This window comes from Amphibalanus amphitrite, unplaced genomic scaffold (assembly GCF_019059575.1).
Source record: "Amphibalanus amphitrite isolate SeventyFive unplaced genomic scaffold, NRLGWU_Aamphi_draft 000026F_arrow, whole genome shotgun sequence".
Classification (NCBI taxonomy): Eukaryota; Metazoa; Arthropoda; class Thecostraca; order Balanomorpha; family Balanidae; genus Amphibalanus; species Amphibalanus amphitrite.
The window spans coordinates 685,399-746,346 of NW_024881522.1; the positions used below are offsets into that span (position 1 = coordinate 685,399).

General features: G+C 49.1%; 2 protein-coding genes and 1 long non-coding RNA gene across 5 annotated transcripts; 1 reads left to right on the forward strand and 2 right to left on the reverse strand.

Moving 5' to 3' along the window:
* The first annotated feature begins 17,219 nt into the window (after positions 1–17,219).
* Positions 17,220–39,857, forward strand: LOC122363408 (thymosin beta-like). Of its 3 annotated transcripts, none has more exons than XM_043332665.1 (6): positions 17,220–17,600; positions 34,073–34,226; positions 36,137–36,250; positions 38,192–38,305; positions 38,923–39,036; positions 39,444–39,857. In XM_043332665.1, the coding sequence occupies exons 2-6, from the start codon at positions 34,088–34,090 to the stop codon at positions 39,467–39,469; spliced, it is 507 nt and encodes a 168-aa protein (XP_043188600.1). In that variant the 5' UTR covers positions 17,220–17,600; positions 34,073–34,087; the 3' UTR covers positions 39,470–39,857. The 3 variants fall into 3 exon arrangements, with proteins under 3 accessions (XP_043188600.1, XP_043188606.1, XP_043188613.1); XM_043332671.1 differs by having other exon boundaries at positions 17,220–17,313; XM_043332678.1 differs by lacking the exon at positions 38,192–38,305 and having other exon boundaries at positions 17,456–17,600.
* On the reverse strand, positions 28,525–30,967 carry LOC122363428. The gene is made up of 2 exons (XR_006253365.1): positions 30,903–30,967; positions 28,525–29,626 (listed from the first exon to the last, which is right to left on the reverse strand). It is a non-coding gene; the product is annotated as an uncharacterized LOC122363428 (long non-coding RNA).
* Positions 39,858–41,898: 2,041 nt separating the features above from the next.
* On the reverse strand, positions 41,899–49,739 carry LOC122363431. Its single transcript, XM_043332700.1, has 6 exons — positions 49,535–49,739; positions 48,919–48,995; positions 48,438–48,533; positions 45,748–45,819; positions 45,167–45,250; positions 41,899–44,535 (listed from the first exon to the last, which is right to left on the reverse strand). Exons 1-6 carry the CDS (start codon positions 49,731–49,733, stop codon positions 44,428–44,430), a joined length of 636 nt encoding a protein of 211 aa, XP_043188635.1. The 5' UTR covers positions 49,734–49,739; the 3' UTR covers positions 41,899–44,427.
* Positions 49,740–60,948: the final 11,209 nt, after the last annotated feature.

The window sequence follows — 60,948 nt, forward strand, 5'->3', positions numbered from 1 at the left end:
CCCGCCGCCCCCGCCCCGGCCCCGCCCCCGCCCCGCCCCGTGTCGCCGCTCTGCCGCTGTAACTCCGACGATGGACGACTGCACTCCGATTGCACAGCCAAATCTTGCGCCAAAAACGGCGGTGATCCGATTGCCCGCAGGACAATTTTCTGTGACCTTCAGATAGTTTGATTGAAGCATTGGGAACGGGTAAGCTGCGAAGATCATTTGATTTTGTTAATCCGAAGGGTGTCTGTTCAAAACAATCCAAATTTGTGCAATGCTGCTCGAGATCAAATGTCAACAAGCCGTAAATAACTAGTTTATTTTTCTTTCCGGTTCCGATGTTTCCTCAATCGCCATTTCATTCCGTCTGCCACTGTCGCAGCCACTCAGCGACGGTCCAGGCCAGACGCGCACGTGTTACCTCAGCGCCACCGGATGTCTCCCGCTGGCTCCAAGTTCTCCAATCTGTGCGACGAGACCGGCACGGCGGGCCGCTATCGGCCGCCAAACGCTGGCGACGATCACTGTCGTCCCGGCCGCGACCAACCCGGCGACACCGCCCGCGGGCAGAAAGGTCAGCCGGGGCGGCCCGCTGCGCCGCCTCTGATTGGCTGACAGATCGCAGTCGCGGCGGGGAATGGGTTTCGTTCTAGCGCACCGGGCTCCTCGTCTCAGCAGAGATGATAGTCAGGCCACCACCGCGATGACCAAAAGAGAGCACCGAATGAGTGTAAATATCGCCAGAGATGAGCCAGGCTGACCTCGAGGCAAGCTGATGAGATTCGCAGCTATAATACGCCGACCTATCCGACATCGGAGCGGACCAACTGTGCCACCGACATTTCAGATAAACGGCTCTGATATTTCAGCTCGCAAAGCTGGCGATTCGCCGCGCTCCGGGCGCCTTTGGATTCCCGGACCCGGTGTTCGAGTAATTCTGAGTCGAGCGGCGTCATTCACAGTTTCAGCGGCGAAAAATGTCCCTCGGGAACATCTTTTTGGACATCTGCACGCGTCCCGAGCGTCCCGGTGTAGGTGAACCCATTCCGGTCCGGAACTAATTTGAAAAAGAAGTGCAAATGAAATGCTCGGCGCCAGTTTTCTGCCGGAAAATGATGCTGAGAAGGCTATGGCCAAATCGAGCGTGGATGCAAGGTGAATTTCTGGTAACTCAGAAATCAATTCATAACTCCTGTCAAGAAGCACAGCTGGTCTGTGTGGCTCAGCAAAAAGGAAAACTAATCGAATATAAAGTAAATAATTTATCGTAAGTTATTCCGAATGTCACATCGAATTTTACGATCAGCAGGTAACGATGTTTTATTGACCGCTGGGTGATCCAACTTGAGTCCTGAGCTCCAGCCTGGTCTAAATCCCCTGAATCGCCCCACTCCTTCATGCCATCGATTGAATCTACGTAGCATCAGGCTCCATTCGTTTTCTCTTGCATCATGCATCTGTACCCGAAGAAGCCGCACCTGTCTATCATATTTCAGCCTCCCTCCTAGTCTGCATCTGAGAAGCGACTGACATCTGGCGCGATTCCGTCGACTTCCCAGACACGCCGTCTGCCCTCTCTGGGAGTGGGACGAGCCGCGTCTGAGGCGGCTGTAGTCAGCCGAGTGTAATTTCGGCAATGGCCATTATCGCTCCCCGCGGTGCTGTTTAGACGGACGTAATCCAGCGGACGCCACAGCCGGCCCCGCCTCAATTGGGAGCGGTAAATTTCCATGACGTCTTGCTAAAAACACGAGCTGCCACGGGAAAAGGACCCGTGTTGCTTGATGCTGTTTTTTGTTTCTCATAAAAATGAATGTACGTAAAAAGCAATGGTTTTTCATCACCGGTCAGGCTACAAATTCGATGACACGACACATGAAGTACCTACACAAATGTATGGCTCAAGTCTCCTCGTCTGTCGCATAAAGTCGTCTGGTCATATTTTTGTGAACTGGAAATATCTGCTAAACTGAAAGCCTCTCGTATGCAAGAGTGAATATGCAAAGCACTTTATATAGTACAACCAAATCTCACTAAAAGGCTTCCGGTGCTCGTCCGCATACGAGCATGCCTACCTTTTTCGAATTGGTATATATTTAGCATTATATTCTTCCTTGTGTACAACAACAAGCTGTAAAATAAAAACGCCATGTTTCTTTCAAACGAGCTTGTTTGCGGAGTCATTAAGCACTTAATAAGTACACTTCTTGCCCATAAATTACCATCTGTTGACTTTTACTTCCACAAGAAGACATTTTGCAGCACGCACATGTGTGAAGAAAATGCCATCCACTTTGAAGTAAAAATGGGCAGCAAAACGCTTTTACATCTTTCACTAGCAACAGTGTCATGTTTATAACCGGCCGAATTAATTAGGTATGTTTCCCTCTTAGTTGTACCGCATTCCTCATTAAATTAACGAACCGAATCCATCTATTATCAGTATTCCGTCACAGTTTGCAGCTCACCCAAACAGAGTACAGAACAACCCGTGTTTTTGGTGTCCGCCGGCCACAAATTCATCGGTCGGACGGAAGCAATCGTCCAGCACGCAGCAAACACCATCGGACGAGCTATGGCGTAGCCGTGCTTCGTAACAGCAGCATTCCACTGAACGAAAAACAGCATTGCACGCGGCCACTGGTGTAGCTCAAGACAAAATGGGATCCATTGAAATATTACAGATCGCCCAGGAGCCGGCCATTCAGAGAAGATGATCCATAAAACATCATCCGGTTCAATGGCATCAGTGAAGAGTTGTGTCTCTTCTCAAGAAGTTCAGCTTTGTGGAAGTTCAAGCTGGGAAGTTATGTGCTACATTTTGCTGGAGCGCAAATTAAAGCGTGCCTGGTTTGACGCCGGCAGTCAGTTTCCTCCGAACTATCGCCTAGGGAGCTGTTCATGCCACGGATGAGCTACCGCTCCTTGGAAGCCCGACTGTCCGCTGGGTGTCCACTGGACGACTTCTCAGGACCGAGCAGACCGTGAGGAGACAGAAGAGCCTCCCCAGCTGTGCTTAGGACATTTGCGACTGAGTGGTTAAGTATATTTTCAAAATACTACGAACGTAGTTGCGACGCCCCAGCTGGCTTCTAAAACCAAAGATGACCTTCAAATTTTCGATCCCTGGAACTTGAGAATGATGACCTTGCATGTCTAATCTGCTCTCATACGTGTGACGGTTCGATGCCTATTGACATCATGCACCCAATTATGCACGAATCGAATATGCATCTCTCATCCAACTAGGATTTACTACAAAAGTCAAAAAAGCTAGCAAAAGTCAGTTGCTATTGCAAGTATCTATTTAGAAAAAAAAATATTGTTACTTCTTCCAGTCTACCGGATGGTTTTCTTATAGATTATTTTGATTCAAGGCTTAATTGTAATCAAAGCTTAGCACAAATAGTGTAATGTAATTCAGTAATTAAGTAGGGGAGAGTGGGGCAAAGCGGCCACCCGGGGCAAAGTGGCCACCCATCGTTTTAGGCCTTCATAGCTGGCTTCAGTTCCAATTTATGGTTTCCAATTATACTTCTCTTCACGGTCGTTCGAATGAGCCAGACCGGGGTTTCAGGCCCATCACAATTGTTCTGTTAAACACGGAAAAGCATTTCTTGCCAGGTTGCCAACTATGTTTACAATTTTTAAATGTTATGTTATTCCATAACCGTTCGGAATTTTTATAAGCGTTCTTGTCCATGCATTGCATGGTTATCGTACATGTATTCTACCAATTTTAATGTCTTTTACCCAACTAATAGCTAAGCTGGAATATTTTTGTCTCGGGCGGTATGCGCGGGGCAAAGTGGCCGGGGCAAAGTGGCCACCCCCCCAATTGACCATAAGTTGCTTCCATCTGGATAAAAAACATTATTTATATTCAAATGTGTCGTCATGCATTCATCTTGGCCACTTTTCAGTTGCATGAGTTACCAAATAATGCAATTAAATGTTTATTTTCATGAAAATCCATTCTTTGTTTACCTACACGTGGAAGATGAGAAAGTAGACATCCATCCTCGCTTAACCTTGTCACCATCAAATACCCTAGTCGTACACGAGGCAACTATTTTGTCTCTCATATCGGGACTTGAGAAGACGCCGGTGGCCGCTTTGCCCGAGGGTATGGGGCAAAGTGGCCAATATGCATAGGTTTAAAGTTTTGTCAATATCTTTCATATGTGAACGCCTTTGGAAATAAAACGCAGTTGAAATAAAAGGCAACTTAATAGGGATCACATTGGTATAGAAAGAATCCTTCCAAGTTAAAAAATCAAGCGTTGGCATCGTGAGAAGCGTTAGGGTGGCCGCTTTGCCCCACTCTCCCCTATCTGAAATTTTACTAAATAAATTTCATAAGTAGGTAAAAGCAGAATGTGTATGATTACAAAAATACCTATTAATTGAAAAATGTTTGTATAAATGCAACGGCCTAAAACATAATTCCTTCAGGTATCTCACAGTTTTCTATCCGGATAATGGTTGTTAGAACAACAAAGAAGCACGTAGGTCTTTTCCTCATCAATCACTGTCTCACTGCAGGGCGACATTCATCACCGAACTAGCTGGGTCCTCTGACAGGTGATAACAAAGAGCTGCTGCCCCAAGAGACTGATACCGAGAATAGAGCTTGATGGCATGCAAACAGGGGGGAGACTCTCATATTATGGAGTGCTTCTGAATTAAATCGTGCCAACTGCCAGTTGCAAGCAGAAAAGCATCGGAGTTTATTTTGTTCCAGAGACCAGACATTTTTTTAAAGCCATGTAGTATGTTCTGTTGCTGTTCATCTTCGGCATCGTGCAAATGTGTGGCAGTAGACACCTTGAAATCCAATTGCTGTGGCTTAACCCTCGCCGGCACAGGGGGGGGGGGGGTTGATGCAACCCCCCTAAGGTTTTTCGCGAATAACTCGCGTAAAAAGCGGCCGATCGCGACGAAACTTTCAGTACCCTCGCATTGATCAATTTTACACCTACCCTGAAAATTGTATGACCCTGACCCCAATGACCTTTGACCTGTGACCTCTTTTCTGTGACCATGTTTGGCCGAAATCGCGGTTCGGCGCATGTCGGCTCGCATTAGCCGCCCGTTTGCAAGCTTTTCGTGGTTTCAAACGTTCAAACATGTGATTTGATGTTGCTCCCATGCATTAGGGTGGGTGTCAAGGTCACCTGAAGGTCAGGTCAGGTCATTGACCTTTGGTGACCTCGGGTGACCTCGGTTCACTTTTTCGAGTTTTACATGTTTCTAGGCTAGTTTTTGGAGCTGAATTCGAATTTAGCAACCATTTGAACATTTACGAAGTAGTTTTGGTGCCTTCGTAACATGTTACGAAGCTGTCCGAGGCGGTTGACACGTATTACGAATACCCGTCACAACCCCTACCGGTTGACCTGACCTGACCTGACCCGACCTGGTCTAAATGCTTAAAGACATCATCTCTGATCAAAACTAACACGATATTCGTGATCAGCACCCCGGAAAACCACATATCAGCCACACTTTACGACTTTCTAACAGGTCCCGATTTTCCCGGTTTTCGGGTCATTGACCTGACCTGGAAGGTCACCCGATGACCTAGGACCTTAAAATTGGGTATCATCGGCTTCGTCTCGTGACGGGCAACACGCTCGTTTTTTCCGCGAAGCTCTAGCTCGATCAGGGGCCAAACGCGAGGGGGGGGGGTCGTACCAACCCCCCCCCCCCTTGTGCCGTCGAAGGACTCAAAATGGCCTGTGCCGGCGAGGGTTAATACGACAGGGTGATGTTTTTTTTTAGACATCCTTGACAGAATGTGGGCTCTTTTGACCTGCTGTGTGCTGAATTGATCCGTAAATTTCTTCAAAAAATATATTTTAGAGTTTGTTTTGGGTTACTTTTGTGAGCGTTTTGCCTAGGAAGCAAAGAGATAGTCGATATCCTATAAGATGTGAGGAAAAAAACGAGATCATGAGTACATTTAGCAATAATGATGACGATTTGAATACTGATGATGATATTGATGATGATAGTATTAATGATGATTTCCTTCCCATTTTACAGTATCATCACCTGTACCGAAATTAGAAGAGCTAATAAACGATTATTTCCAACGAGCCCTGCATTCTCTTGCCTCACTCGCTATGTCACGTATGTACTCGACTATACTGAGGCTCGCCTCCTCCTCGCATACATGCCAAGTGCCACAGCACGACCTGCACATGACAGTAGCAGCCGCTGCCACGCCACCACTGCCTTTAGCTGTGAGAACAGAACAGGTGGCTCACGTGTCGTCATCCATAATGCTATCAAAAGTATACAAACTTGGGCCAAAATGTATTAGTTTTGTCGATGAGAAAATCACTAAGGACTCTTATCACTATATGAGGGACTTTACATAGCAGTGGCCTTCTGTTATCGCTTCCGCTAAGGCTATGCGGGAAAGATAGACGTGAGATAGTATCCTTTAACCCTCGCCGGACTTATTGGTTTTCTACATACGCGCCGGCCGAGGGGGGGCGGGTACGACCCCCCTCGCCGTTTCGCCCCTGGTGGAGCTAGTGCGTCGCGGAAAAAAACGAGCGTGTGCGCCGTTACGAGACGCAGAGATTGGTGCCCGATTTTAAGGTTCTAGGTCAACCGGTGACCTCTGAGGTCAGGTCAATTGCCCCAGGGTACGGTTCAGTTTTTGGTGAATAACTTCGCAAAAAACGGCCGCAGAGCCGCGATTTTGGCAGCATCGTGTTCGCCTCGCTCAGGCGCGTCGAATGATATACTTTTTGTTCGGGTCAGGTCAACTTAGGGTGTTGACCTCAGGTCAAGGTCAGGTCAGCACCCCCAGGTCACGAAGTTGGTCGAAAGAGGTCATGTCGCATATCATTCGATTCGGCAGGTCTTCCTGAGTCCATTGGTGGCTTTCTCGACTCGCTAGCTCAATTTGATCGGGAGTTATTAACGAAAAACTAATACGACCTTGATGACGTCATAAATGACGTCACGGAAGGTCAACATTGCAAAAGTGACGCATCTAACCTTGCAAGGAGTGCATCAAATCACGATTCTGTGTGCTTGAGATAGTTGGAGATCGTTCCCGGCGCCAGAATAGCAGTTTTCATTTTCCCCCGTTGACTTATAATGGTGAGGTCACGAAAATGACCTGACCTCATATGACCTTTAGGAAAAATCCGAGATATACAAGTTGTGAGACTCATAATGGATACTAGATCCTGCAAGTTTCATTTCCCTGTGACATCTCCTCTGGCAGTGAGGGCGTTGCGAAGTTGCGACATCTGAAGACCGTGCAGAGGTTCACTTATGACGTCATAGGTCAGTGACCTGACCTGACCCAAAAATGCGGTTGGTGTCAAAAGATGCGGCTTGGATCAAAGGTCGGGTATGCCAAGGTTCAGCTCTCTATCGCCAGCGTGTTCGGAGCTATCGCGAAAAAACCCTATGGAGGGGCGGCACCCCCCCCCCTCGGCCGGCGAGGGTTAAAGGGAATGTGGCATTCTTTCGCTGGAGAGTGATCGACGAACATTGCCTTTTTAAAGTGACCAGCCCACCTTAAACCTCGCCGGCACAGGCCATTTGCGTCCTTCGACGGGACAGGGGGGGGGGGGGTACGACCCCCCTCGCGTTTGGCCCCTGATCGAGCTAGAGCTTCGCGGAAAAACGAGCGTGTTGCCCGTCACTAGAGGAAGCCGATGATACCCAACTTTAAAGTCATAGGTCATCGAGTGACCTTCCAGGTCAGGTCAATGACCCGAAAACCGGGAAAATCGGGACCTGTTAGAAAGTCGTAAAGTGTGGCTGCTATGTGGTTTTCCGGGGTGCTGATCACGAATATCGTGTTAGTTTTGATCAAAGATGATGTCTTTAAGCATTTAGACCAGGTCGGGTCAGGTCAGGTCAGGTCAACCGGTAGGGGTTGTGACTGGTATTCGTAATACGTGTCAACCGCCTCTGACAGCTTCGTAACATGTTACGAAGGCACCAAAACTACTTCGTAAATGTTCACATAGTTGCTAAATCCGAATTCAGCTCCAAAAACTTGCCTAGAAACATGTAAAACTCGAAAAAGTGAGCCGGGGTCACCCGAGGTCACCAAAGGTCAATGACCTGACCTGACCTTCAGGTGACCTTGACACCCACCCTAAGGTATGAGAGCAACATCAAATCACATGTTTGAACATTTGAAACCACGAAAAGCTTGCAAACGCGCGGCTAATGCGAGCCGACATACGCCGAATCGCGATTCCGGCCAAACATGGTCTCGGAAAAGAGGTCACAGGTCAAAGGTCATTTGGGTCAGGGTCCATGAAAATTTCGAAGCGAAGGTATTGAAACTTCCGTCGCGATCGGCCGCTTTTTACTCGAGTTATTCGCGAAAAACCTTAGGGGGTTGCATCAAATAGGCCAATGACCTGACCTGACCTTCATTTACTTGCCGGCGAGGGTTAACACTAGTTTTGAGTTGAGATAGCCAAATTGGGGTCTCTGGCTTGCACTTCCCGGTTTGGGCACTCACAACATCGATAAAGGCTTTAATTCGGAGATATTTTATTCCAAAGTTGCAGGACTTTGGATTCAGAGGGGTTAGTACATTTAAATGCCCCCTCTGAATTTGTGACGTCAGCGCAGATCTAGCAGTTTTAAAATCTGATACTAATATCTTTTGTGAAGCAGTGGTGGTATATGCTATTTGCGCGCAACATCTGCCGCACTTTCAAGATACCAAATTATTGCTTCCAAATGACGTCATAGGAACAATAAAGGCTCCGAAAAAAATTCGTTGTCTAATATCTCCAAAGCCGGTTAATATTTTTCCATTTTGAAAATGGAATTAGGTGGATACTCATTTTTGCTCACTCCAAAGTCCAAATCATGCGACACCACTTCTAAACCAATTTATTAACATTTTTGAAGGTGGGAGGGTCCCTTTAATGACAATCTTTCGAACCAAACAAAAATGGTGAAATAAAGCGTTTATTTTTTAAAGACCCCTCATTTCGACATCGTGTGTTTGTGTTCGCTGACTACTGAAATAATTCAGCCGCATCTTTGAACTTACTCAAAAAGTTAACTGTTGTGTAGTTTTTTTTTCTTGTGTGTATGTGTGAATGTTGGAGGTTGGATGAATGTCAGCCCTCGTTGGACTCAGTTTCCTGTAGAAACTGCCCTAATAAATTGATGTGATATGCCACATGGTGAATTAGTTCCGATGTGACCTAAGAATAAGCAAAGTGAGTGGGTCAATATTTGTAAAAGAAACTTTTCCTGTGTAGCCTCCTGATCTAATAATGCAAGAACTTTGTGCTATGATTAAGAGGTGAAGCTATCCGTCCCAGAGTTGGCATGAAAATTTAGCTCTAGGCACTGTATATGTACAGTATTGTATGGGAAAAAAATTTAAAGATGTCGGCACGCTACGGTGAACTTTGACGTTCTTAGTGAGCAGATGCTGTTTGTTTTAAAACAGAACAGACCATGCATGCAACGAATTATCGATAAGGCAATTGGCGTTCCACGTACTAGTTTCTGCGCCAGGAGACTACTTCCTTTTGCAGAAATCGACTACGACGAATTGGCTGTACGGTGCCGTTCCACGAGAGCACATGCCGATTCACCCACGGCTGGGGGGAGGTGAGGAGGGGGGCGGGAGGCCCGCAGGTGCGCCGTCTCCCACCGCCCGCGGGCGTATATAGCCTCCCCCTCGACCGCACCGCACTCAGCATTCCGTTCCGTCCGATCGCCTATCGTCACCGTCGCCATGAGGTGCCTTCTCGCTGTCTGCGCCGCTCTGGTGTCGCTCCTGGCGGCAGCCGCGGCCGAGGATTGTCCCGACGGGTTTGAGGATCTCGGTCTGGGCGACAACCACTGCTACATGTACGCCAACGAGAGCAATTCATGGACACTGGCCTACACAGCCTGTCTGACCAGCGCCAGCGGCACTGGCAACCTGCTGTCCCTCAGTGACGCCAGCAGCTTCTACCCGCAGTACTATAAGGTCACAGAGGCCGAACAGGACTACTGGACCGGCCTTCTGAACGTGGGCGGTGAGAAGAGCTGGGCCGACGGCACTCCCTATGTCGGCTCCGAAATCGACCAGTTCATTGCTGAGGACGCCGGGAACGACCTGTACGGCTACATGTCCGGCAAGGACGGCCTGTTCCGCTTCGACAACGCGAGCACGCAGCGTCCGTACATCTGTTACGTGGACCTGACGGAGGCGCCGACGACCACGGCGCCGCCGCCGACGCAGCCGCCCTGCGAGGCCGGCTGGCTGCAGTACGGAGAGGTCTGCTACCTGTTCAGCGACGACCAGCAGTACTGGGGCTCGGCCGGACACGCGTGCCACCTCCAGGGCGCCGAGCTGATCTCCATCAACAACTCACAGCTGCTGACCTTCCTGCTGCTCAGCGCCGACGACTCGATCATCTACTGGACCGGCCTGGAGAACCAGAATGAGACGTACGTCTGGGAGGACGGCACGTCGGCCGATAACGTGCCGGACGTGCTCGGTCCCTACCTGGACGACTGGGCGGAGGGGAGCGACTGCGTGGCGCTCAACGCTGGAGCGTACCCCGATCCGCCCCTGCAGCACCTCAACTGTCTTACCGAGCAGAACTACATCTGCTACAAGCAGGCCAACTCGGACGAGCTGTTCGACAGTGGGGCCGGCAGCTACTGGCTGTAATCACGGCTAAAAAGTAAAAGGTACTTGAGTAAAGCAACGATGAAGCGGTGAAAGCTGTCATCAGTAACAAGGCGTTAGACATAAGAAGGGTACATTTTTTGATGGGTATTTGGTATGTGTAACGTTTACTGTGGCCTCGCATTGGCTATATTCAGCTGTACTTTGTAAGCGTGGCTGCTAAAAGCATTTAGTGTGCGTGTGTGGATGAATATTTGTTTGGCATTTGTATCGGTGAATGTTCTTTTTTCATACAATATACTTTCAATTTAACGAATGATAAACGCATTATTTTGTATGGAAGAATGAATGCAGAACTTTACTCAGCTTGATCTTCCTAAATCGATTAGTGCCTTTTATTAAATCAAAATTGCTAGTCTCAATAGATAGAATATCTGCGTCCTCCACACCATACCGGTTGCTTGGGCGGGCTCAACGTTAGCCATAAACGTCAGTAAATAATTATCAAAAATACGGATGCGCTGGCGCGTGAGATAAAGAGCACAACTATACAGCTTTCGCGAGACCAGCCAATTGGATCCTTCGGAACTGCCAACTTAAAAACGGAAATCCAGCGAAATAATTGGAGCGGTATAGGTACTAAGCTACCATATTTACAGTTGTTAAAATGGAGGTACTGATAAGCACATAATTTAGTTACACACGACTTATGTAGTACCTAGGTACGTCTAGTCATAGGTCATCCAAATATTCACAAGACTGGAAGCTAGACGACACAGTGTTAAGTACGATTGTCATTTTTTGACTCAGTGGGGTGGCTGGGAGAAAAAGAAAATAATAACCCCATCTAAATTGAGCAAAATATAGGAAGCAAACAGCAATCTATAGCCGTTTCCACTACGGCTAACTGGTACACATTCGGTGTTCCTAAGGCGTAGATTTGGTGCATATTTTGACAAATTAGGTTCATTGTGTCACTAAGAAGTTATCCCTTTGGGTTGCACAGTTGCCTATATAGGACTTTTTTAAATAATGAGACATTATTTTCTATTAACACTGAAATAAGCTGGCCATGTGAGTTTTTGTAACAGAGATTTTCGTGCAGATTTGGTCACAGGGCCTCCTCTAAGGATTTTTCACTGGGTGGGCAAAATTTTCGCCACTTCCCCGCCCAAGGGCGGATCCAGCCACTTGTTTTGGGGTTCAACCAATTTCAAAACCTGTTACCGGGGGGGGGGGGGGGGGGTGCGGGGATGAGACGAAATAAGCTGTGCCATTATTGGAAATAGAATGATAGTTAACGTTTGTCGTATGTTTTATGGTTAGCGATGCTCGAGCGATTCGTTCCAGATTACATGTACAGCCCTCAGCAGACTGCGTGGTAGGTATTCTTTTTCCGACAAAACTGATTATAATTCAAAAGTCATGTTATCAGTCGGTCGAAGCTCACTGCAAATAGATGCACCATGCTCCACTCCTTCGATACGGCCTATCAATAAACAAAGCATACCTACGCCTTGTGTGGCAACAAAATGTTTAAGTTCGTTTTGGGGGCAAATATAAACTTTTGGGTTTTGTTGCCGAACTGGATGGAAAATGCATACGATGATAATGCCAATCTAAGCTGCGGAGTCTCGCGCATCTTTCTGTTACGATTTCCGAGTGCCCGATAGCATAGTATTCGCGTTATTCTCGGTTTTGTCGAAAAAAAGGATACCTACCACGCAGTCTGCAGAGGGCTGTACTTGCAGCCCTCCGCAAAAACTGCGTGGTAGGTATTCTTATTTCGACAAAACCGATACCTAATATCTCAAAGGTTATGATAATCAGTCGGTCGGAACACATTGCATATAGATGCGCCATGCTCCACCCCTTCGATTAATTCAGTCACTGAACAATGTGTACTCTTACCGTAGCAAAAAAGCAAAAGTTTGTTTTGGGGGGAAATATAAACTTGTTGTCAAACTAGATGGAAAATGTATACCAAAATAAGCCCAATCTAAGGTGCGGAGTCTCGCGCGTCTTGCTGTTACGATTTCCGAATGACCGTTAGCGTATTCGCGTTATTCTCGGTTTTGTCGAAAAAAGATACCTACCACGCAGCTTGCAGAGGGTTGTACCTTTATTGTACAGGGTGACACAAAAAAAAAAACGGTCATCACCAAATTTCGAATAACTTCGGAAGTTTTATTCAGATCATCACCAAACTTCGGCCACTTAAGGTCACACCTATGTAGTAGCAGACATCCACCAAGTTTCAAGTCTTCACTACGAATACTTTTAGTACAGTGTGTGTTTTACTGACGCTCCACAATGTGCTCCAGGTGAGCGCCACGGCGCTGCAGGGCGTAGGCACACTTGCATCCGGCGGGCAAAGTTGTCGATAACCCGATGGCTGTGCACTTTACAGAGTGCAATGGCCTCTGGAGACAGTGCTCAGGGGGTGTGCTACCCCTGAAACGTTATTCTTATCGGGTTAACGGCAACTTAACCCGCCGGATGCAGGTGTGCCTACGCCCTGCAGCGCCGGGGCGCTCACCTGGAGCACATTGTGGAGCGTCAGTAAAACACACACTGTACTAAAAGTATTCGTAGTGAAGACTTGAAACTTGGTGGATGTCTGCTACATAGGTGTGACCTTAAGTGGCCGAAGTTTAGTGATGATCTAAATAAAACTTCCGAAGTTATTCGAAATTTGGTGATGACCGTTTTTTTTTGTGTCACCCTGTACGTGCCTTTTCACTTACGAGACAATTACTTGATAACTCCAATATCGGCAGGGGCGTGGCCAAGGGGAGGGGCCACGGGGGCAATGGCCCCCTCCCTTGAGCGCAGAAGGCGCCATGGGGGCCCCACAGGCCCCGGGATATTTTTTTCTAACACTGGATAAAACGCATTTTACTCGGAAGCAAATTTATATCAATTCAAGTTTCATTTCTGTGGCCCTGGTTACCCGAGGTGCCCCTGATTACCCAATGGGCCCCTGCACTCATCCGAGGACCCCCGGTTTCCTGGGGCCTCTGGTCGCCCAGGGGGCCCCTGGTCGCTTGGGGGGAGCTAGTCGCCTGGGGGCCCCTGGTCACCTGGGGTTCTGGTCGCCTGGGCCCCTGCCCCCTGGTCGTCTGAAAGAACGTTTGTCACCTGCAGCGGCATAGCCAAGGAGGGGGCCAAAGGGACCATGGCCCCTCCTGGAAGCCAGGGGTCCTTATTCCATAGAGGCCCCTGACTGACACAGTGGGCCCTTGGCGACGCAAAGGCCCTGCGGCAGATCCTTTGACACAGCTGAGTAGTTATTCTTTGGCCAAGAGAGACCCAATTTTAGAGCCTTGGGGCCCTATTGAAACCAGGGGGCCAGTTGGATGGGATGGGTCCAACTTGGGTCCAACGGTGTGTAAACAGAATCAATGCGTTCCGACTGTTGGTCTGACCCTATATCGGTTTGAGGGAGCTCGGATCGGATCCACTGTCGATCTGAGGGGCCCTTATCGGTTTGAGGAGGCCCTCAAATGACCTGAACGGGCCCTTAGTTTGTCTGAGAGGGCCCTACGTCGGCCTGACTGGGCCTCTGCAAGTGCAAGGGGCCTTTTGTCGGTCTGAGTGGCCCTAGACGGCTTATATGACCCTTAGACGGCTTACGAGGCTCTCATGGGCTATAGGGGCCTGTGACGGTCTGAAGAACCCTCATCCGACCTACGGGTCCTCAGACCGCCATCAGAACCGGCTGGCGACTCTATGAAGCTATTCGTGGGCCTGTCTAACAGGGGCCCATATACTGCTTACCCCCTCAGTTCTAACATTGTTTGTTAATGAATATTTTTTCCATTTATTTGGGCCCCATCCAAAAAAAATATTGGATGCAACCCGATGGCTTTTTGGATTTTGAGGGGGTTATCTTGCGCCCTTGTGCGTTTAGCCCCCTCCTTGAGGAAATCCTGGCTACGCTCCTGAATATCGAGCAACCAGAAAACTTTTTTTGACCTTCAAACAGCATCCAGTTTGCTTAAGACCGGAAAGGTAGTACCGGACGTCCGGCCGGACCTTTATTTTTGCATTTGCTTCTGGGTGGGCAAATCGACGCCACTGGGTGGGCAATTGTGGCGACTGGGTGGGCATTTGCCCACCCAGTGGGTATGTTAGAGGAGGCCCTGTTTGGTCAAGTTTGGCAGGTAACCCATCGTGAAAACGGTTTATTTCAATTGGTGCTTTAGCCTCTGGGCTGAAAGCGTGAGCTCCTTTAGCACAGATGTCGCTTCAGTTCCGATTGCCTTGTGCAGTGGCCAGCAGGTGATGGGAGTGATATTAGAATCGGATATAGATGACGCTTTAGTCGCTACACATGCTCCTCATTGTCGATAAATGAAGGATGATGATGCAATTCACCAATCGAGCTATTCATGAGACGCCACAGACTGACAAGACGATCTAACAGTTGGATAGGTGGGAGCTAAAACCGCCCCACCCGTCTGCACTTGCAGGGTGCTTCACTATGTGTTTCAACTTTCAAAAAATAAAAGCTATAATGCACATTGCACACATAGGTAGACAACGTTTTTTAAACATTAGGGCATCATTTCATTTAAAATGGCATTCTTTTCTGTGCAGCAACACCACTTAAACTCGAACGACTTTCATGTGGCTCCCTTTCTCCTGATGCATACTTGAGCACGAAACTGATGATGCCTCTTGGGTCGTTGGCGTCGTCAGCTTCCATGGTTTCAGTGAAGTCTCGAGTTGTAGGTACATACGTTTTAACTTCCGAAACATTGCCATTTGCTCTTTTCTCACGTCTCATGTCTGCAAGGGCCACGTCTGATATATGATATGGGAGATATAAGGCTGCACACCGGCCAGGGGCCTTGGGCGGGGGCCCAATCTTACCAAATGCCGTGAATGCGCATTCACGGCATTTGGTAACATTTATAACTATTCCACATTCACTTATTCATTCGTTCAGGCAACATTCGTAATTATTGACGCTATCAAAATCATTGGGCAAGATTAGCTGGATGTAGATAAAAAAGGTTATCTTTGATATCAGTGCCGTTAAATCCGGCCAGTGCTGCCAAACCCTATTCACGGCATTGGTAAGATTGGGCCCAGGGACGGCTGACAATAGCCGTTTTCACGACGGGCTATCCGGCGAATGCACCTAATTTGACGAAATCTGCACCTAATCTCTTTTACAGCAAATATCTTCATTTTATGAATTTATTTCAGTGTTTTAATCGATGATACTCTCTGATAATATGACAAAGGAGGCATATAAGCAATTAGTGCAGCCCTAGCTGATAACTTCTAAGAGGTACACTGAGCCTAATTTGACCAAATCTGCACCTAATCTGCACCAAATGTGACCAAATATGTACCAGATGGCCGTCGTGAAAACGGCTATTGTGACCCTCAGTCACAGTGACATGACCTCTGTGACCTGACCTGGTATCAGTGACCCCAAATAGCAAAATCGTTAGGTTACAAAAGTAAGTGTTTTTGGCATTGATCGCACTGCAAATTACAAACATCTTTAAAACATTGCATGTCAAAAATGACTGTTCCGGATGCACGCCGCACGTTCAGGATACATGGCTTGGGGCATCCTCCCGTCTGTTCGGTGTGGGTCCGGTTAGCGACCTCCCGTTTGGCTGCAGCTGACTCGTCTGGGTGCTCCCACTGACAGGTGACCGACTCTCCCTCCCCTCCTCTCCCTCATTCCTCCCTCCTCTCCCTCGTCCCTCCCCTCCTCATTCCGGGGTGGACCATCTGCCGTCGTCTGTCGGGGCAGACCGACAGCACTTCTCGGAACTGAACCGTCGGCTTCCCGGCACGCGCTGACGTGGCGGGAGGGGTTGGAAAGGGAACTGAAGCGGGCAATGACCACTAAATTGTGGCGCCAAATACTTTACGTTATTGGAGGGGTATCGACTAGTCACATCAATGCTTTTGGCTATCGTTCGACGTGTGTCTCTGTTGTCCTGACGTGTAACTGTTCTGTTGGATCTGACGTACAATGACTCCTGTGCTTATTTTCATACACGATTTAATTCCATCGTATGCCTTGTCAATTGTCATCCTTGTAATTGCCAAAAAGAAAATTATTTCGCTTCTTCTGTTTTCATTTCTATAATTTCCATGCTTGGCATCTGGCAGGTAATAATAATGAAGGATCACTTCTCCGATTTTCTGTTTGGATCTGTTTGAATGGGATGATACCTAAATAAAAAAACTTGAGCCATCCATGAAAATGGCACGAGGCGTTTAAAGTAGGTAGACATATTATTTAAGAAGTTGAAAACGTTTTTAGACTTGATCTTCTTTGTTCTTAGGCTGTATCAAAGACGACTGACTATACCTACGCATAAAATTAAAAGCCTGATATATGTTAATTCATAGCTGTAAGTAATGGCTATGTGATGTGTGGGCGTAATAAGTGGGATCATATTCACTGTCCCTTTCAACGTTATAAGTTTTAGTCGCTAAAAAGCAAGTCTTCACAAAAACAGCAGGGGGGGGGGGGGGCGGTGTCTGCTCTCCCTGACGCCCTGAAGTAGTTGAGTTGAAGCTTCCATCCTGTTAGAGGATAACATAGGTACCTATTACAATTACATTTTATTTTTAACCGATATTATAGCACCGCATCTTTTGGACAGACGTTTCATTTATAAACCGTTCTTTCGACTGCATTGGCCGGTAGTGTACGTTTATTGATTCGCGTCACCCTGTTTTACCGTTAGTCATACCCTAAGGCTACAACTTTTTGTCAACGGTGCAGTCATTTAATTTTCCGGCGGCCTCTGAGCCTCGCCCTCCACCAGTTACGGTAGAGCAGGCTACACTGGCCGCTGATTGGCGGCGGCGGCGGCTGCCGGCCGGTAGAATGACTCAGTAGGCGGGAACCTAAAGCAGCTTTCTCCACGCTGCCGGTATCCCTGCCAGTCGCGTTCGCAGCTTTTGCAAGTGAGGTGCCCCGACTCCTGAACAAGTAAGTCCGGCTGTGTTAGCTGGTTTGTTTATAACTTCCTTCGGTCGGTCATTCTTCCTGCAATCAAGTCATTCGGTCGTTTTAGTATGAGTGCTTGTTTATCTTGCTTTAATTCAAAGCAACGATTGTTTGTCCAGAAAACGTCTCCGAGAAGAGAAAAGAACGTCTTTGGCTGACATGCAAATATGATGTCATTTTTCACATTTACATGTCCGTATGAAACGTATCTTTGTTGAGTTTCGCCCATTGGGCTAAGTTTGAGTTCCTTTCGTTTTATAACGAATTGGATCTCCGTCGGACTTAGTCATAGTATGAGTCCCTTGGGGGTGTGGCAGCAGTTGTCGGCACCGTATCAAACTTGTGCTATGTTTAAGTCAAGACACAGTTCGAAATATAGAATTGCATCATGACACGTCAGGAAATTCCATTATTGAGGAAAACTTTCCGCTTTCCTCTGTTGATACCGTCGGAAGACCTTCAACGTTCGGGACGTTTTGACGGGCAGGCGCTTATGCTGAACTTCATTGTGGAATATATATTCCTCGTCATGTTACTCTGAGTTCTGCAGCTGTAGCACATTCATTGTTTGTTGATTGAGTTTCACGGTCTTCAATTTCGCTTTAGGTAAATGTTTAGAGTGACCTCAGCCTTGATTTTCCAGTCTCATTCCTCCCAATGCGACCCGTAATGGATTGTTTTATACGGATTGGGGACGTTTTGGTGGGCGTTGTCTCGCATTACCGATTATAGTGAGCTTCTTTCTTTATGCTTGACCGAGACATCACTTTGTTGTTTACGCATCGCGACACAAGATGGCAAGACACCCAGCGATATACAAGGGCCTCATTCCCTCACGGCCGAGCTCAGCCCCACCGTGACCCCCCCCCCCCCCCGCCGCCACGCCCGTGACCCCGACGGCGTGCGGCCGTCTCGAGATCACGTGAGCGTCGTGTCGGGATCGATGCGGTCCCGAGGGGCGCGGCCGGCCGACCGGCACCTCGTGGCCGGCTTTGGGCGCAGCCATGTTCGCCGCAGCTGCCCCGTGCAGCGCCACCGCGGCGCCACGGACACTATCGCAACAGGAAGTGCCGTGGTAGGAAGCGGCTTCAGACGCCCCCCCCCCCACTCTCCCGCCCTCTCCGCTGCCCCCCCCCCCTGATTCGGACGCCTTCCGGACAGTGGCTGGCCGTCCCATTTCATTTAGGTATCTACATTTGCGGTCTGCTGTGCCTCATCCAGCCCTGCCAGAAGCATTCGTGATACTTAGGAGCTTATCTCTTTGTTCTTTGCATTCGGCGGATTTATTTAGCTCGAGGAGAGCAGATCTTCTCGGCTCTTTGTACCGCAGACCGTTCCTTTATCTGTGCCGGGTCTGGTTTGGTTCAGAAACCAGATGTAAATGCTCCCGACGACTGCCGAGAGAGTGCATTGCCACCACGAGTTGAGCCGGTGGAGGTCACATTGAACGGCTGGACGATCACGGATCATTTATCTTTGGATGGCAAAGGAAGGAGCCGACCAGTTTCGACTCCATGCAGTCTTATTACTGGTCTATCTCTGGGTTTCTGGTCCCGACACGCTGAGAGGCACAGAGAAAAGTAAGAGGAAGGCCAAGGGTAGCACAGGGGTCGTGGTACTGGAAGTGACCCCGACCTATACTGATACTTCGCTCATCCTCCCAGGCCAGGGAAACGAACTGATTATGGTCCCAGGCTTGTCCTTGGCAAAGGGAGATGTGCAGTCTAACGACAGAGTTAACTCTGTGTTCGGCATTGGGCAGTAAACAATATGTTTAGTCCGAGTTGTGTAAAAGATAATGTCCAGGCTAAGGCTTATGACTGGCTGGTTGTCTCCTTTGTTGCATTGCATTCTCCTTTGAACACCATGTGTTCGTCAGATTCTCCGAATGTGACCTTTCCTTTCCACCCACGTAGTTTAGATATGCCGTCTATTCATTATTATGTAGTCCGCTTGTATCGCTAATTCCTGGTCTCGTCACCATCTGGACCAAACGACGGTCCGGTCCGGTCCGGTCCGGGTGGCGAGCCCGGCTGGTCTGGACCGCTCACCGCCGCGTGCCTGAGCCCGTCCGAGCGGCCGTCAGCTGGCGAGCGGCGCGTCAGCTTGTCAACGGTCAGCAAACGGACATGTTCAGCCGCGCCGTCCGGCCGTGACAACCGGACCGTGACGGACGGGCCGTGACGCCGTGACGTAGCCGTGACGCTGACCGCTTCCGGGCGTCACTCGGCGCGGCGCCCGGGCGTCCAGCCGGCGCCCCGGGCTCCAATGTCGAGCCGCGTGCCTGAGGCTGCTCGACCCCGATACCCACCGCCGCCGCTGCCGCCCGTTCCTCGTTGAATCACCATACAGTTGACTCATAGCGTGAACCGCTGACGACTTGGCTCTACGTATCACTGCCGACTGCTGCGCTGGCCGCACTGTCACGGAGCACAGTGGCGACCAGTCCGTAGCCGCAGACGTCAACTTGTGGCCTCCGGGTCGCAGTTGGTGGGGGCTCGAACGGAAACGGGGAGACCACAGCTGATACCGAGCCCGGCGGCTGTCGGGGGTACGGTCGTCCACCAGTATCACATGTCAAACGCTCAGCTCTAGCGTCCACGCTAGTCTTTTGTACAAAGACGGAATCCGAACATTTCATACATATGCACCAGTTGAATCAGTCGGCAGTCCATAGACTTGCAGCCTTTTACCTCTGGTGGCTGCATGGCTTCTGCGTTGTTCGCAGCCCTCCCATCCTCTACACTGCACGCCGCTCTTCCTCCATTGTTTTCTTTTGCCCTTTGTCTCTGAGGTCTCGCTTTGTTTATTGTTAACCGCCGTAAGATCTACGCATTTTAACGCTAAACGCTCCCTTCCATCCATTCCTTGCGCTAAAATAAATTTGTATGCATGCATATTCCTTCTATCTTTGTATAAACTTCTCTTTGTATCCATCCCTCGCTCTCTGTCCACTTCATTCGTACCGCTCTTGTCAGCCCTTCAGCACCCTACCTCCGCTCCTGCAGTAGCCCCTCCCCTCTCCCCCACCTCTCCCCACTACCCCAGCCGTGTTGGAATGCAGCGAGCTGCCGGCCCGGCCCAGCCTGGCCGACCCGGTCCGGCTTGCTGACCGGCCGACCGGCCGAGCTGTACCAGCGTGTAGGTTCCGGTTCCCAGGCAGCGACACTTCTCTGGTAACATGAGTCGCTGACACGAATACAGACGCAGCGTCAACTACCTGGGCGGGCACGGGGAAGGCTGGACCTCGGTTGGACCTCGGTAGGGCCTCGGCTGGACCTCGCTTGGGCCTCGGTTGAACCTCGTTTGGACCTCAGCTGGATCTGGCTTGGATGGGTCGTTGGGCACATGAGCTGGGCAGTTTGGAACATTTCTTTGTTTTATTTAGCTTGCTTCGATGTATTTTCACCAAAAGCCTGTCTTACAGAATACCCGTGCCTTCTCTTAGCTTCTAAGCCTTTCTGAAGCCACACATGGCGGCTCTGAAAGTCACAACGTTGTGACATGTAACTTGTAAGGCATCGCTGCTCACATCACTGTATATTCATACACTGTCAACGGCGAGCGATTGGCTTTGCACGGAACACGATCGTCCTGTCTCTGTCCCCTACCCCACCGGACTCTCAGTTACCAGTGCACCATCCCACGCTGTGCAGCGCTGCAGACTGGGGCAGCCCCACCGGCTGTATCTCCTCTTCTCTCCTCCCCTCTCCTTTCCTCTCATCTGCTCCCCCGGTGTGATGATGGCTAGTCCCCAGCCACTGGCGAAAGACGCGCCGGAACCGGACACTTCAAAACCACCATGGCTGGCCCTCGGCTACGTCTAATACATCTCGCATCTCGAGCAATCGCAACGGTCACGGTACCGCGATGCTGCAGTCAGATGACGTTTTTCTCGTCTGGACTCCGATCCCTGTGCGACGTGGCATTAGCGTCGACTGTGGTAAACGTGGCTGACAGCAACACGTGACAAAAACTGCACAAACGCCAGACGTGTGCGACGCGACGTGGCAGCGCGGCGCGCTCTGGCTTTGTCAGGAGCGTGGAACGACGCAGATGTGGCGTTAGGTGTGTCAAGGGAGTCATAAACCAAGCCAGCAACTCTTATCTTCCCCAAACACCGTCTCGGCTTGTGGTAGGCCGTTTGTATACATGACCGTAGCTCCTCTAACTCTGCTGGCGCCGCCGCCGTCCGCAGCCGCACAAGGCTGGAGGCGTCCGGATGCTCGTCTGGCGCACTATGATGGCTGCGGGCCGCGGCGACGCGCCAGCCAGTGTGCGTTGCATCAGGGCTGTTTTGAAACGGCCAGTCAGCTTGATGGGGTTACGCAACGCCAGCCTTTCGGGCGGCAGTTGTCCAAACAGATGTGAGCACGCGCCGTTCGGCCGCATCCGTCGAAAACAGCGCCGATGAAATCAGCTCGGACTGCCCGACTGGAGCTGTATATCCGGATAGCACGAGTACGACATCCCCCAATCCGCGGGGGAGTGCAGGATCAAAGGATCCCCGGCAACGGCTATTCATAGCCGTTCGCGTGCACCTTGGTCACAGGTGTGCACTCAGCCACGCCGCGCTGCAGCTTGCATTTATTCGCTGCAATGTGCGATCGGACGATGCAGCCGGCGGTGCGAATTGCAATTAGGATGGTGTTTCCGGTGTAACCACGCGCGCAGCGACCGGCTCCACGCCCGGGCGAGGCTCGATTTCGGCCGATGACGTGGCACCAACACAAAGCACGGCACGGCATACCTGCGAACAGCGGCCGGGCGTACCACTGAAAACAACAACAGCACGTGGCACGTGCCGACCGACCTCGCCACTGATCCGGTCTCGCCCAGCTCTGTATCGCCCTGTATCGCGATGGGAGTCCGGTAACAGCGAGCCACCCGACCCAACGGCTGCCGTCAGCACCCGTCAGACAGCATTGTATGCCGGCTCGGCCGAGCCGCGGACCGGGTGCTTTCATACTGAGGTCCCGCGCCGCGGCGGCTCCAGCTGACGCCGTGGAGCCACAGGGGAGCGGCGCGTCCCCCTATCACTGCCGATCGTCCGTCACCACGGGCAGGGCCTTGGCTCGTTCTTCTTGCGACACGGGAGGCGATGGAGAAGAGCCCCGGAAATCCGGGGAACTGCTGCTGCAGACCGCACTCGGTGTGACAGAGGAAGCAGATATGAGGGTCGTCTGGTGCTGCTGGCCTGTTGCAGGATGTGTGGCTTAGTACGGAGACCATTTGAAGACAATATCTTGGTGGCTGGGGTTAGGCGGCGTGACGCATGGACTGCAAGTGCATATCTTTACGACGGTCTTTGTGACGTTTGGGCATTGACGTGTGGTTCAAGTTAATCGAATTAGGTATAATGTTTTTAGGCCGACGCATTTGCAATTACGGCATCAATGACCGCCTCGATAAACCAGCGTTGTCATAGCAGTATTTTTTCAGTGTCCAGTCAACTGTATAAAATATCTGTCCTTGTTTCGTAAGCAGGTAAATATGAATAAATAACTTAATGAATAAATGATATATTACCTCGCGGGTCACTGCACTGCCGAGCGGTGGCCCGGCGCCAGCAGTGACCCTTTACCGGCGAGAGTGTCCGTGCGCCGCCCGCCGCCCTTCCAGGCCTATCGCGCCTCCCACACTGCACTGGTCGCTGACCTGGTCACGAACAAAGCCGACCCCGTTCGACCCAACCCCCGTGGATCCGGTTAGAGTTGGTGAGCTGACCGTCATGACTCTCTCGACTCTAGATGGACCATGGGGGACTGCTGGTCCAGAGAGCGGTCTCTGACGGACCAGCGAGTGATCACTGTGGACCAGAGAGGCTAACAGACCACTCTGTTGTCAGTCCTCCGCGGTTCCCGTTCGGTAGCGATGTCGCTCTGGAAACGTTATCAGGTTTACATTAGGACCGCACGATCGGAAGAGCGATGACAGGTGTCGATTGTCACTATTCGGAGAAATTGACTTGTTTGGTGATCGGAGATCGTGGCTCGATATGCCTATCTTTGACTCTGACTCCCGAGTACATAGCTGGCTGTCTTCTCGGCCTTATAAAGTCTGTTTACCGATGACTCGTGATGTCTTGGAGGCCAGCAGAGCCAAACTTTGTGCTCCAAATGGGATGCGTCAGATCTGCTTCTTTGTTCGTCGGTCTTTGGTGCCAGACTTTGTGTTGAGATGAGCAGGCCTTGTTCTCAGACCACTCGTGAAGTCGAGTCCTACGAAGTTTCCGCATTTCGTTTCGCTAAGTTTAAAATCGCATTTGAGTTTTGGGGATGACTTATAGCATGCTTCCTGAGCGCGTCAAGTTGGGCTAGTCTTGTCACAAGCAAGAACAACTCTGTGTTTTTTTCTGGATGTGGAGATCACACATAAAAGATCAGAAGAAAAATTGCCGTCTTTTGAAGCCATTAAACATGTATGATACCGGCGCCAAAATGTAGCATTCTCCAGCTGCGCCTCGAATAACCGTCGAATATGATATATGAATAGCCGAGAAGCTCGAAGTGGTCATTAGTTCTTATCTTTCAGGGCAAATCGCGTACTCCTCTACACTTACCCTCAGATCACGTGATCTCCCCTGCATCAACGTGACGTGAGCGATTTATCAGCCTTTTCAGTTGCGTTTGGACGCCACATTTGGCCCTTCCTCTCGGAACTGGACCGTTTTATCCGTGCCAGCCGGCCTTTGTATGCCGCACTAATTCTCCTCTGTCGCTCTACCCTCGTGTCAGACAGCTGCCACCCCCCCCCCCCCCTTCCCGTCTACCCTCCGCGGGACCTGACTCACCACCACGCGCCTGCCGCCTTTTTTCTACCCGGACATGGACTGACGGCCGACGGCAGAGGGGCTATAGGGTGCCATGGCGGCCTGTGAGGGCATTGACCCGGCGACTGTGTAAATTTGGAGCGGGAGGGTGTTCGGGTCCATCCCTCTCGCCGGCGTGGGCCCGTTGAAAGGCTCGTGCCGGGTGTGTCAGTGGGGTGTTGGGCAGGTATCGATTTTCACCAGTTCAGCTCGGAGGGCAGGGAATGTCATACAGAGATGCTGCCAGTCAAGTAGCCGGTCTGGTAAGTTTCAATTAATTCGGTGGTCCGAGAATTTGTAATTCCATAAGCCGGTTTTCTCGTAAACCGTTCTATGTGCAGTGCAGGCTGCGGTGTTCATAACCGGATTTTATGTAATATCCGGCGCTGCGCTGCCCCAGGTCTTCTGGCAGCCTGGTAAAATGTTATGACTAATTGCTGATTCATTGATAAATATTTAAATACTGTTTTATGCCTCTTGCATTATTCATATAGTATAAAGAAATGCAATATTGACGAAGCGTAATATGATATATATTTAACAGTAGGCAGTTTCAAACACAATCAAGAGTGGCCCAGTTAGTTCATGGTGCACTACCGCGCCATTTCGATATGCTGAGTGCACTGCATGCAACGTCTTCTGGGAGCTGCTTTACTGACCAGGATTCACTGTGTGGACCTGGTTTGGACCTGGATCCACTGTCTGGCCCCGCTATGCTCGGTCACGCCTGCAAAATAAAACGGGAGCATATTTAAATAAATGCCAGTCGCGCTGCATTCCAAAGGCATATCCAGCTGTAGAATGTGGTCCAGTTCACCGTTAGGACCCGGTGGCCATTTCAAATGATGATGGCTCAAATAAGTGATTTAAGTACCGATATTCAGTTGAAAATGCGGTATTTAGCAATAAGTTATTAGCTTCTGAAGTAAAACACAACTTCTGTCAGATATACACTTACTGCACTGCAGACTTGCATGGTTCACTGGCGGAAATGCCGTCAAGTCAGACATGCCAATCTCTGTCAGACATGACCATTACCGCTGACATAAAGGCCAGCCTCCCATTCCACCGTTTCCGAACTTCCCCCATCTGCCGTCTCTAGTCAGTGGTCAGTCCACTCGGACCGTTCGTCCGCCGACCGGCATTACCCCGCTGCGGACCGTCGATGCCGTCGGTGCCGTTGCAGACCCGGCAGACCGTGTCGGACCGGTCTGGACGCCGGGACGGCAGTCTGAGATGATTCTGCGGCGGCCAGTGACCGTCTGAAGGCCGGCAGATGTCCAGCAGGTGTCCAGTAGCTGCTGGTGGACGGCTCAGCAGCTGCTGAGCGCTGCTGGACGGTGTATGACGCCAGACGGCGGCACCGGTACCTTTGGGCAGACTCATCAGGGCAAGGATGATAGGCAGGGTGGAGTTGAAGAGGGAGAGAGTGTGGGAGAGAGATGCAGAATTTGGCAGAATGTCCCCCTCTCTTCTCTTCTGCAATGAGGAGAGAGACTGAGAGAGAGAGAGAGAGAGAGAGAGAGAGAGAGAGAGAGAGAGAGAGAGAGAGAGAGAGAGAGAGAGAGAGAGAGAGAGAGAGAGTTGTTATATGAAAAGGAAAGAGAGCGGGAGAAGGAGAATAGGAGGGTGGACAAAGAAATAGTAGAAGCAGCGAGTGGATAAAGATGCCCAAAGTGTGGGAGCTTGCCGAGGCAATCAATGAGAGGTAGAGAGCAGTGGACGAGAGCAGAGCACTGGCGCCGGGCGTACTGAACTGCTCTGCACTCTCCAGTGACCGTCACGCTGCGTGAAGATCACTGCAGACGGTGCAGAGTAGCGGGTGGCCAAGAAAATGGCCAGCCGTGGAGCGGGGATGGTCAGTAAATGGTCGCTTCTCTCTAAATCTGACGGCAGGGTGGGAGGAGTTTCCGCTCAGTTGGAATGGTAATGGGTCATTTATGATCATTTATTGTTCCAGATCTTGCTGAGAGAATTGATGGAATATCAAGTCATCTAAATTGTAATATTTCAGCAGTAACGAATGCAAGAAATGCTGCAGTTCTGGTTAGGAACCACCGGAGGGGGTCCATTATTTGATCAATAAATGAATGCGTTATCTGGATGGAGTCGGTTTAGTCAGTTGATTCTATACATCGGAATGCCGGCCAAGGCTCATGACCGGCGAATCATTGTTTCTATATTTTCTCCACAACTGGTCTGCCGTCGTGTTTTCCAATCATACTTTCCGCAGCAGTCATGCCCTGCGTCTTTTTCCCCATGCACCGTTTGTTGATCGCCTTTTTACCCTTCTCCCTGTCTATTTCCGTCCTCCGTCCGCCGTCTTCCCCTCCATTCGCTGCCGGTGAGGCGCCGGTGCCTTGTCTCTCGTCTGTCGTCACCTCTGACGCGTCCGCTATCCGACCAGCATCGGTTCCGCCCCGTCTGTTACCATCTGTTACCAGCTGTTGCCATCTGTTACCGGACGTTCCAGTCGGCTCGTACCGCGTGGAACCGCTCATCCCGGAACAGTGCCGCCTCGCCCGCGTCGAAAACGTGGTAACACGTGGCACGTGGGTGAGACCCGTGAAAAAGGGAGAATACGATGGAAAGACGTGATGTTTGCTTTGTTTTTAACTCGGCCTTAGACTAAACAAAGACGATTACAATGAGGGTCGGTGGTGCGCATTTGCATGAGACTGATGAACGAGAAAATCAATCCAACATCTGTCGCGCTCTTGTGCGGTGAGATCCGATTCCAGCGCATCCTGTCCGCACCAGGTGCTCGAAATAGTTGTCACGCGAGTAATCTTCAGGCAACTGTGGACTGACTGTACGGGACTGGTGACTGATGACTGATGAGTCTGAGATGGTCAGTGAGACTGACCAGTCCCATAGAACGAACAGAGCTGGGACCTCAGAGTCCGGTGGACGGGCACGATGGCAGACCCCGGAAAATGTGTCCCTACTGAATGCCGGTCACGCTAGCTAGAATGGACGCCGGAGCTAGCACTGGAGGTGTCACGGAATACTGGCAAGGAAGGGGAAGTTCTAAGTATTCTAGCTGGTCGATTTCCAGTCTAAAGTAGGGTTAGAATATCACCCAGGTCCCAGACCAGCGTTGTTTAGAACACTGGTGCTGACGGCGGAAATCGGTCCATCCGCCCGCCGCCCTCGCCGCTCGGTCCTTATAAGCAGCGTCTAACTGGGGCCCTGCCGGCAGCCAGTCGTGGAGACGGCAGCGTGGACCGGCGCCAAGTAAGGCAGCGAGGGTCTGGTCAGCACGCCCCCCCCCCGCGCCCGCTGCCGTGGCCAGTTCCTGCCTGATACGGCGATACCCCGGCGGACCGATGGACCGGCCGTTTTTGGACCGGTCCGACGTGTGTGAGACTGTGAGTCAGTCCGGTCCGAACGCGTCTCGAGATGACGGATTCCGAAAATAGTTTGGTGGGTACAATTCCATTACAATTCCATTTCCAATCGAAAGAGTAAAATGTCAGTAGCACTGGCTTACTATGAAAACAGTCTTCATGAATCCAAAATGGGTGGCGGAGTAGTTCGAAAACATGATCGGACTAGCTTGTTTTGGCTCTGATTTTAACATGCCAAGTCCCAAATTTAATAAGTTGCGCAACTCGCACGGGTGATCAAACTTATTTCGAAACCATCCGTGACTTTTACTCTCGGTACGTTAGGCAGTAACCACGCGTGCTATTGATATGATTATTCAATAGTCGGTCACTCGCCCCAGCGCACGACTGTCGAGCTCTCGAACTCTCACCACCGACGGTTTCCATTGTCGCCAAATGCATTCAAACTTCAGACCTGCCTCACGCCGTGCGAAAGGCTTGTCACGACGATTTGGCAATGACTTTTTCTACTTGCCTATATATGGCACGGTCCCAATTTAGCCTTAAGGCCACCGCACACTATCCATTCGGCCGGTTCATTCGGTCGTTACAGCGGCGATTTTCTCGCGCAAGTGTCTATATCGGCCGAATGGCCGAATCGCTTGGAGCAGATATATCGTCGTTGAAATATCGCCTAAACTGTTGTAACCGAATTCCAAGAGCGCAAGTAATGAATGTTTTATAATGAATATTGGAAAAGACCAAATAGAATCCAGCTTCATATATTTAGTACATCGTTCAAAAAAGAAACAAAATTATAGGTTAATTGCAGTTTGAGTAGGTAGCTTGCTTGATAATGAAAACAAATTGGCTGTTAAAAACAAACATTGAGCAAAGTACACCGACTATTGAGGTCTAAATGGTCTGAGCATATCGCAAGCGATTAACCAAACTTAACAACATTAATGTGCATTGTATTGATGCTCTGGGACCAAAAGATTTAGTTATCTGCATGCTGAGCCACCAAACAACCCGTACACACTTCAACTAGCCATCGCGATACTGTACTTCAAGCTGGCACTCCAGAGGGTGCAGGAGAGACGCAGACCCTTGGTCCGGCGCATGGGGTCAGCGACGTGCTGCAGCGCCGAGACGAGCTGGGCGAGCACGCCAACCGAGAGCAGGAGCTTCGGCTCAACGACCCCCAGCGACACAGGTTCAGTATTTCCGACTGAGCTAGGGAGCCTTCAGCCTCCTACTAGCACAGATCGAGGGCCAGATCACCCGCTCGACCACCACCTTCCTCCAGCCGGTGAGCGCACCGCTGCGGCTGGCGATTACACTCCACTATCTGGCGTCGGGGGCTGAATTTTCCGCTCTGGCGCCGAGCTACCGGCTCGCGGAGTCGACCGCGCGCGCGTTGGTGTACATCTGTTGCGCGATCGTGAACGTCCGCGGTGCAGTGTACCTGCCGGAGCCGACGGAGGAGACGTCGCGCGCCAGTGAGCGGAAGTTCCGGGAGCGATGGCTTTTTTCGAACCGCTTTTACACACTGACCGAAAGCCAGGTCGGCATCATTCAACGGTTTAGCCACCTGTTGTACACTTTGAAGTGCTGCGAGCGTTTCGACTGGGCACGGCTGCTCCTTGCGGACACTGGTGATGCCGGCACCGACCGCTCCAGAGACGGGGCTGGCCCGAGCGCCGGCCTTGGAGCTGGTGCTGCTTGCCGGGGCGCCGGCCCCGGGGACAGAGCTGGTGCGCCGGCCGTTTGCGGTTCAGCTGGTGCCTCATCGTCCAGGAAGACTCGTGTTTCATGAAACTGGCTTGTTGTGTACCGCTTGAATGAGATCCACTTCTCCGACCCAACTGAAAACATAGGGACTTTGTTAATTTTGAACGCCACCTGTTGTGCTGCTGGGCCCACGACCCGCGTCATCGTTTTAGCCCGAGTCATCCATCCTCTTGGGTCCTGCCCACCTCGAGTGAGGCCACTGCAATGGCGTGCTTATAGGTATATTGGTAATGACACTCGGTGCACCCTGCACACCAGCTGAGCCGACGCCCGACAGTAGATGTCGCCTCTGCTGCCTGCTGGGAGACGCGCGCGCCATCTAAAGGCGGGTTGGTGGAACAGCTATCAAAGGTCCGCACATCACACTGAAATGTGTACAACTGTACACAAAGGTGGATCTGCACTGGTTGGAGTGGACACATCTACCTGGTTCATTGACCCGGCAGAGAAGAAAACTATCACTATTGTGAAAGATCTCTGGGGAATAAATGATACACAAATTCAATTTGTTCAGTGCCATTACATTTTATTTAACATAAAATGAGCTCCTGTACAGAGCAGACAAAAACACACAAAAATACATTCAGCATGCTGATCTCACAACTCTTTCAATGAAAATATTGCATGCAAGTGTTTGTGTGCATCCCATAAAGCCTCAACAGTGTTCCAGACTTTTCTTTCATGGCCCTACGTTTGACACAACCAACATCTTGATCTGGCAGAAACACAGAAAAAGGAAAAAATACTCTGAAAAATGGAATTTCTATTATACTTTGACAACTCAGATTTTGAATTATGGCACTTCTTGTACCATAAGAAAGAGTTGTGCTCAACACTTTCACCAACCATGCAATGAAGTAGGACCTACATATCTAATATGTGACACATTATAGTGCGACAGTAGCCTGTTGGAGGCAATGTGAATGAAATGATAAATGAAAACCCAGATTGCATGGTAAGAACATTATATAAGAACATTACAGGTACTTTCAATGACTTTGACTTGCAAGGTTTGAATTTTGATTAAATAATTTAAGAATAGCTCCTTGAAACTTAGAACAATTGTGTCCAGCATTTCAAGTTAACTGGCAAAAGCAGAAAATATTTGCTTATATGGATAATAAATGGCCATTTTCCAAGAATACCTACTGTGGCATTGAGTAGTAGACAAATTTATGCCCACTGACTATGCATAATCATGGCAAATGGAGAAAATGGGGAAATGGACATTGAAATTGAAATGAAAAGTGGAGCAGAGATGGTTGAAACCAATATTTAAACAACATTTCAATCTGAATCACATATGCAATTGACAAAATACAAAACACAGATATTCATTCGAATACTTACTTCATTTCCATCGCAAACAACTCCACACCACACGAGCCCCTCACATCGAAAATGATTGGATTGTCAAGGTTGTATGAAAACAATATGGCGGCTGTTGATTTTCGGCCGCTAAATGACTGCTTCGGCGAGAAAAGTTCAACCGGTCGAACTTTTTTTTCGGTCGTCGCGTGAACATCGCTTGGGCCGAATGCCTGAATAATATGGGCCGAATGCACCGTCGTTGGTTCGTTGTTTCGGCCGATATAAAAATCGCGCGAGAAAATCGCTGCTGTAACGGCCAAATGAACCGGCCGAATGGCTAGTGTGCGGTGGCCTTTACTCTTACCTCACCTTAGCCCTTTCCGTTATTTTAAGCCGCGATAAATCGTTGCCAAATCGCTCTCGTATTCGGTCTCTGCCGGACATCCCGTTCCGACCCACCGAGCCCTCCTAGTTTGGAGAGGCTGCGCCAGCCTCACAGTGCAGCCGGTCCCATTCCAGATATGGCCGCACGACTGCGGCCGCCGCCTCCCGCTGCCACCAGATTGGGATGGCCAGTTTTTGCGGCCGATCGGTCGGCCGGGCTGGGAGTTGATTAATCGAGATCAGTTGCATTGGCTTGGCTCAGGCAGGGCTGGTGGCGGTTGCGGCGATGGTGGATGACTGCCGACAGACGATGGAGCGGGTGAGGTGACGGTGACGGCGTCGGCGATGACGTCAGTTACGGTGATGGTGGTGATGACGGCTGTAGCAGTTGGAGACAGTGACGGCTGTTTGGCTTAATGGAGCCGCGGCCACCATGCAGTAAATATCGCTGGCATAACGAGGGTGGAACTGGAGACCGCAAGCACAGCGATGTTTTGTGTTATGCGGAGCTCGAATTATGTGATACGTTCACATTTGTTTGAGAAATAGGACAGCAGCTAGTTCCGGTTTACACAAAAACATCCTCCCTCCCGCCGCCACGCACAAATTCCCCCCATCCCTCTTTCCCTTTCCCGCCCTCTCTCCGTGTAGCTCGCCTGTATCCGAGCGGGCACGCGGAGGAATGCCGGGAGCGGCGGAGCGGGCTGCAGCCTGCAGGGAGCTGAAGGTCGCTGGTAGGTGAGCGGCGCAGAGGCGCGGACTCACAAACAGCCGATCACGTCCCATCATAGTCGTGGTCACGGTCTTTGCTATGGTACACTTAGTTCAGTACTTTATATACGCAGCACGCCATTCTGTTTGTTTATTGACTTCTTAGGACGCGAGGCTGTCGTATTGGGAATAAGTAAGCCCAGCATTGAGCTGGGTAAACAATCATTCTCACATTTCCAGTCGGTTTGATTGCTGTCCGTCCGTACAGACGTTCGCTGCCAGTCCGATGTTTATTGTTCCGCCTGCCTCATTACGTTGCGTAAGTGGCGTAACTACCGTAACGGTTACCGGTGAGTCACGTCCGCGCCGTAATCGCAGCGTAACTACGCACGCCGCTATCGGTAATTGCGATATTACGGGTACTGGCCGCTGTCTGGTGACGTGGAGGCAGAACCGCTGCTCCTGCGGGTCCTGACGAGTGACCAATTCAAACGCACTTCCGTATGTGCCGCTGGTAAAACTGGCTTTGATGTGAATAATTCGTATTTCCGAATTTATAGTAATTCGGTTCCGTATGAATCGGAACGGGACTTTGGTCTTTGGTGACCGTTATCTTTCTTGGTAATGTCCTTTCGCCGTTTGTTGGCAGCCGTCTTTCCAATCTTTCTAGATTCTGCATTAGGAGACGTCGCTACATTGGTTAGACCCTCTGGCTCTGACTTCCTCGGATACGGTAGCCTGACTCACGGAATGAGTTCTCCTGACTATCAAATGGTCGTCCCGATGAGTGTGTCCGGGAGCGGAATGCTGTTTGGACCGCCATGCCGAGTGCTGACAGCCGGCCGTAAACTGACCGGACAGCTGATGTCACCCCCGTGACCTCAGTCGATCGCCGGCTGTGGACAGCGGGAGGGTACCTATGTGACTGGGGCTAGGGCAGGGTGGCTGGGGTTAGGGTGGTGTTCGGCAGGCGGCACTGCCACGCCCCGTGTGTCATCTCGACTCCCGTCGTCTATCTAACAGGCGTGTATAATCGGGAGCTGGTATTAGCTTCATCGGCAAGGTTTTATTGTCCTCCTGATGCTAGATAGTGGATTTCTGATCCTTTTCATGTGGCCTTGGCTGTTCCACAATCTCGCGGTATTGAGTTTAAACGTTAAAACTACCGTTTGGCATTCCGGATGGCGTGTCATTCACCGCCGCCCACCGCTGAATACCAGACCGGTCCCCAGTCGTCACCGACGCGTCGATAGCGCGCCACTTTCGCCCCGTCGGCGTCGGCGTTCGAACCGTCTGACTCACCGGCCCTTGACAACAGCGTCGGTCGACGGCCGGCGACCACCGAGAAGGGCTCTCCATTGTCGAAACCTGCTCCCATATGGCGCCCCACCGGCCGCGCCGCAGACGCGGCCGCTGCGCCACCATTGCCGCAGGCGACAGCTGCGGCGCGGACCCGGGTTGACGCCGGTGGGCCTCACAATGGAGAGGGCCGGGTCGCGGCGAGGGGTTTTTCTCGTCCGTCTGAGGTGTGCTGTCCCGAACGTGCTTGGAGTAGGGATGAGGAAGGCTCGTGTCCACTGCATGGCCAGTGCAGTGGACGCCGGAGAGGGTGGGGCCGAGGGTCAGCCAGAGACAGACCTACAGGAGGATCCGACGTGGTTTATGGCTCACTTAATTCAAACTAATTGCCTGGGTGAGGTTTGGCCACCAAGGCTGGCGGCGCGAAAGGTCGTCTGAACTAATGGTGTCCGATGGTCAATAGAGAGGTTAAGCAGGCAATCGGTTTGCTCAGCGGGTATTGGCAATGCATTATTTTAGATCAAGAAATCCTTCACGACGATTTGCTGGTGTAGGTAGGTACTGTGAGAAAATCGAATATCCGTGGTGAAAAGAAATTAGTGACGAATTTAGGATGGCTTGGCCAGAATTACTTGGTAGGACATTATCAAGCCAAGTATCCATCTACCTAATTATGGGTGAACGACTTTTCTTAGCTCAGGAAAAAATGCTGCCACACCACAAGGCACAAATAATGAAATGTTACGACCTAAAAATTGGAACGGATGAGATGTGTCGAAAGGCCCAACATTTACGGTATGTTTCTTGTGTTGCAGACTCTCTAAACCAAGATGGCCGCCCCGACCAGCCCGACCCTGAAGGACCTGCCCAAGGTGGCGCCGAACGTCAAGTCCGAGCTGGAGGGCTTCACCCCGGACAAGCTGAAGCACACCGAGACCCAGGAGAAGGTGGTGCTTCCCACCAAGGAGGGTGAGTGACGAGTCTCGAACCCGTGACCTTTCTTAAGGTGACGCATATCTGACTCTTGATCTACATGTGACCTATAGGTAAAGTTTTTGTTCACGGGACCACGTCAGCCAGAGTTTTTTCTTACAGGTATAAAACAAACCTGGCTTTATATTTTCGGCATCCGTCACTGTGATCTGTTCTTTTCATTATTTATTCACTCCATACTCCGCACCTATTTGTCCTGTTCATTTATTTTCATCTCTACTGAGTGGTGACCTTTCTTGACATCTCCACAACTCGTCCGCATGGCCGTAGTCACTCCATCACCGTCCGTCCCCTGCGACCTCTACTCCTCCTCTCCCGAAGCCTCTACCAGAGGTCAGAGGTCACGGGTCGTCCCTTGCCCTCCGATCGGTGCCGCCTTTGGCGCCGTTCGACGCCCTTTTGTCATCGTCTCGCGCCAGTTCGCCTGTCTGGCAATAACAGCACGCCTCTGCAGAGGGCTGGTCGCGCTCGGCGCTCGCCGCCAGGCAGCGCCACAGAGCCGGACCGTTTTTATTCCGACCCAAATACAGACGGAGACTGGCGCGGCAAAAACGGGCCACAGAGCGCCGGCCGCCGAGCCGGGCCTCCCCAGCCGCGGCGGCGCTTTTTGCTCCCTCCCGAAAACGGAAATGTTCGCCTGATTGATAATGCGCGCGGGCCGCGCTGCAGCGCTCCAGTGCGCAGAGGGGCGCAGCGCAGTGCGGCGTGGTGCCGCACGGAATCAACATTGCACAGCTGCCTGTCGGGTGGCTCATCCAGGTTTGGAAACAAAAACGTGACACGAGCTCCAAAAGGATTATTTGGTCGTCACGAATTCCTAAATTCTCGTACCGGTTCATTTTTGGTTTGTAACAAGCAAACCAGTTTTTAGTGTGGTTAGTGCAAACTTTGTCCAAACCGTGTTTGGTACCTCGTTCTAATACAACCTTGCACATTGCGCCCGCGCCGCGCCCGTCGTGGCCCGCCCCCTATGTATGTGGATCGCGCCGCGCCGCGTGGGCCCGGGGCCGCTGCCGGCTGCTGCGCTGCGCGGTCCGGCCGGCCTTGCTGAGGGCCGGTCCAGCTCCGGGGGCTCTGCTGCGCAGTTGTACTGGTCGCAGCTCGTCCTCACAGCGCCAGAACCGCCGCGCAGATCCAACCGACAGTGACAGGGCCGGCGCAACAGTCGGTAGTAAACGGGACCTTGAACTTGGCCTCTGGTGAAAGACCGAGGTGAAGCCAGGGTCTGGATGAGCTGAGAGGATTTCTGACAGAGACCTAGTTATCATGACGGAATGTGTGCGTGTGTGTGGATGGGGGAGGGGTATTTAAGCGCTTGTGCTACAACTGTATAGCATGACTTACTTCTGCTGTTTGTAGTTCGCTGCGAATCGCTGTGCTTTTTCATATGTTTTTCTGTCCTTTTATCCTTCTCATTCATTGAATTTTAACTCAGAAGTTCACAACTTCAAAATAATATGCCGGGGCTCGAATACTTTCAACAAATCAAGTTAAATGGTTTCCGTTTCGCTGGTTATTCAGTCAGCTAACGCTGCATATCAATGTGGTACTCCCCAATCATGATTTCTATCATTCAGCAAACAGTTACTATCAATGAGGCAAATGACAGGGTGATATCATTTGGAAAGGAATGTTTTCTGTTGATACTGAACAGCTAACATCAAATCGTCTCAACAAATGTATGCACAGTAGAGTAATGTTGATAGCGTGTTTAGACGTTCATAGTCCAATGACGATAACCACATCACTCACCCACTCACCCCCTTTCTTTAGCTCTGCTGTTATGATTTGCCTTGCTGTGCTTCCTTTTCTTTGTACCCTTTCTGGCTGCATGTGGCTCGCTCGGCGCCGGGTCGGGTTGTGACTGCGGCGCGGCCTTTCTGCAGATGTCGAACAGGAGAAACAGCACAACGCGCTGCTCGAGGGCGTCGAAAAGTTCGATGCCGAGAGGCTTAAGAAGACCGAGACACAAGAGAAGAACCGACTGCCCTCGCCTGACGGTAAAGACGGGCCTGACGCGTGCCTGACGTGGCCCTTAGAGGGTCAAGGGCTCGGCAGGACCCGAACCGTAACTGAGTGCAGTGCAGTAGGAACTAACGTACAGAGGAACATGCACGCTCGCGTTTTGCGTAGACGTGCCGTCCACTGCCCACCACTAACAGCGTGTTCTGATCAAAAGATCATCAGGTCCTGAAGCGGCTTAAAAGTGAATCAAGGAAAGTAGCATCTAGGTATTTGACTTGCCGACTTAAGAAAACGCATTCTCGTTAAAAGCTCGTATCAACAGGAAGCGGCAACGGTCTCGCTCGCGTTGTGTCAATAATTTGATTGCACCCACTTACCTACCTCATCAGGTCTTGTTTCTACATCACTCGAATCATGACTAAATTCGTTGTTGCACCAATAAGTTTTCCTGCCGTGTCCGTATCTGCAAAGAGCCGACCGGAACTTTCTATCAGTCCGGATACTCAGGTACCGGTATGTTGACTATGAGAGGCCCCTTTGACTATCAAGCACGCCATGATTCCGAGTGCACTTTTCGCTGAAGCGTTAACAAACATTCCGTCGGCCGTCGGCATCTGAGAAATATCAGCGGATTTAAGCGTTATCGCTCCTAGAGTTATTTACGATAAGTCGCCCTCCATGGCTTACTCGATTGGCGTAAAATCAATAGTGGATTGAGTCGCTCTGACTCCGTGTCAATGATAAGACGACGCCTTACGAGCGCTGGGCCTATAGGCCCAACCGGCCCCCGGTCAGCGCCCCTATACGGCGTGCCACGCCCCAGCCGGCTGCCTCGTGGCGGCCTGCCGACGACAGCGCCACCTACGTCCGGTCTGGGCGGCTGTAACGTCAGGGGTGCTGACTGCGTGTGATCGTTACCGGGGAAGGGTGCACTGACTGAAAAGCTGAGTCGATAAAAGGGTGCGGCGCTGTCACAGAGTTCGCGTGTGACTCATTCCTCTCCGGGCTGATTCCAGCTGACCGGTTGAAAGGTTGTGCAATATTGGACCCGAGTGAGCGATAGTCTCAGTAAATCAGTCAGCACGTCATTCGGCGTCACGTCAGACCAAAACTGCTTGATTCACCACATGCTGACTACTCCGCGTGCACATGCTTTGACGTTTCTGCCCAGAATAATCTTCAAAAATGAAGCTGAGACCAGCATTTGTGACAGAAATTCCACGTCGCGGTGCTAGGAGAGGCACTTTCGCCAGCTCCTAAAGTTCTGTCAAAGTTCCCCGTCAGAAGTTCAGAGTTCAGAGGTCGTGGAGAAGCGTCAGCACTTAGCCAGCTTACTTGCCCAGCTTTGCTGTGATGCAAACCCTCAAATGCGAAATGCGTCGCTGCCAATGCGTGGTCTGTCTGTGCAGTTAGCTCGTGATAAAACCAACGCAAACAGCGGTGTGTTATCAATACGACTTACGAGTATGAAGAGATGTAAAACTGCGACACATCTTGTGGCGCCTGTGGGCTGTGAGCGACTTGTTCTGGGAATATGCTCGTGAAATTCATGCCATTCTTAACAACTGTGCCGAAATTCAGTCATTGGGCAATTTAGGTAAACGTTGGTTAGGCAGGGAAATATATCGCAGTGGCATACAATTGGCTAATTTAATCAGAAACTATTTCACTGAGGCTATGTTTTATGTGTGTGTTTTCTAGCACGTGTGACAATCTTACTTCAACTGTGTTATGCTCCTTTTACCTCATTCGACTAGTAGCTTTCTCTTGTCGCTTATTTTCAGAATCACCCCCCCCCCCCCTTGGAATGGCACCTTCCCCTCCCGCTCAGACCTTATGCTGATTTCATGCTATGCCATAAGCTTGTTTTTCTTTCGCCGAACTGCTTTCTGGAGTTCTGGCGCCCTGGTTTCCGCGAGTGTAGCCTCGACTTGCCTGCCCTGCCGCTCACCCTGCATGGCTTGTGTGTTGATTAGACGTCCAGCAGGAGAGGACCCACCAGGACCTGCTCTCCGGAGTGGAGCACTTTGACAAGCACTCGATGAAGGCGGTGACGCTGGCGGAGAAAACCCACCTCCCCAGCACAGAAGGTACTGCGGTGGCTCCTCGGCAGGCCACGGTGCTGTAGGTGGCAGCACTGTCGGTGGTGCTAGAGGTGGCGGTGCTGCCACCTGCTGGTCAAATGGTGAAAAGTGTGGTTAACCAAGTTTGCCACCAGTGTGAATGTGCCTTGCAACTTGAACTGACCTATTCCCATTGTTCGTTTTGACTCTTGATGTTTGTGTGTGGAGTGTGGATCTGACGCCTCCCGATTTCAGATCATTTGGCCTTACTTACGGTCCATATGACGTTTTCTCCCTTTCATTTTACAGACTACACTTTTTGACCTATGTTCGATGTTTGTGATTGTTCGTTAGTCAATCGCAATCAAAGCACCTGCTCGTAACTTCAATACTATTGCATAGTGGTATTATCAGTAACAAAAACACCTTTAGATTTGAAGTCATTCAGTTTTATGGATAACATACAAACAAGACACTCGTTACTTTGCTGTGTTTTAGTGTCACAACTATGCATATTGCTTTGATTGATTCGTAATTAAACATTATGATCCACCACTATAGCCCTTACCTCCGCCTCTCGGTCTAATCCATCACGCTCGCAGTGTCCCAGTTCCACTGTCCTGACCTTCTGCTGACGTTTGCAGAGATCCAGCAGGAGAAAACTCTGCAGAGCCACCTGGACGGCATTGAGAACTTCGACGCCAACAAGCTCAAACACGCCGACACCGTGGAGAAAAACCCCCTGCCAACCGCCGACGGTACGTCTGGGCTAGCGTCCCAGGAGAGGTCGGGGCAGAGAATGGAGGTGCCGCAAATATCGCAAATAGCTTGATTTGAGTGCCCATGCTGTTCGTTTCATAAGAAGTTGTGTTGCGTCGTTACAGCTAGAACGCTTACAGTTCTGTCATTTTTAACGCATATTCGCTCATCGCTGTAAGTAAGCATTGTAACTTTATCGGATCATTCTTATTTTGTTTTGTTTTTTGTCCTCTTGGTTTAACGGTTGGTTTTGTAAACGTACTCTCAGGTGCTTTGTGCTGTTCACTCTCTGCCTCTGCGATATAATTTTTTATGTTTTTTTACCCGTAGCCGTTGTTCATGCGATGTTTCCTACATAGCTCACAACACCTTCTTTAAGAACCTGACATCCTGTCCTCTGTTGCAGATATCAAGTCAGAGAAGGCAGCGTAAGGCGCCTCCCGTGCTTCCTTGCCATTAGTGTGGGGTCGACTGTTTCGGCGCCGCGCCGCCAGGGGCGCCAGTGTGGCGCCAGAGCTCCAAAGCTGAACCACTGTGAATACCGCCCGACCGGAGGGCACCGCGCGACGCGTCTTTTGTAACACACCACTGTCTTAGTTAACGGGCTGTCTCTCGCGACAGAGTCTTGGCGTGTGATGGTTTGCTGGGTCGGCCGCGGGCCGAGCGAAAATCAAACGCGACTTTTAGCACTGCGAGATAGCGAAACACTAGGTTGTATTGTCGCTAGTTTCCTATATGTATCTTTGTATAAGTTACTGTAAGTGTTTCGGACTTCAGAAGAAGCGGAGAACTATGAAATAAATTTTGTATGAAATGCAAACGAGCTTTTGGAAAGTTACAACAAGGAAGTTTAAGTGTCATCACATCAGATCACTTGCACATATAGCGCGCCTTGGGTGGGTATGTTGACTAGTGTGATGGTACACAAATTTACATAGTTTTGGTTCCTATTCGGGGTTAACAACTCTTCGATTGAATACCCGCTGCATCGGCGCTGCACTGTGTTTGCAGAATGAATACGAGAGTACGGAGTAGGTACTGAGTGATACGAGGCTGTAATCATCCGAGCTTTACTATTTACCTTTCTGAGGAATTAAACACAGTTTTGCTTAAACGAGAAACCATATGGACTGACAAGGTCGCAAACGAAGCAGCCCTTGATCTTCATAAGCGGTTATTCATGTTGTGATCCCGCCACCAGGCTGTCGGAAGCAATCCTACAAGTTGAAAGGCAAAGGGCTGAGCGGCTTTCCCCGAGAGATAAAGCGGGCGATGCTGCACGAAAACTGAGAAGATTGGAACGGGTAATACTTGCTGCGCATCGCCGCGAAATTCCCGCGTTGCTTGGGTCTCGCTGCCTGCGTTGTTGCGGAGTAGGACATTTTAAAACGATTACTAGAAATGATTTGTTGACGTCTTGTCTTTGCTAGCAGCAAACGTGCCGCGTCATACGATCAGAGCGCCTATGGAAAAATGGCTTACAGTAGGGATTCGTAATGGTGAGCGTAAATGAGAAATTGCATAGGAGCTTTTCTGTTCAATTACAATAAAAGCAGCACCCACCACCATCAACTATACTATTCTACACACATGCTCTGGTGGCAGGCACTTACACGATTATACGGATCTTACGAGGGCTTGTTTTACGCCTCTGGCAAAATATTCCTTCTCCTCACATCGCTAAGACGTGCAGCTTACAAGGAAGCTCGAAATAGGGAGCTGGCGAGCCGTGCTGTTTTTCACTGCGCAGCACTGTCCCAGCTCATCATAACAGGATAGGTAATGCATGTCGTACTGTAACCCGAGTGGTCGACTAGCGGCTGTTGCGCGGTGCCCCCAAGTTTACTAACCCAAAAGTCGCTCAAGGCATGCTCTTCGGCCGGAGAGCATGCAGCAGAAACCGAGGAAAACTTGTTGAAAACTGCAGGCTGAGGCTGACACTGAGCGAGTAAGTTGAGACTTTGGACGAGTCTTTGTAGGGCCAGAGGCGACAGAACGGTGTCGCCGGCGGTAATTTCAGAACAGTCCAGAAAACAACTCAACAACTGAACTCCCGGTATTAGGCGTTATTAGGTACATCTTAACCCACTCGCTGGTACCTATTCCAAGAACGAAGCTAACTATCTTCCAGCCGACCAAATATTGACAACAGCACCGCTGGAGCCATGAGGACACTAGCAGTTCTTTGGTATGCGGGGAATAAAACGAGGTGAAACATTTAATTTGCATGGGATTATACATGGATTTTCTGGTTTAATAATGTCACAATTTTCACCTTCTAGCAAGTGAGCGCAAGTGTACTCACTTAGACCTGCCTAGTGCCTGGTCAGTTTAATTCGCCGCAAAAAGTAAGCATTAGAATTAGCTATACAATTCCTCCGTTACAGTGTTCCGAGGATCCAGATTTCAAGAGCATTTTCTAATGCATCAGCGCCATTTAGATTGCCTAAAGTAACTACTCATCGACATATGGGCTGCCTTGACGGGCAGATCCACGAGGTTATTGATTCAGCAGATACGACTGTTTTGCTGGCACATGCAAATATTGACGCTATTTGAATTAAGCTCAAAATCCATACACCACGCGCCGGTCCTCAGACGAGGTTGTTTAAATAAACAATGCCTTTCCTATTCCATTAGTGAAGTCTGTTCAATTCAACCGTATAGTTCAGATTGGGAGGCATCTGACTCCCGGTGGTGAGGGCCAGCCTGAGGCCACTGGGCGGCGCTCGATAAGTGAGACCTGCCTGAGCCCGCCTGAGCGGTTGGTGGAAATTCTGCACCAAATATGTACCAGATGGCCGTCATGAAAACGGTCAATAGGTATGTGTTGAGGAGTACATACATCAAACAACATTACATTATACGAATTGTATATTACATCCAAATTTTCCACATTCAAATCTTATAGGTATTATCGCATTCAAACAAGACTTGTTTGGAAGTTGCAACTTGTAACTCTGGAAGTTACGAGCAACAAGTAACAATGCAATAACGCAACACTTCGGCTGCTTCTCTTACGAGTATTTTAAATATTTACAAACAGAACAGTAACGAATGGAGCGCACGGCGCATGCAGTGTAGAGCTTGTGCGGTCACACACAATACCTTTTATCGAGAGCGGACAACACGCCGCGTCTATCAGCGTCATTTCCGACTCACACATTCAGGCGTACAACATCACATTCAGCATCAAAATGATTCGCGAGTCGCTAACGACAGACTCACTGCACTGCACGTATGTGACGAATTATGCGTAGCCGTAAATACACAATGTACATGAACAGCATAGCAGCATGCGCCGCGGGTGATGTTACGACAAGCATTTATAGATGGTAGATAGATAGTCATTAGTCACGCATCATTACTTTCACACTGTGTAGCAGTGTTGCAGTGCACATCATCAACAGTAGGTACATACTATTGTGATAAACACATATACAAAGTTCAGCGTCGATGAAATACGGCTTAGGTTTATGAGCTCTTTAAACGAGTTTTTACCAAAGTGCAAGCGCGCACGACTGCAGGGTATTTTCCATAACGCGGCTGACGGGGGGGGGGGGTCTACAGAGCCCCTCCCCCTATCTCCGAAACCACTGGGCTGATCGTTAAAATTCAAAAGCTTCTGATAGCCCTGGAAAAACTGTCGAAGGAAACCTAAGTTGATTGACCTAGAGGTCACCAATGACGTCACAGGTCAGGTCAAAGTAAAAATTATTATTTTGGCTTGTTCACAATTTAGGCTCTGGCCGCCGGCTAACAAGTCCGATGAGGCTCATTTTAAGTCGACATATGCCTTAGATACCCTGAGGTAGCGAACTTGTACTTCGAATTTTTCAGGTCAAGGCCAGGTCATCCTAGGTCACAGAAACTTTGTATGATGTATCGGTCACATGACACATGTTTTACGATCCATTTCGGCCATAGATTTCGAAAGCAGTGCCGTTTGTGTCATTTGAGGCCATTTTCAGCTGAATATAGCTGAGGTCAGGTCACTTTCAAGCTAAAAAAGGCCAAATTTTGAAGTTGAAATTTTTCAACAAAAAAGGTGTCGATCAGATGCAGTTTGAGCTCAGAAACACGACGATTCTATTTAGTTTGTTGTACAATGTCAAGAACGTACTGAAAAATTGATTTGAAAAAATTGGAAACGGTGAAATATTGTCTATAAAGCGTATAACTCAGCTATTTTTGAAGATATCAGGCTAAAACTTCCTAGAGTAGATCATTGGTATATGCTCTAGCACATATATTCCTGTTTTGTTTTTGAAAATAAAAAATAAACAATTTGTTTTAGATTTTGTATGTAAAATTTTCAAAAATTTTGACATCTTGAAAATCCAAGATACCAGTTTGTTAGCCCTCTGTACTCTGACTTCTGAGTCCTCTCATGCAAAAAAAAAATCTAGCTTAAGAACTGAGCTCTTTAGAGCGATTGCCGTATAGTTTAATGTTTTGCATCAAAGTCGGCCGACATGACGTCACTCTGACGTCATTTACAGCACACCTATGGTAGCTACAAAATGTTACTTTGGACACTAGGTGTCAAATTAATGCAGCCGAAGGCACTGTAAGTTTCGTGTAAATATACGTCCAGCGGCTTGGAAGATATTGCAGAAAAACGAGAAGCCTCTGTAAAGCCTCTTTCACCGTCTTGTGCGGCTTAATGAATTAACGCTTTTCAAACGTTTGTATGTGTGTGTGCGTGTTTTTTTTTTGCATTATAATTGACATACTTTTGCTTGTTTCCATAAAGTTCATCTGGTCTATCCATGAAACATCGTCCATTCATTGATATGTATAATTATACATTATTTCTTGAAATACCTATTCGCATTTCATCTTTAAACAGCAGCATTGCGAAAATATTCGTGATTTCGTTCCTAACCGCAAATAACCACACAATCGAGCAACCAATTAAATTTCCCTGTTTTGAGCGCTATAGACCGAACAATCCAGCAGAGTGAATGTTCCGGCGGCCAAATGTCACTCATGAGTGCGTTGCCTGATGAAGCCGTCCATCATGCTCAGCTCTGGGGTTAATGTGGCGCACACGAGGCGTTCAGAGTTGCACCAGGGCGCTCAGACTCCAGTCAGCAGCAGGCGAGAACGTGGCTAGGCCTGAGGCGTCTGTGACGCTGCAGTGTTTTTCTCGAGGCAAACGCTCGGAGCCTGGCGTTGCCCTGCGTCAGATGATAGTGGCAGGTGCTGCTCTCCTGCCTTTACAATTGATTCGAAGCACGTGTCACGGTGCACCGAGCATGGAGCCGGCTGGCCGCTGGGTCTCCTTCCCGCTGTAGCGTCTGGTCTGTAGCACTTTCTGTTGTAGCAGATACGTACAGGCGACGACTGGTGGCCTGTCCTGTCGTTACAGCTGCTCCGTCCTGCGGTTATGGTGCGGCGGACACAGGAGACGGCTGGTTGTCCGTCCTGCCGTTACATGTTTCAGCAGAGAGGCCGGGAAGTGTGGTAGGGTCCGTGATCTTCGTCTGTCTCATCTGTAATAGAGAATCAGCAGAGATCAGCAGAGTCCGCGAAGATCAACAGAGGTCAACATAGGTCAATAGATGTCCAAACAGGCCAACAGAGTCAGTTACATAACGGGTGATTTTTCGTTTTCCTGGGCTTGTTTTTACAGCCAATATCGCAGGCCTACCCGAATAATCACAAAATATGTTATGCCGTGGGATATGGTCATGCCGGCAATGGCATGAGTCGATAGCTAATGTTCAGTATTTATCGGATGTATCTAGCTATTCGATGCCCGGTTGAATATTCTGCTCTCCTAGTTTATCATACCCAACCACATTGCGGAAGCTCAAGCCAAGCCTAGCGGCAGAGAGCCCTCAAACCCGGATATTGAGCGGCGTCGGCGACCGATACGGTCCCAAATACCCACACGGCCGCTGGCAAAACCAGCCAATTCCAACAGTCTCCAGCGAACGCTGACGGAGTCCATGCCATTGCCATTGTGCCGCGGTTTTGGTAGTTGACACGAAGTTGCCGTTTGTTTTGGTTGATTGTTTCTGCTGCCCAATGTACCTATCGCAATTAGGCTTATAGCTGAAGAAGTTGTAGGTGCAACTTAGAATATCGCTAAGAAGTAAGATTCACTGAAGAACTACTTACGGAGAGCTGCGATGGCGCCGGTCCGCCCCCGGCCGCCTCGGCGTACTTCTGGTACTGCGAGATAACGCACACCAGGCAGAGCAGCTGTCAAATGTCCCAGAGCGGAGTTAGCTTTCAAAGTGGAGCATCGCCACAAACGTGGTGAAACGCCTCGCTTCATATGCACCGGACATTATGATAAAGGAATAGGAAAACATTATCAACAAAAGGCACACTGAGCCGAAATCCGAACTAGTAGTTAGGCTTCCCCGTGTATTCCGTATCAGCTGAGGCAAGAAAATCAGTGCTACAGCCTACAGCTATAAATATAGAATAAAAATAAGAACTGTAGCTAAAAAACGGCGTCGTGCGTGACGACAGCCTTGAGCCTTCCCCGTGGAGCCTTTATATTAAAAAAACAGATATATTCATGCATTCAAATATATTATTTTTGAATATACTTGAATGCATTTGTAATAATTTGTTTATTATTTACATCGTCATCCAACATACAAACAAACATACATTGCATACACACATAAAACGTATTATACAGCACCGTAAATACGAAGCAGCCATTTCGCATGTCGTTCGATACTCACATTTATGCCTAAGACCACGGTATCTATTATGCAAAGCGATATTGTTTCCGAGCTGATCGTATGGTACGTCCTCTGAAACAGAGAAAACAACATTGAACTATGGTCATACTCCACTTCGTAAGTGATAACCGCTAAGGCAAAAGCAGGTTAGGTAATACCTACCGCTTGTACTGTGCAACGACGAGTAACATTCGGAAACAGTAATGTGCTATATCAGGCGACTGCCACGACGTAAGAGATCACGTTATAAGGAAGCAAGGGATACTATGTCTGTCATTTTACTATCATCCAGTGGCGCAGCCAGGGGGGGGTCAGAGGGTCAGCTGACCCCCCCGAAATTTCTGTCAGGGGCCCGCTCGAGAGAGAGAGAGAGAGAGAGAGAGAGAGAGGGGGGAGGGAGGGAGAGGGAGGAGAGAGGTCCTAATCTAACCGGACGAGAGAACTGGCCTGACCCCTGGGAGAGCGGGCCCGGGCCCACTGGGTGGATGGGGCCCGGGCCCCCCGTGGATGGGGCCGTGCCCCCGGGAGAACGGGCTTAGGGCCCCGGGTGGACGGGGCCCGGACCCCCGGTTGGATGGGGCCCGGGCCCCCGGGAGAACGGGCCCGGGCCCCCGGGAGAACTGGCCCGGGCCCCTGGGAGAACGGGCCCTGGCCCCCCGTGGATGGGTCCGGGCCCCGGGAGAACGGGCCCCGGGTGGACGGGGCCCGGACCCCCGGTTGGATGGGGCCCGGGCCCCCGGGAGAACTGGCTCGGGCCCCTGGAAGAACGGGCCCGGGCCCCTGGGTGGATGGGTCCGGGGCCCCAGGAGAACGGGCCCGGCCCCCGAGAGAACTGGCCCGGGCCCCCGGGAGAACGGGCCCCGGACCCCGGGTGGATGGGGCCCGGACCCTCGGGTGGCCCCCGGGAGAACGGGCCCCGGGCCCTCGGATTGATGGGACCCGGGCCCCCTGGTGGACGGGGCCCGGACGGCGGACCCCATCTACTTCGTGACCCAAACTACTTCGTGAATGTTCAAATGGTTGCTAAATTCGGATTCAGCTCCAAAAACTAGCCTAGAAACATGTATAATTCGAAAAAGTACCGAGGTCATCATAAGTCAATGACCTGACCTGACCTTCAGGTGACCTTGACACCCTGACAATGCATGGGAGCAGCATAAACTCACTGTTTGAACGCTTGAAACCACGAAAAGACTGCAAACGCGCGGCTAATGCGAGCCGGCATACGCCGAATCGCGATTCTGCCCAAACATGGTCTCGGAAAGTAGATCACAGGTCAAAGGTCATTTGAGTCAGGGTCATGCAATTTCTAGGGTAGGTGTAAAACTGATCAACGCGAGAGTACTAAAAGTGTTGTCGCGATCGACCGCTTTTTACGCGAGTTATTCGCGAAACCCCTTAGGGGGTTGCATCATCCCCTCCCCCTGTGCCGGCGAGGGTTAAAACTTCTTGTGAGCGAATTCACGTAATGAAAAAGGATAAAGGCACAATATTCTACAGCAGCCAATAGATGACTTAGGACAGGCACATGGAACTACTTAAATCTTGTCCGAGAGAAGCAGGCAACAGCTCCGTTTGCATATATGCTATGCATACCTATTGGGGAAGGGGCACATTTCGGCATCGAAAGATACGTATTCATACCTCATAGTAACATATTTCTGTCATGGTCAATTCACGTAGAAATTGAACACCGGGTGATTACCGAGCTATTGTTCTATCAAAATTTTCCGATTCAATCTCGCTCAGGGTTATCGTGTGTAGGTGAAGGGGGCCCGTTCTGCAGAATGCGTATGAAATATGGAAAGATTCTGAAAAATGGGTGGGGGCCCGCACACTAGGGGGCCCGCTTTGGAGGTGATGACCCCCCCGAAACGAAATCCTGGCTGCGCCACTGCTATCATCTGACATCTCATGTTTGAAAATGAGAAGTGAGAGTGACCCTCTTTTATTTCCTCTTTAACTTTTCCTTGAAATGTGTCTAAAAGAAGCATAACTAAGGAGCAATAACAATGCGGCAAACATTCAAAAACCGCACGAATTAAAATTGTGAAAGTGATCCTCACAGGAAATGAACGCCTAATTGTTGATACCTACCCTAAAAACCTGAGTTCAAAGAAGGTGGGCTAGACTAAACTTCTAGCCGATGTAAATTACTCAGCTGAAAGAAATTGAAATAATTGATCTTCGGGCGTCTGTGCTGTAAAACTTAACGTGAATTAAACCTTAACATAGCCTATATAGGTCAAGCAAAATGTCTGAAAAACTATGCCAACACAAACTTGTCGGTATGCAATGCAAATGTCTAAAAGTCCCTGCTGACTAAAAAAAGTCCCTCAGCGACTAAGCCGTTAAGTTCAGTTCGCTCCTTTTTACCAAGATCCACTGTCGCATTAAAAAAATAGCTTCACTGGTGTAAATCTAAAGGTATGTATGTACAGCTCAGATCTCCCATCCAGTTAGGAACCCCGCGCATCAAGTTCTAATGAAAACCATTCAAGAGCAACGCAAACCAAACAAGCTAGGGGAATCATTTGCTCCCACCGATTGCGGTTACCGCAGTTTTCGAATGAAAACTACAACCAAACTTTGTACATATGCAGCCCCACATTCTACGGTACATTTTAAGCGACCTTTGGTGCCGCCTGAACGGCTTGGCAGCGCCTTACGACCGACGGCTGCAGACTCACCACATCCAGCACCACGCGGGTCAGAAGCACCGCCTGATCAAGGAGAGCCGTGCAGGAGAGAATAACAACGAGAGGCACCAGCAGCCTCCGCCGTCCCTGCAAACAGCCATATACCGCCGCCAGGCCACGCGGGTCAGCCTCCGACACAAAATTGGACGCGGATGGAGCGAGCGCGGGCCTATTGGGCACCGCACGCGGTCCAGGCGGCGTGAAATGGCCCTCGAAGGCGCTCTCTCTCTCTGTCCCCGGGAGATTGGGGGTAAGAAGTGATCAACACCGCAGACTGCGAAAACAACGCCGTGACGGCCGCAGGAGTCATCGCTCTGGAGCGCGCGGCAGCAAATGGTCACCGAGTCCGCTCAGCGTGGAATACAAATAACCTGGGCTGGCCTGTCATATCATAGCGTTTTGCAGGGCAGGTAGGAGTACCGTGAAACGCGGTAAAATAGCGCACGTAAAGTATCAAAAAAGTACATTTTACCTTGGCTAAGCCGATGACCAGGAGTATTGATGACGTCACTCCAGCCACGGATAATACCATCAGAAGTACGAGCAGACCTGGAAGAACAAAAAGAAAAGTTCATGCTGTGTTCTATGCTTAAAGCTTATACCATACAGAGGGCGGCATAAGCTTTAGGGCGGTATAAGCTTTACCGTACTGATATCATCAGTTGGCTGTTGGGCTGTGGTTTATCGGTACTGTAACTGTGACTGTGACGTGATTGATAGTTCCATTGCTAGCTGTTCCACGACATCTAAGATTCTTTGCTGTGTCATTGGGTTTCAGCGGATCCACCGATGAGAAAATAACGCTTGATTTCACTCAGTGTCCCGGTGCAATGGAGCAGTGCAGCGTGAGTTCGACGGTCACCATATCTTGCCTTCCTTCTGGGACAAAACGGTGAAATGATAACTGAAGGTAAATTCAACGACGTGAAGTTTGCTTCCTCACGATTATTCGTCTGATTGTTCTACATCTCAATAAAAAATGGGAATGAGCAGAACCTCATTTCACCAAAAGCTCCGCGACAGGGGTCCCGTATTCAGCTACCATGGTTTAAAGTGCACCCATCACGTGCGTTGCACACGTGACTCACCGGCCGGCACGTTGGACGGGGACGGGTAGATTGACTCTCCGGCCGGTGGCCGTGACGTCACCGGCTGTCCCGGAGCTGTTTCTACAGGTGACCGGCGCTCCGCGTCTGCCGCGGGCAGTGAGGGCCCCCCTCCCGCGGCCACCACCAATGTCTCAGAGTCGGGAATCAGTAACGTCAGGGTGGCTGTGAGAAGCGTCATGGTGAAATAGATCTGTCGATCACACAAAAACGTAAGGTTTGTCATTAAAACACACCGAAGATTCATATGCTCCTAATTACTACCTAAGCACTGTCCTTAGTTATTCATGTAACAAAAGCAAAAAATATCAGACATTTAATTGAAAGTTTGCTCACAAGGAAAGTTCGCAAAAACGTGCTTCTGATTTTTAGGTTTCAGCCCGTCTCATTCAATCAGCGTCATCGTGTCAAGAATCCAAAGCAGTGCACGCGCCACGCACCACACGGTCTCTTTGGTTTACAACTACAGGGTGTCCCAGAAGTCTTGAAGCTTTTTTATTTTTGTCGTGTGACCTTGTTATGCCACTGATTAAGGCAAATGACGCCTCAAACGAAAGAGAATGAACTGAAGTTTTGTATTTTCATGTCTAGAGCACCACCAAAGTCAGGTGGCCCCCGTTGTGAGTCGCACAAGATTGAGCACGAGAGATCACGTTCTTCGCTGCCGCCAAGATCTCCCGGTTTGCGAAACACCGGTGTCGCCATGCCCGTTTCTGGTCAGCTTCAGAGCCTTATTTCATGAAGCGAGCCAGGAAACAGAGCATTAGATCTCCGAGAAAACATTAGCAACATAATGATTTACTGATCAGAAAGTCTCCTGACATGTTTGCACGCATCCATTACAAAAATAAGGCTCAGCTGCTTGAGCGCGCTAAGCAACAGCCCGTTGTAATCCTTTGATTCGTCGCATTATTATGGTGCTAAAACAAATATCACCCCGTCGCAAATATATGTCGCTAATATTATGTCGCTCGCTTCAGGGAATATGACTCTGAAGCTGACAAGAAACGGGCATGACGACACCGGTGTTTCGCAAACCAAGAGATCTTGGCGGCAGCGAAAGACGTGATCTCTCGCGCTCGTTCTTGTGTGACTCACAACGGGGGCCACCTGACTAAAGTGGTGCTCTACGCATGAAAATACAAAATTTCAGTTCATTCTCTTCCGTTTGAGGCATGATTCGCCTTAATCGGTGGCATAGCAAGGTCACACGACAAAAATAAAAAAGCTTCAAGACTTCTGGGACACCCTGGTTAACAGTGTGATTTCCGTCTCATACTGCAGCACTCATTTTATTCAAGCAGTGGGTAGAAATGAAAGGATGCGTTTTAAGAAGGCGCTGAGCACTGAATGCCTGACTAGGACACTTACCGAAGTGTAAAATGCCACGCAGAAGCTGCCAGACCGCACCGAAAAGCAATTACAGCAGCATGATTCAATTATAGCCATTTTCTTCTGCTGACCTGCGAATAAAATACCTATTCATCATGGATGGCCAAAAAATGTATTTCAAGCATTGACGCATATATGTTTGTGCATGGCCATGGCCACTTTATATCTTAGCGCAGGCTATAAGGCAGTGCCCAAGGCAGCGCAATGCCGGTGATGATTTGATAGCATCCACCAATATGTAAAACGGTTATGAGCACACAATGCGACCGTTATCCTTTCATGCATAAGATAAGACAGTCTGTTAGCAACATGATGCGAGTTCCGTTCGCCGCTCCGCCGTTTGCCCGTTTGACATTGAGCGCCGAGGTCTGGCAGACTGGAATTTGCTGTCCCGAAGTTTACTCTCCCCATGCAATCACTTCCGAAGTCCCGACTACGTTAACGCTGCAAGCCCGAGGGACTGGTTGGTCAGACTCGACCAGCCACCCCGCTACAATTCAATTCACTGCTGCGAAAAGCAAAGCTTCACGTGCCAGAGCTATGGTGTGGACGGATAGCAGTCTGCAGGACCGTTTATCAAACACGGTTGTCATTGCGATCATTTGCCATGATTGTGTTCAGAAGTAGCCAAACATGTCACAAACGAAATGTAGGTACTCAAAATACCGTGCTTACCATAGAGTGGACCGGTTCGGCCCCCAGACTATTTTCTGTTCTTTTTGAAAGATGCTTTGAACTACGATGGTTGAGCGAGTTCCAAAAATTCATTAGGAGTATTGGGAATATTGCGTTAGCAATACCCACAGTGTTGTGGAAAAACAACATGATTGTGTCGGTCTCTCGCACGGTGCTTCTGTAGAATTAGTTTTTAGGGGCATGTTTTCGCTAAAGCTCGCCGCATTTCGTTTTGCTTTTCAGAGTTCATTTGGGACTGCAATTGGCTTACTTAATATTAATGAAACTTGAATGATTAGTCAGGCTCTGATGTAATTGGATGTTGCGTTATCTGAATTACAGAAATGCTCATCAAAGATTCGAAATGTGGCATCCAAAGCAATTATCTGCCTATGGCAGGGCTTCCTGCTGCGTTAAACATTGAAATCCGTTGATTACACAGCATAAAATAACCGACTGAAGCTGTCGCGAAACCATTTGAGTAGCTGCATTAATAAACCATCTTGGAGCAATGCCTACTGCGATGGTTTCGTTGCGCGTAAAATTACTGCATCCTTGAAACGCCTTTTTATGGCCACGGGGACCCGCAGGTGCTACCATATACGAACCCCATCTCCAGCCGTCCGTCCTGTCTAGCAGAGCAACTGGTAACATTGATATTGACTGCACCGGCCTCTGTATAGATAACAGCATCCGAAGTTTTCTCTACGTGCCTTCTGACAGCTTATAGTGTTGTTCCCTGTGAAGGTGCTAGGACAATTTACTCAGGACCGCTGCACTGTTACAGTAGCAACTGCGGGGCCCCAGACCTGGCAGCTCAGCCGTTTTTATTGCATCGTTTTTAGTATGCATGGGCAACATTTATGCATTGACGCATACTGTTGCTTTGTGCAGTGGAGCTGACGCATGCATGCTTAATGATACATTGGCACCGGTCATTAAAAATACCAAAAACAAGGAATACAATATGCCCTATAGACTAAATGTTACAAAAAGATGGTGAATAACTTTCTTTAGGTGAAAACTAAGTAAATCAAGCTCTATGACATCCTAATCCTACAAATGCTACTACTTCAAAAAATAAAAATAAATAAATAAAAACCTAAATAAAACGCATTCAAAATTGATCCATTCCTTTGAATCAAAATGTTTCGGTATAGAAGCATTTGAGATCATTGAAAACAAATGTTTTTTATTACAAACTTTACCCATAATCAGTCTAAAAACTAATAAACGTCTAGTCAGCTTTGACAGGATCAGCTGCAGCGTTAGCGGATAAATCTCAAATCCTCTGCAATATTTCATACCGAAGCCTGGCTAGCAATGACAAATGTCAAATGTCACTACGGATTCTCTGATGGCCGTAATTGAAGTGAAAAAGAGCGTGAGATATTTAGCCTGATCTTAGCTCTTCGATCCTGTTCACTGTTCAGTTCACGGGCGTGGTGCAACGCTTTCATTGCGTTGCGACTCTAGTTGCAAGTGCTTACCAATACGTAATGTTTAGTGAGCGGGTGATTTAGAACAGCTAGCAAAGAGGAGGAATGGGATAGTTCAGATGACCTTCATTGAGGGAAGCATACTTCCTTGCGGTCTGCGTTGGGTGCTGATGCTTCAGTAACAAGTTAACTGCTGGGTAACTGTATTAGGAATTAGAGGTGGCAAAAGATGAAAATTTTGGGAACCAGACTCGAACCAGACCCGGCTGGACATTTCTGGAACCAGTCGGACCCGGTATTAGTTGGAATCGGAACCAGTTGGACCCGTTCCCCAAAAGTCAAGTAATACAAACTACTTCTAGGTGTCATTAGTTGCATCATGTAAAACAGCCTATTTCCCACTGGGAATATTCATGAGCTACTGTGTGCAAAGAAACGTTCACTTCATTCACTTCATATTTTGCAATAATGTGTAGTGCAAGATGTATAGTTTATGGTAAGACCCGGTTGGACCCGTCATAAAATTTCCAGGAACCGGTCTGGACCCATATGGGTCCAGACTGGTTCTTTGGACCGGGTCCTCGGGTCCACATTTTGCCACCTCTATTAGGAATCATTAAGGATCTACCCTAAGTCGAAGAAAATCGCTAACTTGGTAGGATCAACCTCCGGAAATTAGAATGCTGTCCATCGTCCAGGCATTCCCACTAACGTGTTTGGCTGCACGAACCACCATTAGTCAGGGGTGGAGAAATATGCCGAGTTGGGGTTGCACGGGCGCAGCAAATCTGCCGCCGCCCTGGCGGTGACCTTGACCTCCGCTGTCTGGTGCGGCTCCAAAAGCCAAGCCGGCGCAGCCAGCGTGGAATTGGGAAGACTCGTGCTACCCCAACTCGGCACATTTGTCCACCCCTGCCATTAGTTGACTTAAAACATACCATAACCTTATAGAATCCTCGCCAGTACGAGTATCAAGCATGCTAGGTGTCAAAAGCTTGATAGGAATTTAATGGAAATACGCGTTCGAAAAGTATTAAGTAGTTAAAACACTGACTGATGTGTCACTGCTATAGGGGCACCATCGTGCTTTTAAAATATATCTTTACGTGCTCACTGTCAGCAAAAACAACAATGTAGGTACAATATAAGACTTTTGGACATCAGAAGGCATGACAGATTTGACATAGGTACACAGAAGACAATATAAGCAAAGGACCTAACACGTTGTGGAGCACCAGCATCGCTTGCCCAGAAGCAGAAACCGGACCGCTTCCAACAACGCCTGCTCTTTTAGCATCATGTAAATTACTTACCAGATGATTGTTAACTACCGCGTAAGCCACTTCTCGTAACAAGAGCCGATGACTTGACTTGAGGTCAGGATCGCGATCTACTTGCGATTCTCTGTCGTGATGCTCGGAGATCAGGTGACCCGGGCTGCCCCGGCCGTCGGTGTCGTCGAGCGCCTCCCCGGCCTGCCGACGCCACCCCTGTCGGAGGTAGTCTGCTCCTCACGCGCGGCGAACTCGGCAGCCGGAGCTGTGAAGGTTCGTCGGCGGCGGTGGACAGGCGTGCGCAGTGCCCGGTCGGCAGGTTCAGTTTCGCGGTTCAAAGTTACTTAACAGGGTGTGAGAGATACGAGGATTTGAAGGTTAAATATGCATATTTTTATACTTTCGGAACAGGCCTAACAAAGTTATGAGGTAAAGGTTACAACTTGTTTTTAATTTTAAACAACGATCAGTAGTTGGCAGCTTCATTTGTTCAACAAGTAGCAGCTGCAAAAGAAGTGAAAGAAAATCTGAGAAAAGAACGTCAGAGATCATCCCACCAATTCATCGCCGCGAGTCCTGGTATACTGACCCGTCCTACAGTGGTGTCTTGCGGTACAGCCTACCCATCTGCAGCCAGCCTGAAGGACCAACTCGTCCAGTTCGCCGTGAGCCAAATATTACTTACCGACTCCTGAGGCTGACCCTGATCTGCGCTGACAGGCTGGCGAAGAGAGTGGTGTTCGAATAGACGTGAAAGGAGTCCATAGAAATGCATATCTAATAAAGAATTCTTGTGAGAGCGCTAGTTACTTTCCATCCAAGTGCTAGTGATAAAATCGTACGCTGTTTTTCACCCTTTCCGTAATCACGGTAAATTGACGCAACCAGCTCAAGTTTTTCGCTCGGTGGTGGGCGGAAGGCTGCCCTTTTTGGCTTCTGTTTACCCCGACTGCAGAACGGTCAGCTGCCTCTGGCCTGTCGATAGTGTTTGGCGGAGCGCTGATGGCAGAGCTCACGGGTAATAGCATCGGGCAGCGGGCGGCACTAATACATTACCCAATAGCTGCGTATTTTCTTTCTCAATGCAGGCTTTGCAAGTGTAATGCTGCACCCTGCGAACTGTTCATGCTAATGTGAGAAAAAACACTGGAATTCAAGAGTAAAATACCTCAATGACGGCCTGTATTTAGCACGAGCAATAAATGTCTGCTATCAAACAGCTATCCAATAAGAGGGCAATGTGAATAATGAGAAGTTGCTTTTCCAGTGATTCGTAGGTAATAACTGTAAATTATATATCAAAACCAGGTAGGTACCTAACAGTTAGTTCGAAGGTCCGCATAACTTCAAGTTATCCCTCGCCCTGGCAGGGCATTTTTCATAACACGGCCTGGCAGGGGGGGGGGGTCGATGCGACCCCCCCCCCCCTCGCGATTGGCTCCTATGGCACCTAGAAACACCAAATTTGGTAGGTAGGTGGGCCCACTGGAGTTCTCGCCCCTGTGCAAATTTGGTTACTCTAGGTCAATATTTAGGGGGGTTTTGGGGGGTATAAATGTAAAAATTTCGCTAAAAACAGGTCAAAAGTTTTTCGCTTATAACTTTTGATCTAATTAAGATAGAGCAAAAAGAAAAGCACCAGTGAACTCAGCACGTCAAGGCGCGTCGAATGATATACTTTTTAGCTTGCTTAAGTGTACTTAAAGTTTTTCTTAAATTTTAAGCAAACTTAAATTAATAAATTAAGTTCAAGTTAACCAAATTGCATCATATCGCATATCATTCGATTCAGCTGATCACCAGGAACACAATGATACCATTTTTTAAGCTCTAGCGTCATTATGTGCCAAGTTATTGGCAAAAACGTCATTTGACCTCAGTTGACCTCATTTGACCTGACACATGGATAAGTACACCAAACAAAGAAGCACCAAGTGACCTGCTGATAAGTACCGTGGTTTCAAAGCACAAAAGTGATGGAACGAAGCGGATATCTCCAGTATTTTCCGAATTTAGTATTTTCCCATAGGCTTAACATTACGACGTAATGACCTCTAACTGACCTCAGGTCAGTGACCTCAAAAAAACCGAACTATATGTTATGCAACTCGGTGAACTTAGCACATCCTGAAAGTTTGAAGGAAATCAGTCCAAAACTGTGCGTTGGACAGGTGCAAAAAGAAAATTGAAATTTGACCATGACCTTGTACCGGTTTTTCTGACCTGGTGACCTGACCCTAGGTCACTCGGACCTGAAATTTTCAGGTCATATGTAAAAAGGTTGCCCCATAGGCTGTGCCAAATTTGGCGGCGCTGCGCGCCGCCGTTTTTACGCTATCTTCGAAAAACCTGAGGGGGGGGTCGCATCGACCCCCCCCCCCCCCCCCTGCCAGGGCGAGGGTTATATTTTCGTTCAGTCCTTTCAGCAAATGTGACGGAATACCATGCGGCATACTTAGCTATTATACCAAGCAGGCACTGTTTTAGACAGGCGGCTGCCTTTTGCTGTTCGTCTTTCCACATACCTACTTACGCATATCCATTACCCACTACTCAACCAGACTTGTTTTTTTTTTTTGTTGAGTTGCGAGCTGTGATTCATTTACTTCTTATCCTCTTTCCTCGTGACACATTTGTTTTAATATTAAAATACGGGAGTCTCACATCGAGTACACTTCGCTCGCTTCAAAGCCAAACAAACAGGATATACTGTATTCACGTTTCCGCCATCACCTGAAGTCTTTCAGCTTGTAACGTCTGCGGGCTGCGACAGAGCTACAAAGAAAAACATCAATTATTGGAAATTCGACGGCTGCTGGGCGAATGCGGTCTTACCATAAATCATTGAGTGAATGATAATGCAACTTGCAAGTAAGGGCTTTGGCGATAGATTAGCGGAAAGTTAACCCGCGCCCCGTAGGGGGGGGGGGGCCGAAACGGCCCCCCCTGTCCTTTTCGGTCGATATCTCCTAAACGGCTGGAGATATCGCCACCAAACTTTCAGGACCCCTCCGGGCATCAATTTTACACATTGTGACCAAATAATTTTCCAGAGGCTATGATAGGTTGGCAACAAATGACGTCAGAGTGACGTCATGTTCTGTCATTTTCGACCGAAAAAAGACCTTAGCGAGAAGACCTGTCAGGACTACAGCTTTGAAGATACAGAAAAATGATCAAGACATAAAAGGTGTATAATTGACAGGGCTACAAAACTGCTATCTCGAATTTTTCAAATTTTTGAGTTTAGACCCCCAAAAATCAAAAAAGCATTTTTTTGGATATATTCGCCAAAAAATCCAAAAAGTTTTTTGAGTTTCGAAAAAAAACCGGAATATATGTGATAGTGCCTACCGTCTTCTATCCACATACCAAATTTCAGATCGATACCTCGTTTTTTGGCCAAGTTATAGCGAAAAAAACTGTTCAAAAATGATGACGTCAAATTTTCAAACTCAATTTTTGGCAATTCTAGAACTCGTAGAGCAAAACGAAGACCACCATTAGACTCCCCGTGACGAGCTGCATCGAATCGATACCCATTTTATGCAAAAATATCAACTTTGAAATTTGACCTAATTTGACCTGACCTTGACCTGACCTTCACCAAAACGTGACCTAGGCTGGCCCTAAAGGCTGCCTAACCCACATAATCGCATTTGTCATGTAAAATGGACCATAAAACATGTATCACACGACACATTCATATTGTGACCCCCGGTGACCTGACCTCGCTGTGACCTGACCTGGTATCAGTGACCTCAGATAGCAAAGTATGTGTTTGACGAACAATGTACCATCGATGGTTTTCAATAAATTACCAATTTACTCGCTTTCACAGCACATTTCTTGAATTGCCTGTGAACGGTGAAAATCTGACCTTTGACCTGACCTGTGACGTCATCGGTTTGACCTAGGTCAATGAAATTTGGTCACAAGGTAGTTCCCGGGTGGGGCTATCGAACGCCGTTTGAATTTTGAAAATCGGCCGGTAACTTTCCGAGATCTTAGGGGGGGGGGCCGAAACGGCCCCCCCCCCTACGGGTGGTAGGGTCCGCCGGTAGCCCTACCCAGCCAGCAATTTTGCTCCGGGCCCAAGCAGGCTCAAGTGCGGATTGCCCGATATTTTTAGTCGGGCTAAAGTCGGCTAGGGCTTGGGCTAAAGTCGGCGTATGACACAGAAACGCCGACTAAAGCCCATGCTCTGCCGGAGGTATGCCCGCTCTGCGAGCTCCGGGCAGCCGTAGTTTAGCCCTAGTTGAGCGACGATTGGCGTTAGCCCGATTTAAGCCCGAGCAGTGAATCCATTTATATAATGGAAATTACTCTGGGCCCGAGCGGGCTGAACTCCGGCAAGCCCACTCTGTGTGCCCTGTCTATCCCGACTTAAGCCATAGAAGTGAATGGGGTTTATACATTGCAAACTGCTGTGGCTTTGCTCGGGTTCGGCTCGAGTGACGGCTCCTGTTTTCTCAAGTCTCGACTTCACTTCATCTTGTTTTTGCTTCACACTGGATCAAGTAGCAAGGAGCAGCCAATGCACTTTCAGCAGGTTGTGTGGTTTTAATGCATATTTAAAATTGCTATACGGTCACTCATATGCTCTGTTAACCGGTCATCGAGCATTTCGAAAGGAAAGTAGTGGCTGACTTTGATTGAATGTTTATTTCAAACGACTACAGACACGTCAAATGAAACACAAATACATGAAACAGTGGACTGCAAACTGCAGCAATAATATGGCATGAGTCATGAAAAAGCGCCATCAAAACTATAAATCAATCACAAGACCCGCTAGCCTTCCTCCCCGTTCGGCGTTCATAATACTTGGTTGAACACTTAAAGGGACCCTCCCACCTTAACATTAGATTTGAGTTGAGATAGCCAAAATGGGGTCCCTGGCTCACAATTACCGGTTTTGGCACTCACAACATCGAGAAATGCCTTAAATCGGAAATATTGAATTTCAAAATTGCAGCATTTTGATTCAGAGGGGCTAATGCTTAGGAATACCCCTCTGAATGTGTGACGTCAGCGCAAATATCTAACGATTTTTAAATGTTTGACTAAAACGTTTTGTAGCACGCGGTGGTATATGATATTTGCGCGCAACATCTGCCGCAAACGCCGCACTTCTAAAATAAAGTCGCTAGAAACAGCGGAGATCCTAAAAAAGTAAACAAAAGTAAAAGTCTAATATCTTGAAAACCGGTGAATATTTTTAGATGAAATTTGGTAGATATTCGTTTTTGCTCTTTCTGTACCGAGCGACATCACTTTCATGCCAATCCATTAACTTTTTTGAAGGTGGGAGGGTCCCTTTAACCGAACGCATAAAGTAAGGACAGCAAGTAATCGCTCATAAGACATAAAGCAATTAGCAACCAATCGTTTATAAAGAACTTCACTCTGGTGAATGGGAGCTTTGGAGGCGTCTGGCTCCTCCACACACACACATCTGCAGTAGGTGGTCAGCCAGCTTTCGGCGCAGTTTCCGTATATGTAGGTACACCTACTTAATTATAAGCAGGCAGTTTCCGCTAAACCACTTGGCGAGGGCGACAGCGGCGTCCACCCGGTCCTGGTTTGTATAACTATTCCATTTTTTTGGAACAATTTGCTCTAATGGTACGTACCTGAAAAAGAGATCAATTGGTTTAATTTACATTGCATGTTTGCTTGAAAAATAACTTATTGTTGCATTAATACTGTAACAGCACTTTTCATTGATCCGTATAAAATATTCATTCGAATTTTTCAACGCGGACAGAGAATGAGCGTGCTCGGTGATAAGTAGATAAATATTTGTGTTTTGTATTTCATTTTCCTGGTTCAGAAGTGCTGGTATTTCACAAAGATATACATAAAGGCACGGAATGCGGCTTTTCTGAGCGAGAGTAAAGTCGCCAGGCTGAACAGCTATTCAGCTTCATGTTTGATGGCGTGAAACTCAGTCAAAATAATGACGTTTACATACGATCAAGCGCACCATTCAATACAATTACCTACCGTAAAACTCCATGCCAGTCCACTTGATAAGAGCAATGAGCACTATCCGTTCTTCGCGCTGTCACACGCGCCCAAACATCAACCACCAAATGCCCAAACACCGCGGTGTGTCGTTTCGTCGCACAGCGCGCAGACTGTCACAAACGCTGCACATAATTGGCGCAGAACTGCGCATGCGCGAACAGCCGAACAAGTATGGCTTAACTCCGGCTTTACTCCAGTTAGCCGAAGGACACAGCCAGCTTGATCAGCCCGCGCTCCGCCCAAGTTAAGCCTGTTTTGGATGCGTGGGCAGATGTCGGGCTGAGCTACTGCTATCCGCACGTGGGCATAGCTGCGGCATGCCCAAGCTCAGCCCTAGTAAAAAATACATTGGTTTTGATCAAAGTAGGCAAACCAAAGCTAAGCCCAAGCTGCCCGACGTTTGCCACAGTTCAGCCCAAGTGAATTGCTGGCTGGGTACGGGGCGCGGGTTAAAGATAATACCATAGCTATGCCAATATGCTGTTATCCATGCTACATCGTTCGTACTTCGCAGCACGTAAAACAATTGAATACCTATGAGATTGAGATACATTTTGATCAGCCAATTCAATATCAAAATACA

Bases quoted from the DNA above. Each gene is read 5' to 3' on its own strand.
- LOC122363408 (XM_043332665.1), top strand. From the start codon at position 34,088: ATGGCCGCCCCGACCAGCCCGACCCTGAAGGACCTGCCCAAGGTGGCG. The intron at 36,251-38,191 runs GTAAAGACGGGC...TGTGTTGATTAG, and splicing joins CCGACTGCCCTCGCCTGACG to ACGTCCAGCAGGAGAGGACC. The intron at 38,306-38,922 runs GTACTGCGGTGG...TGACGTTTGCAG, and splicing joins CCACCTCCCCAGCACAGAAG to AGATCCAGCAGGAGAAAACT.
- LOC122363431 (XM_043332700.1), bottom strand. From the start codon at position 49,733: ATGACGCTTCTCACAGCCACCCTGACGTTACTGATTCCCGACTCTGAG. The intron at 48,996-49,534 runs GTGAGTCACGTG...TTGTTCTTCCAG, and splicing joins CCCGTCCAACGTGCCGGCCG to GTCTGCTCGTACTTCTGATG. The intron at 45,251-45,747 runs GTGAGTATCGAA...GACATTTGACAG, and splicing joins CCGTGGTCTTAGGCATAAAT to CTGCTCTGCCTGGTGTGCGT.